This window comes from Sylvia atricapilla, chromosome 2, assembly GCF_009819655.1.
Source record: "Sylvia atricapilla isolate bSylAtr1 chromosome 2, bSylAtr1.pri, whole genome shotgun sequence".
Classification (NCBI taxonomy): domain Eukaryota; kingdom Metazoa; phylum Chordata; class Aves; order Passeriformes; family Sylviidae; genus Sylvia; species Sylvia atricapilla.
The window spans coordinates 52,354,492-52,418,069 of NC_089141.1; the positions used below are offsets into that span (position 1 = coordinate 52,354,492).

At 43.1% G+C, this 63,578-nt stretch overlaps 3 protein-coding genes across 5 annotated transcripts; 1 reads left to right on the forward strand and 2 right to left on the reverse strand.

The window, feature by feature from the left end:
• Positions 1 to 2,639: 2,639 nt before the first annotated feature.
• ARL11 (ADP ribosylation factor like GTPase 11) lies at positions 2,640 to 4,784 on the reverse strand. Its single transcript, XM_066339572.1, has one exon. It carries the CDS (start codon positions 4,271 to 4,273, stop codon positions 3,668 to 3,670), a length of 606 nt encoding a protein of 201 aa, XP_066195669.1. The 5' UTR covers positions 4,274 to 4,784; the 3' UTR covers positions 2,640 to 3,667.
• Positions 4,785 to 13,381: 8,597 nt separating this feature from the next.
• RCBTB1 (RCC1 and BTB domain containing protein 1) lies at positions 13,382 to 38,305 on the forward strand. The gene is made up of 12 exons (XM_066313270.1): positions 13,382 to 13,489; positions 19,641 to 19,811; positions 21,257 to 21,407; positions 21,843 to 22,009; positions 24,590 to 24,748; positions 25,845 to 25,952; positions 26,874 to 27,016; positions 29,772 to 29,962; positions 32,948 to 33,074; positions 33,538 to 33,689; positions 34,322 to 34,452; positions 37,390 to 38,305. The coding sequence occupies exons 2-12, from the start codon at positions 19,668 to 19,670 to the stop codon at positions 37,528 to 37,530; spliced, it is 1,614 nt and encodes a 537-aa protein (XP_066169367.1). The 5' UTR covers positions 13,382 to 13,489; positions 19,641 to 19,667; the 3' UTR covers positions 37,531 to 38,305.
• Positions 38,306 to 39,080: 775 nt separating this feature from the next.
• On the reverse strand, positions 39,081 to 60,275 carry PHF11 (PHD finger protein 11). Of its 3 annotated transcripts, XM_066313275.1 has the most exons (13): positions 59,951 to 60,275; positions 55,817 to 55,951; positions 55,130 to 55,248; positions 54,139 to 54,274; positions 52,535 to 52,642; positions 51,669 to 51,802; positions 49,347 to 49,393; positions 46,113 to 46,171; positions 45,650 to 45,716; positions 43,776 to 43,898; positions 42,528 to 42,599; positions 40,626 to 40,683; positions 39,081 to 39,953 (listed from the first exon to the last, which is right to left on the reverse strand). In XM_066313275.1, the coding sequence occupies exons 4-13, from the start codon at positions 54,244 to 54,246 to the stop codon at positions 39,893 to 39,895; spliced, it is 837 nt and encodes a 278-aa protein (XP_066169372.1). In that variant the 5' UTR covers positions 54,247 to 54,274; positions 55,130 to 55,248; positions 55,817 to 55,951; positions 59,951 to 60,275; the 3' UTR covers positions 39,081 to 39,892. The 3 variants fall into 3 exon arrangements, with proteins under 3 accessions (XP_066169372.1, XP_066169371.1, XP_066169374.1); XM_066313274.1 differs by lacking the exon at positions 40,626 to 40,683 and having other exon boundaries at positions 59,951 to 60,271; XM_066313277.1 differs by lacking the exons at positions 40,626 to 40,683; positions 42,528 to 42,599.
• Between the last annotated feature and the right edge of the window lie 3,303 nt (positions 60,276 to 63,578).

Consider the following 63,578-nt stretch of genomic DNA (forward strand, 5'->3'; position numbering starts at 1 on the left):
GGATCTCATGGTTCCCCTCTCATTTCAGGTCCTTCAGCAATACTGAAACCCATCAGGGAAGCTCCACCAGAAAGTGCAGGACAGGCACGTAGCTCCATCTGAAAATAAAGCAACAGTGCCAACAGCAGAAATCAGCTACTGTGCAAGTAGAAACTGTTTTGTGTCATGGCCTGGCTGAAAAATGGAAGTTGTGAAGAGAACAGGGAAAAGGTGAGTCACCCTTCCTGGGCTGGTGAAGAGGAAAAGATGAATTGTCGGTCCTGATTTTAATGTTGGTTGTTTGGGGTTTTTTTTCCCCTCCGTTTGCTGCTCTCCTGCTCTCTGGAGGTAGATGGGAAACTTCTTGACAAGAATAAAAAATAAATCTGTGCTGGGTTCATATTCGGGAAGCTGCTTTAAAAACCAGTCCCAAAGAAAATTACTAAATCCGTGAGGAATAAGCTCTGTCCTTTCGTAAACAGTGTGAAAGGGCAATGAAGTGTCTTGGTGTCCTTGAAAAACCTGCAAGACATGGTGGCAACTCCCACTGCAGTGATCCCTGCAGAGCAAAGATGGGAGGCCCAGGGGCTGGAATCGCTAATAGGCCTGGGCAGGGAGGCTGCTGTGACAGCTCCAAGCAAGGGTAGATAATGACCTGCATGGCTCATCTCTCATAGTGGAGGGGTGGCTGGGAAGATTAATGCACCATTATGGATTCTGGTTATGTCACCGTAAAGGTTAATACACACCAGAGTGAATCCAGAAGTTTCTTTAAAAGGATCATGAGCAACCAGAGTGGGCTCTGGGACAAATAACCTGAAGGGTGCTTCAAATTTGTGAGGAACCTGAAACAAAGTCCTAAGGATTTTTCTTTTACCTGCTATTCAGAAAGACGCTGTGTTATTTTAGAACATCAGAGCCGAGACTGTGACATCTATCACATGTCCAGGAAGATGGATTATAAGTTTGAGGGTGCTCTCCTGGCTGAAATCCATAAGGAGAGATGTTTTAGGGATTAATATCACTCCCTGTGACAGGGGATCTCCTGCAGAGTTGCCAGGAAAGAGGTAACAAACTTCCCTCCCTAGAGCTGGCTGCTTCCTGCAGACTGCCATGCTGCTGCCTTTGAACCAGGCAGGAGTTTTGACACCGAAACATTTAAGTGGGTGAGGGTCCTGCAAGCCTTTGATTAGGGCAGTGCAGTGCTCATTAGACTGACTTGTTTTAGCAGCTGTCCAACACAGGAGAAAAGAGAAACCATTAGAAGTAAATTCTGTGTTGCTATTTCAAATATTATGACCCATCATTGTTTTGACAGTCTCTGAACAATGGCAAAAATGGGCTGAGTAATGTGACCAAGCGTCCAGAAAAGCCTTATTCCAGAAAACAAGGATGGTAAATCACATGATGCCCCATGAGATGGGGTGTCTTGCCAAATTACTGCTTCAGGGGAAGTGAGAACAATTTCAGTAACTGGAATGTTGATTCATCAGTTTCAGACACTCGGGATTACCATCACCCTTTCTTCCCCACCTCCCACCTTGCTGTTTTCATTTTTATTTGGTGATGTCTACCAAATGCTGGTAGCTACCTCTATTTGCTGCCAGAGGAGCCTGTTTTTTATCTTTTTAAAAAGCTTAAAAAACACTCAGAGGAGAATGGGAAGGCTTCAAGTGCCTCTTGACTACCAGCAGCCAATCCTGTAAAGTCAAATGCAGGCATTAAGGGACACTTAGGAGTAAGACATCACCACAACAACCTTTCAGTCTCTCCTGATTTACCTTAATGAACAATTCTCTGTTTTGTGCCACGTGAAACACAAAACCAAAACACCAACCAATTCAACAAGGACAATGTTTTTTGGCATGGCAATGCAGCACAGAGCCTTTTATGTTGTGCCTCTAGAACTCGTGGCCACAGTGGCCAACAGGTGTGATGGAGCCTTGTGTGCTAGAGGCAAAAAATGACCACCTGCAACAAGCTGGAGGTAGATCAACCAGCTTATGTCAACCTACAAAGGTTTGAAGATGTGATTTTATCCTCCTCACCATGCACACAGGTCATGTAATTAATTATATGATTCAGTGCTGTTTAAATACACTCATAACTGTGATTGCTTAGGCCACATCGACACTGCAGCACTGTTTTATAGCACGTTCTACATTAATGCAGCTAAAACAGTTGGGAAGGATTCTTTTATTGAGACTTTCCTATAAATGACTGATCCTGTTTCTTCATGACTGTTTGAGCTCTGTATTGGAGCTGCTGCGTTCTGTGAAGGGTGACTAATAAGAGCATCAGTAACAGCTGGACAATTAATTCTTTAAAAACTGTAAAATGCTCTGGTATGAACAGAAGAGGATTTTACTGTGTATTTCTTCTTGGTGTTTCTAGGCTGAGTGTGCTGTTCCTTGAAAGTAGCTGATTTCTGAATAGAAACAGAAATGGAAAATAGAAATAAAAATGTTGTATTTTACCTCTCCCCTTCCCTCATTTATTTCATAATGAAGCAGGGACTACTATAAAATATTTTAATTTTAACTCTGGATAGCAGAATCTTGGATACAGGGACCCCCCGGCACAGATTTTATAGGTCTTTCCAACGGTAGGCAGAGCAGGATTGGACAAACCCATCACTGCCACATGGGACCTGGTCCTATTGTGAGCTGCCAGGGATGTTTTCATTTGCCCTGGACACAGCTGAGTGTGGAGAGACCTTTGGTCACCAACCTGCCTGTGCCCACAGATGCCCATGGTTACCAACCAATGCATGTGGAGTGGTCCCATGCAGTTTCAAAAGTCTGAGAGACAGGGTTTTGTCTTGGTTGTTCAGGCCACCATGAGGATATTTGGAGGTTGACTGGCCATGGAGATGTATTTCCAAGCATCTTAGTAGTCAGGTCTTGATTTCTTTTTATTTAAAGAAATATATTTTAATAATATATAATAAATTCTTATTATTTAAACATTATCCAAGGAAAATGTGAGACCATTTTCATTAAATAATTCTTTGATAAAAATGATGAATGGAGAAAGAATCATTAGAAGAAATGCATACATTAATATACACACATCCTCAAACTGCATTACGCCATCAAATCCCAGCTTGCTTCCATGGCTCGAAGATTATTAAACCTGTAGATGCTACACTAAAACCAAATAGCTGCTTGGCTATTTGAACTCCTGAGCTTACACTGCTCCCCTTCAGCCATTCCTTTCAGTGCCTTCCTGCATTCCCAGCCAAGGAACATATGATTCGTGCTGAGAGGGAAGCAGCATGGGCATATCCAAGCTCATCACCCCATCTGGATGGATGCATCTGGACTGGGAGCTGCAGAATGAAGAAAACTTCTGTCCCTTGCACACATCTCTGTTACAACTCATAAGCATTAACAAGCATCCTTGCTGAGCCTCTGGACACACAAGTGCAGGGGCTGAGTGGAACATGGTGACAGTGGGGACAAGCTGCAGCGAGAGATCAAAGTCCAAGAGATGTGGCCAAAACTGTTCCACAATGGGAGTTTTGCTCAGAGATCCTCCTGGTTTTGGTGGTGAGGAGCTGGGTATTTCACTGAGTGTTTCACTGTGTGTGCCAGCTGCAGCTCTGCTCCTTTAGGGAGTGCCTGGAGCTGGTATCCTCCGTGACAAACCTGCTGGCAGCCGTGAGTGGGAAGGGTCCATGTGAGGTTCAGGTTTGCTCTGGAGCTTGCCTCCTCTCTGCCAGCCCCGTGATGGGCTGCTCCTGGGACAGGGAGCTCTGCTCTGAGCCCCGCAGCAGTATTCCCAGGATGGCCAGGACTTCTTGCAGGCCCTGGCCAGTGTGGGCGCTGCACCCCCGCAGCACCCAGCGGTGCCTGGCCAGCGCCCCCAGGCGCAGCATCTCCCCCAGCTCGGCAGGGGCCAGCGCTCCCGGCACGTCCTGCTTGTTGGCCAGGAGGAGCACAGGGACGCCAGCCATGCCGGGGTGGCCCAGGGCCTCCTCCAGTTCTGCCATCGCCTCGCCCAGCCGGGCCATGTCTGTGCTGTCAAGCACGAAGATGAGGGTGTTGATGTCCTCCAGGTAGTTGGGCCAGCTGGCCCGCAGGCTGTCTTGTCCGCCAACATCCCAGAGGGTGAAGGAAACGCCACAGGGCGTTTTCAGAGACTCCACGTTGAATCCCACCGTGGGGCAGGTCTCCACAGCCTGGCCGCTCTTCAGCTTGTACAGGAGGGTGGATTTGCCAGCGAAGTCGAGTCCCAGAATGATAACTCGAGCATCTCTTTTCCGCCAGCCTTTGGAGATCAGCTTCCCCATCTACTGCCGCAGCTGTGGCGGGGAAATGCAGCCAAAAAAAGCAAGCAAGCTATTTCCTTGATGATGTCAGTCATTAACAGAGCGCTCAGTCCTGCCTCTCCGAAAGAGCACCTTAGGTTTGCTGAAGAAAAACGCGGGCTTTTGCTTCTCTCGGCAGCTCAAATGAGTTGAGAGCGATTATTTCCGAGGTGTGCAGCACGGCCAGGGAGTGATGTTCAAAACTGCAGCTCCACGCCCCAGCTCCGCTGCCGCTCACTTCTTTTCACTCAGGACCCGAAGTGATTGGTGCAGAAGAGAGCGAACATTTTGCAGGAAGAGGTGGGGAGACTGTGGAGCAAGTTTCCTCCTCACCACATACATAAATAAATGAGCTCCTGTTCATTGGCTTGCCTAGGAGAAATCCACCCCCGGCAGGACAGGACAAGGAGGAACCCGGCTTTCAGACCAGGGTTACTCTGGGAATTTGCTGAATCACAGCTCAAGGGTGGGGATTTAAAGCCTCTTGAGCAACAAGACAACAATTTTTCTGCCAGTCTTACGTTAAAAAGTACAAAACAAATCACTGTATCATCAGCTTTTACTACTTCTTGTGCAAATGGTAACAACGGCAATTTTTAAAAATGCACACAAGCATTTTTTTTAATGTCTCACTGAAATACATTGAGTCAACATGCCATTCCTGGGGCAAAAATCCATAAAATTCTTTACACCAAAGTATTTACTACATTTTAACTCTTTTTAGTGAAGCAAAGTCAGTCCTCTGTGGCCGAGGGGGTACAAAAATCCCCTAAAAGAACAGAAAACAGTTTAACAGGATAGCACCCCTTGCACTTAACATGCCAGAGGCAAAAATGTGCTGCAGCAACAACTCCCAGACTCGCTTGTGCAAGAGCAGCTGCTGACAGCCAGCAGAGTCCCAGCAGAGCCAGTATTGATTTCCCTCCTTTATTGGTTGGGTCTGGCTTCTAAGAGGCTGCTCAGAGGTGTGCAGATCTCACCTCACAGCAGTAAGGCAGAGCTGCTCTCTCACCACCTTCATTTGAGAAAGAGATGGGATTCACCCTTGCTTCCCTGGGACCACAGGGGAATTTTTAACACATCTGTGGGAGACGCAGTTTCCTCAGCAATAATCTCCACGTCACAAGCATTGCTGGGGATGAAGTTCAGCACAGCATGTGCTGTCAGTTGGTCACTGAGGGACATATTTCTTCCTCTGGGGGCAAGGTACTTCAATTTTCCACCTTTTACAGAAAGGAAGATGGAGGGGAAAAAAAAAAAAACAAAAAACAAAAAACAAAACAAAAAAAACACACCCACACAAGGAGTCCAGCCCACTTAGGCTGCATGGAATTGCAAGCGGTGCAAAACAGGTCACATTTTGCAAGATAACTCTGTTATAAATGTCTCTCTCATTGTTAACCCACAGAACTGGTTGGAACCAAGAGCCTCCACAAGGTTTATGCAACTTGTGGATGTGTAAGATGGGTTTTAATAATCATGGAATACCAGGCTGGAAGGACCTCGAGGGTCATCTGGTCCAACCAACCTTTCAAGGCAAAAGCATGGTCCAAGAGAAGCTCAGCACCCTCTCCAGCCAAATCTTAAGTGTCCCCAGGTGCTGGGGAACTTCCCTGGGGAGATTATTTTAGTGGTAGCTTGTTCTCATTGTGAAAAGTTATCCTCTTGTGCACGCTCAGAATCGGCCCAGGAGTAAACTGTATCTATTACTGCTCATTTTTCCCATAGACTCCTTGTAAAAAGGGATTCTCTATCTCCTTTGTAACCACCCTTTAAATATTGGAACACAGTGATAAGGACTTTCATAAGCCTTTTTTTCTCAAGATTCAACAATAAAATTGTGCAGCATATGTTCACTTGTGATCTGTTCTAAAACAAGTCTGTAAGTGCAAAATTGGCAGAAAGCTCTCTAGATGTGGATAAAAAAAGAGAACTGTAATGTGCAGTGGATTCTGACCCTTCAGGACACTGCTTGCACACCCTGAAGTGTGTGTTGCTGCCTGAAGGTTTTCCTTTTGTCCATGTTTTTCACTTTTTAAAATAAATCATTGATCTGCTTGTTCACCATTTTGAAATAACCTTCCTTCCCACATTTCATTGTCCTTTAAGATCAGTATAGTTGGTATTTTTAGACATAACAGTGGGTCAAGTGAATTGTGTCTTGATCTTTTCATGTTTCTGCTCATCTGCTCTGAGACTTGGCAGGCAGTGGTGACACACACTGTTTAATCTGACCAGACATTCATAGTACTGTAATTTCTTTCGAGTAAATTTAAATACAGGTGCAGGAAGCAGGGGTGGAGACTCTAAGACTCTACCATTCAGTGAATTATTGAGCATTTGAAATATGATGTGGTGGAGTCTTTGATTGCATCCCTCCCTTACATGCTACAGAAGAGAGATGCTTCTAAAAAAAAAAAAAAAAAAAAAAAAAAAGGAAAAAAGAAAGGAACAAACAAATCCTGAATAAAGGATGAAACTAAGCACAGTTTACTGTTGATTCCCTTCAAGTTTTCTATGGCACAGAATACAGTAATTCATGGGCAAGTAGAGGAAACACTATGTTCTTTTTCTTTTTTTACATGCTTGTACCCTATGTATTGAACCCCAGTCTATTTTCTTTCTTCCTGACAACTATTCCAAGTACAGATCCTGTGCCTACAGAGCCTGTTCCACCCACAGCTATGTTACAAAAGCATAGTATTTCCAATAAATAATACATAGGAGCAATTACAAGTCTCTTTAAGATAGAATGAGAGAAAAGAAAGTAAAAGCAGACAAGATGAGCTCTGAGTGCATTTATTGCTGGAACAGAAAGGCCAGGTACTAAATAATTCAGACATTGTGTTCAGAGGCAAGGACAGCCCCTATTCAAGCTGTGTCTTCACAACAGGATAAATGTTGTCTTGTGTTTCGTGTCCCCGAATTCTCAGGAACAATGCTAGTTCCATTTATGGTTTCACAGAATTTCAATTTGTTTGTTTCAATTTGTTCAATTTGTTTCAATTTATTTGTTTGCTGTTTTTTAGGCATGCATTTCTCTTCCTCCTAGATATTCATCCCCAAAAAGCAATAGTCAGTACTAGTAATATAGGAGAGAATCCCCCCTCCTTCCCATGCCCCAAATAGTCCAATTACAGCGATTTTGTCCTGATCACTATATTCATTCACATTTGTTCCAACCTCTGCCACCTCTTTGGAAGGCAGTGCCAGGGAGACAACTCTTCACAGAGCCAGGAATAACAGGTCTAGTTCTGGTCCTTGCTGCGAGCGTTCATCCAAATGGCATCTGCTTGGACCAACAAGTACATCTCAGTCCAGTGAAGGCGGAGTTCACCTCCCCATCCAGATGTGCTTTTGTCCCTGAGAAAGGCCACCAAAGCCACCGTGCACCCAGCCCTGCTTGAGTTTCCTGCAGGATCTCCTCGCTGTATCATACATGGAAGGACCACCCATGGAGGGCATGCTCAGAGCAGCAGCTGGTGGGAAAGCCTGCTGGGAGCTGAAGGAGGTCCTGGACACAGGCAGATGTCTTGACCTGGACAGCCCTCCTGCTGGCAGTCACCTTGATGAGGCAGTCACCTTCTCTCTGTTTGACCTGTGAGAGCTCCTTGTGCACCTGCCAGGATCACTGGATTTGACCTAGCCAGGGCCGCCAGGCTAAAGCCAAATGCGATGGTTCAGGCTCAGAGAAGTTTGGCCTTTTTTCTTTCCTGCAGCCTGCTCCATTCCTCTTGTTCTGCCCCAAATTTCTGGTGTGCCTGCAGGAAACTCACTCCTGCTAAGACTCATGCCAGTTCTGGGCACGTGCCCAGGAAGCTGCCTGTTCCATCAGGGTCAGTGGGTAGCTGTGAGAGCTGGCAGCTGAAGGCAAGCTGCTTCCTCCTGCAGAAGAATTCCCAGAGGCTTGAAACATGGCTTAGCATAGTCTGAAAATTACACAAGACAGCCACAGGCTACAACATGTCCTAGAAAAGCCTGCCTGCAGTGATGTTTCTTGACAAGATATGATCTTAAAGCTGTACCAACACCCTAAAGTTCAGAATTCCAAAACTCACACAGCAAATGACACAGCAGATATTAAGCACTTGTTCTTCAGGTGCCCATCAAGCACTCTGAGAGGTGTTGGTACCTCCAGGGCATTCCTGGTGCAGTTAGAACTGGGACATTGTTCTCAGGGTCCAGCTCACCCCGTGGTCCTTGTTTTCTCCTGCTTTCCTGGGACAAATATTTGGTGAAGGAAAATGTTTTTTGGTAGCATAACTGGCAGCAGATAGGCTTTCAGCTTTGAGCTTTCTGAAGTTAACTCTTTCCAGTAGGGAAAGACTCTAGCTGGTAAGCACAAAAACTCACCTGCTACACCCTCACTGATCCATGTCACAGTTCCCAAGGGAGGAAGCTTGAGAGTCCTTGACTCTTCTCAGTCCCCACCTGTCTGGCCTGCTGGGACCCACCCCTGTGTTGGAGAATGGCAGCCACTAGGACACAAACATGCCCACGGGTGTGAGGTCCTGCTCAACACAGAGACCTGATGGCCAGGGCTGGTGGTGCCCCTGCATGTGTCCCAAGCCTGCCTGCTCCCTGGCTGGGGACAGTGGGACAGCTCCTGAGCATCAGGTCCCACCATAACTCTCTGCATTGCGCCCTGACAACAAGGTGAATGTGGAGAAATATGGCACGGACCAAAGACTTTTTTCCTCATGTTCTCATCCCTTAGCAGGCAGGTGCTTCAAAAGTAGGATGACATGGAAAGGAGAATTATTTGCCCTGCTTTGATTTCTGTTTGAGTTACTATGTCTTTTGTATATGACTGTAGAACATTTTCACAAATATTATTACTCTAGTCTCTAAATTTATACTTTTCCAAAGCTGTCAAGAATTTTATTGGGATGTAAGTCCTCTCTCTAGACATACTTATTGAAGTGCTACCCAAACTGTTTTAGTTTTTCCCATATAAATTGGCAGTGCTCTGTATTCTTCTGTGTCACTGAAACTCTCATTCCAGGTCCTTCTTCATATGTCTTAAATTTGCAGATCTCTTCCTCCTTGACCCCTAACATCTCAGCTTTGTCTCCTCAGGACAACTTAAAATTAAGCATCTTTGGCATCCTTACCTATCCTGACAGCATCATTCCCTTTCCTGATAATATTCATTAACTCTTCTTACAGTTGGTCTCTATCCCAGCTTAGGTTATACACTCACCTATGCCACATACAGCACACAAGCCATTTTTGCCTTAGAAACTAATTAAAATACAGCTCTGACTATTCTGAGGAGCCTTAAGGTCAATTCTTCATTATTATTAATGTTTCTAGTTGAAATTTAAAAAAAAAAAAAAAAAGAAGCAAAAACTGTATCCTAGTGTTTGCTTCTCCATTTGTTGAATGTAAAAGCCATGAAGCAAGGACTGGCTTTTGGGGGTATTCCTTTGGTTTCTATCAAGAAGAAGCCCTAAAGAGACTATCTAATGATGCTTAACCCTACTCCCTACCTGCACTAAATATAATATAGGTAATATCTTATCTGTTACTTCTATGGGAAGTAAAAATTATACTTTGGAGGTATGCTGATGAAATTCATCTCTCCGTATTAGTCTGGAGGAAATCCTGCTTTGCCATACACAAATCCAGCTCCCTTTAAGGTGGCCTTCCCTTGTTACACTTCCAGAGGATGAAAATGGGATTAAAATGACAGTGCAAGCATAGACCTGAAAATGTACTTTGTACAGCTTGACAGGCTCAGAGCAACAGTGGAGTCTCATTCTTGGCGCTCCTCAGACTCAGGAGGTTTGAATGCAAAGTTTTATCATTTGTTTTTAATATTTGTCTTAGCTTGCTTGTTTAGGACATTTTATACCAATAAACAAAGTTTACTGCAAAGATACTGGAAATTATCAACAAGAATAAAAGCTACAAACTGTTCTTTACATTTCTGTTTGGTAAAATGGAAGAAAGTGATGAAAACCCGTGAAATTTCAGAAGTTGCATTTTATCTGTCTGGCCACAGAGTGTCAATGTTTTCCCACACATTTCTCAGCGGATAGACTACCTCCAGTGCAATCAGCTCCTGCCAAACAACAGATGTCAGAGTCCCTGCTTTGATTTATGGGGAGGCTCTCGACACCCTTTTGCAGCTGGATGACTTTGAAAAAGGTTTTGCTGAACAGCAGCTGTAGGTTGTTTTGTGTGCCACAGGAAGGTGATGGTGAACACTGCAGAACAGAACTAGAGTGACATGTAAGGTCCATACAGGTCACATTTGTCCCCAGGTTGTTTTCACATCAGATTTAGCGGGCATCATATCGTAGGACTCCATAGTTTGAGTGAAAACAGTTAACCTAGTGATGGAAAAAAATAGGGTCTAATGAGGAGAAAAACAAGAAACACTTTGAAGAACTTTAATATCTTTAACAGGTCACTGACAGTTATCATCACAACTCTTCACTGTTTGTGGTCACTTACAGAGCTGCAGATACAGAACAAGATTTTAAATCCACAATTAACAAGACCATAAAACCAGTAAACTTGGGTTTATTTATGATTATGCACACCTTTGTGATCTGTGGGTTTGATAGCATATCATTAGGAATGAAATTCAGAATCAGGTTGCATTAGGGTTTGGGGTGTAATTCCATGCCCAGCTATTCTCCATTTTGAATTTCTAGTGTCCCCACTTTGGTCACTTGAGGAAAGCCCTTCACAGCCCCCTGCTATCGCTATCAAGAGATGTAAACTGAGGCTGTTGGTGTAAGAGAGGGATCAGCACCAGAGCTGACCCACCAAGGCCAGCAACACACATTATCTGTGTGGTGTCTTGGGCAACAATTCCTTTTGTTCTACAAAACTTGTCTCTGAATAGCTTTGCTTTGCCTGGCTGACCTATTTAATGATTTCATAACATTTCCAGTCGGTCAGAACTTTTCCAAATCGGATATCAGGTTTCATAACCCTTTTCCTTGTAGAAAAAGAAACGTTAGAAGAAGGTTGCTTTTTTTGTTATTGCTGGCTTTTACAAAAAGCCACACCGAGAGAAAAAGAACTGAAACTAGTTATTAGCAAGATAATAAAATTATTTCTGCTCCACACAGAGCACTTTTGTAGCTGTTTCAGCTGCTCGTAAAGCTCAAACACAATATAAACTGCCTTCAACCACTGTTTAAGAACTTATTGCATGATAAAATTAATGTGAAAACTAACTAGTGATAACTAATAAGAAGAAAAGTAAACCCATGTGAATAAAAAGACCACCCCCTGACTTGGAGCTTGTGTTCTGCTGCTTGTTAAAACAACTGAGTTTCTGCATATGGTAACTAAGCAAGGCTGTCCTGCAGAACTCAAATCACGTTTTTGTTTATGCAGCTCCACCTTTATACCATTTTCTAGCAATGTCAGGAAAGGCAGCTGTTCTTGACAGTCAACTCCTTTGCAAAGCCACAAACACAAGCTGAAAACAAGTGTTGTGTATGTTCCCTTTCTGGCTCTTTTGGGCCTCCCATGGAGGCACTGATGACACTTTTCCATGTATTTTATTTATGCCTTTTCTTTCTGTTGCTCAAGAATTCCCACAATGTATTCAGCAGTACTTTCCTGATGCCAGCAGCACAGTAAGCAGCAACTTGGCAGGAAAACTCTCTTTTTACCCTGGACCAACCACTGTGCTTTCCTTGCCTCATATTCCAGAGCAGAATTTCTTCAGCATCACTGATTCCCTCTCAGAGCAACCCATCCACACTTGATGCCTGGGTTACTAAAATTTATTTTTCTTTTATTTTTTTTATTACTTTTTTTTTAATTTAGCTTTCTCTTAAATTGACCACCCTCAAAAAGAGATTGATACCTCCAGTGGGCTTGACCTTACAGCTCTATGTTTCAGGTCCATCTGTTTTCCACTCCCTGCAACTCCCAGCTGCCTTCTGACCCACTGTCAGGAAAAAAAAAAAAAAAAAAAAGTACATTTTGAGAAAGGAGGAAACCATTTCCTGGTAACAACTTGTGTGAACAAAAGACTTCTCTTGGGAAGGCCGGTTTCCAATCTTCCCTTTCCTGGATCCTCCCTACTCGATCTGCAGGTGTTGAAATGGAACAGTAAAGGGACAAGACTGTGCCAATGCTAAGGTCTAGCAGGGGTTTATAGGCTGCCTAAATATTTTTGAATGAAGAGAAGTCGCTGAGTGACTGTGTCAGAAGACCCTTAGCGCTGTCTCTGGGATCCATCCGGACTCAGGCCTTCCCGGCGCCAGCCTGCAGCAGAACCGGCAGGGATCCTGCCACATTCCGGCTCCGCTCCCCCGCCCCAGGGCAGGGAGCCGGGCTCAGCCACCTCGCTGTGCCCGGGGCTCCGTGCTCCTGAGGATGCGGGGGCAGACGGGCGCCATCGGCGCGGGAAGGGCACTGAGGAGCGGATCCAGAAAAGGGTAACGGAGCTGGTCAAGCTTTGGAGCCAAGTCTCACGAAGAGCGTCTGAGGGAGTTTAGGGTCGAGGGGATTGCTCAGCCTGGAGGCTCCGGAGGAACCTCATCGCTCTCTGCGGCTCCCCGAAAGGAGGGTGGTGCCAGGTGGGGGTCGGCCTCTTCTCCCAGGTAATTCAGTGGCATGACAGCAGGACAGAGCTTCAAGCTGTGCCGAGGAATTTCTTCACAGAAAGACTGACTGGGCATTGGAAAGGGCTGCCCAGGGAGGTGGCGGAGTCACCGTCCCCTGGAGGTGCGTAAGGAAAGGCTGGACGTGGCCCTCAGTTCCACAGCCCGGTTGACACGGGGGCGCTCGGCCGAGAGCTCGGACTCTGGATGACGCCGGGCTCACGGCCGCCCCCTGTCGCCGTCACCGCGCGCTCCGCCCCGCGCCGGGGCCGGCAGGGAATAGCGGACAATGTCACGCGCCCGGCGCGCCCGCGCCGCCCAATAGGGAGCGAGGAGCCACCCACGTGACGGAGCGCGCGCGAACGGTCAAGAGGGAGGGGGGCTCCCCCCCGCCGGCCCTCGCGGCGCTCTGGCGAGTCACGTGATGCAGCGCTACTCTGCCCCCCCCGCTCCCCTCCCTCCCTTGTCACGTGCGCGGGCGCCGGCGGCGCGCGCGGCCCCGACGGCCGTGAGGGGCAGCGCGAGCGGCGGCTCCGGGCGGGGAGCGCGGGGAGCGCGCGGGGCGGAGCGGCCGCGGGGAGCGCGCCGGGAGCGCGCCGGGACCTGCCGCGGGCACCGGGTGAGCAGCGCCCGGCCATCGCTGTCCCGCCAGCGCGCCGCGGGCTGCCGGGCTGCGAGGGCGGCGGTGCCCCTGCGGAGCGGGAGAAGAGGAGAGAAGGGAGGGAGGGAGGGAGGGAGAGCGTCCTTGTCGCCGCGGCAGGGCTGGGGTGGGGACCCTCGCCCGTGCTCTGTCTCGCCGCTAGCCAGTTTCCCCCACAGCCCTCTGGAAGGTTTCTTCTGCATGTCCTTAACACTGTGTGTTCTTGCTGGGTTATTTATTTATTTATTTATTTATTATTTTTCTGGTTCGTGGTGTTTCGGTTTATCCTTCCCTTTTGTCGCCAGCTTCCTGAAGCCTGACTGAGGTACCCGGCTGGTAGGGGGGAAAAAAAAAAAAAAAAACAAACAGAAAAAAGGCAGGAAAAACTCAACGCTTTTTGTTTTTCCGCGCCCGGCTTTCTATGAACGTTTACAGTGTTTGTTCGGCTTTTCAAGGCTCTTCTTCTAAGCTGAAGGGGTATTTGGGGTTTTTTGTTTTTTGGTTTTTTTTTGTTTTTTTTTTAAAGGAACTTGCAGAGTTCCAGTTTTGAAAGCTCTTGTAAAGTTACACTGAGGGAATATTTTCCTGTTTAATAAGGAATTTGCCGGGTTCTGATTTAGAAAGTTCAGATAATCGTTTGTGTTGTCCTCTACTGACGGAAGGTAAAAGGGGTGGGATTAAGAGAAAAGGGTACAAGGGTCATAAATGGACATGTATTTGGAACACCGAGTTTTGTAGGAAAAACTTTAGAAGCTGTTTGGAAGATGCATTCGTTCTTTAGTGCCTTAATATGATTGTTTCTCCTTGAATGCTTATCTCTATGCATCCGGTTGAACCACAGGCATTGCTTTGGAAGATGTCTTGTCCTCTGTGAATGGATTTGATAAGTTGCGCGAATGGCTCTGCGTGGGAATAAAAAAAGAAAATAAGGCAAAGCGTGGTTGTAGTTACAGTTTTGTAATTGCAGGTTTGTTACAGTGGGTAGATGACTGTCATCCTCATAAGGTTGGTTTCCTGTGGCTAAACCAGTCGTGTTCAGTAGCGTTCAGGTGCTCGTGGTCCATTTTCCTTCCTTATCTCTGTCAGCTGTTTGCTCCGAGCAAACAGGAGGTCTGGTTGTCAGCCCTCGGATCAGCCGTTCTTTCCTCCCCTGTATAGCTCATTAAAAGCGCCTGAAAATAAATTGTGTAGAGGTTTGGAACACGCGAGTTTTGCCATAGAAATTTTGTTTTCTGCGAGGTCCAAGGAAAGTAAGGCAGAATGTTTTCAAGGACTACAGTCTCTTCGTTGGCAGGGAGAATGTCTTAGTAACATCACTTGGTTCATACATCTGCTTAATATGAATAGTGTTGTTAATATAATAGTGATGATAGTATATTGTTTCCATATTCCTTCTCAGTGCTGAAATATGAAATCAAAAAAAGCAAATGTAGACTGGGGGAAGATCGGTGTGATGTGAAGGATTTGATTCTTCCTTGGGTAAAGTGTACTTCAGATTGAAAAGGGATTAAGTGTGCCAGTCACTCTGTGTTGTTTTAAAGCCAGATATCCCAGCTTCTGTGATCTCACTGCTGTTCATAATTCCCAAAGACAATTAGGAGAAATGGAGGCCTGAGCCTGCAGTTTTTCTGTGCTGGAGTGAGGCTGCTCAGCTGGAGTAAACTGCGACATTGGAGCCTGAGAAAAGAGTGAAACAAACAAACATACCATTGTATTCCAACAGTCTTTGCAAATAAGGGGATAATCTTTGAGGAGTTAACTGTAGTTTTTTTGTTGTGAAGACAATTGGTACTGTTTTCCCGGTAGGATGTTGTGTTAGGCTATTGTTCTATCCAGCGTGGATTTATTTAGCTGAACTATAAACTCTTTAGAGCGATATCTAAAATCATTTTAACAAAGCATTTTGTAAACGCTGCCTTTTTTTTTTTTTTTTTTTTTTTTTAAGGCAGGGATTCATGTTTGTCTTTCACGTGCCACTGTGAATTGACCCACAGGCTTTTTATTTAGTAAGTAAGTTACTGAGGAGATGAATGTGTAGGCAGCAGATTAGCACAGAATTTTTGAGGGGCCTATGGCTCCAAAAGTGTGTGGCTCTTTAAAATTGTGAGCAGACGTAGATGTTTTCCCCCTAATGTTGGTGCCTACCCCGAGGTCAGTTTCTTTTTCATCACAATATGTGGCCACTTCAGTTTCCTTTCTTCTATGAGTCGCCTTTCTTGCTTATTTTTAGCTTAAGCGAAATTCAAGGCGTGATCTCTGTTTCTGTTCCTGTTTGGATACTGAGGTGGTTGGATCATTTTGGACATGTCAGAACCGTGAGAAGAGGTGCTGTCCATGTCAAGTCCCTCTGGTGGTTGATTTTACAGCAGAATGAAGCTTTGTGTTGTATAATTGTTTATCTCTGTATCATGCAGCAGAAATTAACAGCTGAGAGGTGGCATATAGTGTTTCTAGTGTTTCTAAAAGCATTTAGAGCAACCAGTTAACTCAGGGGTTTTATACTCATGAGGTTTTTATTGCAATTAACTTAAGAGCCGTGTGTTGATATATGACAGATACTTCTCAGAGCTGCCTTGTCGCACACAGAATCTGAGCAATAGCTTGAGAGCTAATATATTGAGAGAGCTATTAGCATGCAGATTAAAATGCCTTGACTGCTTGGGGCTGCATCTTGTACATCTTACAAACTTCTCAGCTGAGGTGAAGCCCTTGCACAGTGTGTGTTGTAGCAAGGTCCTATCAGGAAAAGTAAATAACCTTAGGTGTGGGACTGGCACACTGCAGGAAGGATGAGTGAAGGATGTTGTGTTTCCCTGTACTACTGCTTGCAGTGCCGTATCTGGAGTCCTCTGGATCATCAGCCTTTCATGGCAAGGATTTGCCCAGAGGAAGCTCTGTAGATGCCTGTTCAGGGAAATGCTGTGCAGGGGTGAAGTGTGGGTGTGGTTGCTGTGAGGGTTCAGTCATGGTACCACAGAGCATCTGCTCTTTTGGAAGGTGTGCAGTTTGTCTTATGGGATGCTGGAATCAATTCGGTTTCAGTTGTGATAATGTTGAGTTACTTTACTGACACCTCCATTTACAGTCCCACATTTAAAAATAGATTCCTCAGATACTTTTTTCCTCACTGTAGACTTTTTTTCCCCTTCCTGTAACTGCCAGAACTTTTATTGGAAAATTAAGAAATTGGCTGGGATTGTTAAGAAATCTGTCTTTAGAGAGAAAAAAAGGTGATGCTTCTACCTAGGTGGAGCATTTGTTTTCTGTGGAAAATGAAGAATAAGTAGTTAGATCAGCTTTCTATGCACAATTACAGTTAAGAAACAGTGGTCAGTGCATAAGGCCCAGAACTTTCAGGTTTGCGTGTAATTTCTTTCCCTTAGACAAAAGGATAAAGGAAAATAGCTGCTGTTGCTGCCATAGAAATGTTGAAAGCCAATGATGATAGATGCTTCAGCAAGCAGCAGAATCTAAGGACCGTAGTTGATACTTCAGGAGGAGGGAAAAGTGTGTCTTTGAGAAGAAACAGTACATATTGCATAAAAGGCAAGAGAGGGATTTTGTTGTTTGTTTGGTTTTAGGATTTTTGTGAACCTTCATTGGTTGCTAAACCTGGATAGACTTTAGGATTGATATTTATTGAAGAAATAAACTTGCCAGTGACAGATAGGTTGTCCTTAACAACCTTTTGAGGAAACCCCCTGAAATAACTGTAGAATTGTAGTAACAGTTGAAATGGCTAAAAATAAACACAGTTTTGGATAAAGCAATGTTAACACCTGTTAACAATTATAAGGATCTTCACCTGTGGGTGGAGTTAATTGTTCATCTTTCCAATTTGGAAAGTCTCCTGTGCCTGAAAGCTTTTATCTATTGGTATTTGTCTGACAAGATGTCAGGTCGAGCTGTGAGGTGTGGGAAGTGCAGCTGTAACTTGCATAAGTTTTGGAAGTGCTTGAAAAGGTTTTGTCTGAGAGCAGTGATTAGCTGAGTCATACAGAACAGAAATCAAATGGATTAGAGATCTAGTACACAGATCAGGAAGGGAGAGAAAAGGCAACACATATTACACTTAATACTTATAGAGAATAATAGGTTCTCTGGGTGCTGTAAAATTTGTCGGTTTTCTAGGGTATTCTCTAGCAAAATAACACGTCGTCTTCCCATCTGAACTCCACAGGTTGTGTTGAAAATTACTTTGGTGAAGAAAATAGTTTTCTTAATATCCAGGTTGACACCTTTGTGCTTTGGCAGTTGTATATTCTATGAGGCAATTTAAATAGGTGAAGTCAGAAGGGACTCTTTCCCAGACACTTTCTGCTCTAAAGAACAAGTAATTGCTGCCTTGTTTTAATTGATTGATAGTGTCATACCTTAAAAGATTTGCCAAGGTGAAGTAATAGATCTTAGCAGCTAACTAGCCTGTGCTCGTAACTGGACTAGAAATTAAGAAGGCTTAAATGCATCCAAACCTGTTTAGCTGTATAGAATGTGCTATGCCTTGGCATCAGGTAGACTTAAAAAACCCCAAAAAGCTGTTCTGCAAATAAATCTATTACGAATTTGTCGTCTGGAGATTTCAGGTGTTTTCAAGACCTGCTTCAAATGTGAAATGCAGGGTTGAGCTAGGCTCTTAGTAAGAGAGGTGCCTGTGGAGCCGAGCTGGGTTTGTTGGATCAAGGTTATGAAATCTGATAAGGAAGCAACCCTGCCTGGGTTTTGTTTGTGTTGGGGCTTTTTTTTTTTTTTGTGGACATAATTCCACAGTGACCTCAGTGTTTCTTGAACTTAATTTTTTAATTGTTATTGCTACTTTTTTTAAACTCCTTTCTTCCAAGAAACATCTGCAGTGAATAACAGTTGACTGCTGTTGTTATGGCTTTCTGAAGTCAAGTCTTGGTTGTCAGCACAGTATTGAGAACCAAGCATCAGAAGAAGAGCAGAGAGAGGACTGTCTTGTGTTCTCACTGTTATCCATATCTGGTACCCAGGCATCATCAAGAGGTAGCCTGACTTGAAAGTAGCACAGCAAAGAATAAGGGGATTGGGTTGCACTGAAGCAAACAAATGAAAAGGAAAAAAATAAGAGAGGATGGCATCTGGGCAGAGACTGTGATTGTTACCCATGGTATGATTCCCTCCCTTTTTGGTTTTTACTGTTTTATGAAGATTTGTCTTGTCACTGACATTCTGTGCAATTCTTCACCTAATGCTCTCCACATTTCCCAAGACTTGCAGATAGCCCTGGGCGTGGATCACAGACTGTGAGTGGCAGAGTCCCTTCAGGGCGTGAGCGATGCTGTGGGCAGGGTTGGATGCCTCAGTGAGCTCTGGATGTTTGTGCTGTCAGCTTTGCTCTTAAGCTGCTGCAGTTGTTCTGAGGAAACTGGCAAGAGGGAGCACTGGAGAAGGATGGGTTGTGTACATTTGTGTTCATTGGCAAACATCTCTATACCCTGTCGTGTTTCGAGCTGTTAATGTGATCTACCTTGTTTCTAAGTAACAGATTATGGCAATTTTACTTAATTGCAGTTCTCTGCTATGTTTCACTGCCTAATTGCACAAGCTCATGCTTTCCTGATCTCAAAAAATTTTTTTTGACCATAACAGTTTTTGATTACACAAGAGATGTCATATTTGGGTCATGTTCACAGCAGCTCCATCCTTATTTTTATTTGCATGTTTCATATATGTATCAACTGCTTGCTTACATGGCATTTGTAACTTTTAAGACTGACAAAAAAAAATTCACAAGTGGAAATTTTATAAATTGGAATTGCAGCTGAAGTCCCCTTTGGAAATTCTCTCAGAATTTCACTCTGCCACCAGTGGATATTTGCTAGATCACAAATTTTTAATAAGTTTGCATGTTAAAGAGCAGATGTTCAGCTGTATTGGATATAGTTTACTTAAACGCCCTGCTAAGAAAAGGATCTGGTTTTCCAGTGACTAGCTTTTTGTTCACCTAAATGCATGGAAATACAATTACACATTTCATAAAGAACAGAATATTTACTTTCAGAACTCCACGTCTTTTTTTCTCCAACTAAAGGAAATTTTGTTGTCTGTTAATGAAAACACAAAATACTCTTTTTGATAAGCTTTTTGGTGTTTTTTTTCCTTGTTACAGCAATGTCCTGTTGCTTGTAGCAGCGTCATGATACACAGCAGCATCATGGTGGATGTAGGCAAGTGGCCAATATTTACCTTGCTGTCCCCCCAAGAAATCGCTTCCATTCGGAAAGCGTGCGTGTTCGGAACGTCGGCCAACGAAGCCATTTACATCACGCACAATGACGAGGTGAGCCTGCCGTCGAGCTCTTTAGCTGCTTTCAGAATGCCTGTAGGTCGATAGCTTCTCAAAGGCATTGTGTGAAATCCGTGTTTTCCAAAACTTAGTGTGTTGTAAGCTCCCTTTTAGGCTTTCAGAGCTCCGGCTAGCTGTGCGGTGGGAGCTCTACGACGAGTGTGGGGAACTACAGGGACACAGGCACTGTCTGCAGTGGAACCTCTGGGAGGTGCAACCCCAAGCCAGGCAAAGGCGGCGACAAGAAGGATTCGGGCGAAGGAGTAGAGGAAGGCTCTCAATGTGAGGTTCCAACAGGAGGTTTATTCCGGTTGGAAGGATCAGGGAGAGAGAGCACTGGGCACGGAGGTACATTGGTACAACAGGGAGTGGAACAAGGGGTGGTACAATACAGCAATGAATGGGAGCACAAGGAGTGGTACAAAAGACTACAGCCAATGGAGGGATACAAATGGGAGGGTACAAATTTGATGAGCCAGCTGGGTACCGAGGAACACAGAATTTTCCAGAGCAGGAGGAAAGAACTTACTTTAACTGGCAAGTGAGGGGTTGGGACAACTTGGGATTGACATAGAAGAACCTGGAAGAATGGGCAGGGTTAACTTGATGGACAGGAGGAATGGCAGGAACATTTTCAAAGGCTGAACCAATTTTATGGAATAAGAGGGGAAATCAGGGATGCACCACAACACTAGTGGCTATAACTTTATTTTATTTTTTTTTTTAAAGTTTTGTGTGGGGTCAATATCAATGGTCTATTTAGAATAATTTCACATGGCAAAGGCCAGAATGGATTACATGCACTTTTTAAGACAGGCAGAATTTAAAGGAAGGCGTGGTAGCTTGAAGTTAAGTGCAAACAGGTATGAAGCTAGAAAATGAGGTTATGGCTTGCTGAGAAAAAAATACTGTGGAAGATTATCTGTAGATTTTAATGATTCAGAAACACGTTGAGTTAGCATAGTGCTGCTGTAAGAAAACAAGCCAGGTGTTCTGGGATGTATTAAAGGGAAGGTTTCTCATAAGACTGGATAGAGAAGGTGGGTTTTTTCCCCTAAGTCCTATCAATAGTGTCTGTAGGATGAGCCTCCCACAGTATAGCTTTTTATATGCTTACGCTTTATTTGCTATTTGCAAACTACTTTTTAAAAGAAGGTGGCGTCTTCCACTTTTCACAGTTTCAGGCTTTTTATGGTGCAGTTCCTGAAAATAAAAAGCTTAACTTCCAGGTCTCTACGAATCTGAATGATTCAGACTCATCAGTTAACATCCAAAGTGCCCTTGTGCTGACTCTTGAGATTGTTACTTTCCATGTGGGAAGTCTCTGGCCCCTGGAGGTGGAAGGTGAAACTCTGCCCCCAGTTAATGAAGACCTGAGTATTACACAGCTGTGCATACCTGGGTGAAAAACATTTGAAGTGAGTGTTCTTGTTTTTCAGGTATTTGTTTTTGGACTGAATTGCAGTAATTGCTTGGGAACTGGAGATAATCAGAGCACAATAGTACCAAAGAAATTAGAAGCCTTATGTGGAAAGAAGATCTCCAGTCTCAGTTATGGAAGTGGACCCCATGTTGTTCTTTGTACTGAAGGTAGAAAATTAACATTTAGTATAGAAGCATAAGTTAGGGATTTTAAGTTCCACTTGCATTTAACAGGAATGGATTATGGTGTAATTGTATTAACTTGTTAACTCACTAATGTACACTAAGAGGTTCTCGTTTGTCTGAAGTGGAAGTAAATGGATTTTGTAATTGGTAAAGTTTCCATTTTCATTATGTTGAGGTTGTAGCATGTACGTTGTCTTACCTGTGCATGTCCATGTATTTCCACAATCTAGAGGATATGCTGTGATACATGAATATAAAACAAGGTGTATAATTCCCTAGCATATAATTACATTTTTGTAACAGTTTCACTTTTTGTTAACATCCTTTCAATTTCATGTTGGTATTTTCTAATTTCTTAAAATTCTGTCTTAACCTCCCTGGAATTTTTAGTGGTTTTCATCACAAATATTTTTGCAGATGGTGAAGTGTATGCTTGGGGACATAATGGTTACAGCCAACTTGGAAATGGCACAACCAATCAGGGCATTACTCCTGTTCAAGTTTGCACAAATCTGTTAATAAAGAAAGTGGTGGAAGTAGCTTGTGGCTCTCATCATTCCATGGCACTCTCATTGGATGGGGATGTAAGTTGAAACCTGTTCAAATCTCTTAATCTCCTTGTTGAAGTGAATAATGGAGGTGACCTTGCAGTTTGAACTTCTCTCTGTTTCTACAGTGTTATTACAAACATAACCTTTTCTCCTGCTGCTTCAAACTAGGATGTCCTTTTCTTTCTAGCAGACTTGAAAGCAACTTTAAAAAAAAACCCAAAAACCAAATTACTAACCCTTCCTGCCAAAAAAAAAAAAGGCAACCCCAAAAACAAGGGAAATACAACTTAGTAAACTTCTGTGTCTCTCTCAGGGGTGAGACTAGAAAGATGTGCCACTTGGAGGCGAAATGGTTTGGGAGGTGCAAAATGTAATTTATTTCTGTGCAGTTCTGTTAGTTAGGGGGTGTGTTGAATTTTTATTTACTGGCTTAGAATTTAGTGTTTTTCCTGTAGAAATGTCTTGCATTTCCGCACTGCTACTGCAAAGGAGTGTTGCTCTGTGCACCTCTGAATACCTTGGTGAATGAAAGAGCACTTGGTTTGTATCCAAGTCTGCTTCATGCTGTTTGTTTATGTGGCTTCAGGCTATGTGTCATGGGAAACACATACAATTAGTTTCCAGTTATGCAGATTTGACCAATGTATGCATAGTGGAAAATCTGGTTTCAGCTGTGCACTAACAAAAGAAAAGCTCCAATTTTAAAACCTTTTAACAGTGAAAAGAGAAACTGCAGGTCTTCTCCTCTAGGTAATCTGGGCATGTCTGTATTGTGGTCTAGTATGGAATAATAGTGCAACTGTAAGCCAAAGTATTATAAGGATAGGCAAGAGAGATTGGGTTAAGTGGTCTGTGTTTTATCTGAAGGAAGAGCCTACATTTAGGAAAGATTTTGTGCTGTGGTGTTTGACTTGGTTAAACTATAAAACTTGGTGAGCGTGCAGGAAGGAGAGGGCATTCACACATTACTGACAGTAGGGGTGCAGCTGCTGTGTGGTAGCTGCCTGTGAAGGCTGTGCTGTCTCTTGTCATAAGTGTGACATGCTTGAAATCTCAGTGGAAGCAGGGAAATTTCTTTGTGCTGGCCATGGAGTTGGTATCTGCAGCTGGCTCACCAGTGTGGCTTGTTAATGTACTTTAAATTCATCCCTGGTGCACCTTGCAGTAGCTTGGTCTATTTGTACTCAGAGCTTTTACCAGAACTGAGTGCACTGAAAGCAGCAAAATGTGTTAAACAGTTTTACAAAAAGATTTGGTTGCCAGCTCCCTTGTGTCCTGATATACCTGAAGCGTCAGGGAGATGTTGAAGCTGGAAGTATTTGTGGAAATACCTGGCTTAGTTGGTTGGTATGGTTCAGTGCAGTTTCAATATAGTGCAAATTTAAAAAAGTATTTTAATGATTGAATTAAAGGAATGCAGACATTCATGCTTCTCTGGCCTGTCCTTTGGCATCTTGATCTACCTTCTGAGATTCTCTACCTGAATATTTGCTGTTATTGAAATAAAAGTGTTTTATAAAGCATCTTCAAATATTCAGTAGGAATCAAAGATCCAGCAGTTAGAAGTAACAAAAAGCAAAGGACCTATTATTTCTTAAATTCATATTATTCATTGTGAATGAGTTGTGTTGATGGGGGGTCTTCTGTTCTTGTCTTTAGTGGGTTGGGGATTTTTTGGTGCTGATGGAGGTGTTAGTTTTTAATGACTTCTAATGACTCTTGGCTTGGTGCTGCAGTAAACAGGCAGCTTCTCGCACCGAAGTATGTGTAGGCTTCTCACAAGGGTACCTTGTAAGTGTGTTTGTACTGCCAAGCATGTCTGTGGTAGGTGTTTCCAAGAGGGCAAACTTTTGAACTGGATGAGGCACCAGCGAATGAGCCATCAGAAACAGTTTTTTGCCAAGCTGTGGGCGTGTATACATGTAATAAAAATTGGAAGCCCTGAAAACAGTGTTATAATTTTTTTTAATAGCAAACTACTTTCCTGTCTTTTCTGACTTTCAGATAAAAGGAACTCATGTTTCTGCTTGTATTAGTACTAGTTTGCCACCAGAAACTTTACGCTGACAGAAACTGTGGGGATTTTTTGTTAGTGCCACTGTGAGAGAATTTAGGCCCTGTGAAACATGGGCTGACAAAACCCTGCTCCTTCACAGCTCTTGAAAGATGTAGCAGAGGTATGATGAGTGTCCAGCAATAACCCAGTTTGGAGTTCTATGAAGAAAAGTACATAGCTCTAAACTGAGGAGTTAAAGCTTGTCTGGGAAACAAATGACATTCTGGCTTGCATTCCTTTTTCCAACATCATGAAATTATAAAGACAATCACTATTCTTTGTCTTAGATTCTGTCTTGTATTTGATATGGAAATATGTTCCTTTTGTTTTCTGTTTTAGTCTGTTGCAATAAGCTGGAAAAAGTGCTGTATTTCTTTTTGCAAACGAGTCCTAATACTGTTTATAATTTTCATCTGTTGAAAAGGAACTTTAAACATTTTTGCTTGTTAAGTAGGATAGTTTACCCAATCTGGTGCTGACTGCAGGAAGATTATCTATTGCTATCATTACTATTATTAAGCTTTAAACTGTGTGGTTTTGTTTGTTTTTATGGACAGCTGTATGCTTGGGGCTACAATAACTGTGGTCAAGTTGGATCTGGATCTACAGCCAACCAGCCAACTCCTCGCAGAGTTTCCAACTGCTTGCAGGGTAAAATTGTAGTTGGCATTGCTTGTGGCCAGACCTCCTCCATGGCTGTAGTAAACAATGGTGAGGTAAGTGCTGCTGCTGCATTCCCTCATTCTCTGTTACCTGAATCTACCAAGTTGGTGTCTGAATATGGAGAAATGCTGACAGAGAGTGCTCAGGTTAGGGCTGTATTGACAGAGTCATCCTGACAACTTCTGTGACACCAGCTGTAGGAAAATACTGCAAGGAACTGGAGATGCTGTCTTTCAGTATTCTTCTTATGGCAAAGACTGTACTGGAACACAATTCTTACTGAATCTGCAACTGCAAGAGTTTGAACAGTTGTATTAACCATGTATGTCTTCATGTTGTAATAGATTATTTAACATAAATTGTTAAATTCTTTTAATTCATTAAATTAGTCTCAGTTTATTTCTTTAAAGCATGCACAATTAGACAGTTAATTTTTCTGCAAGGATACATTGGCTGGTCCTCTTTTTAAAACACATTGCTTAATTACCAGCCACAAACCCAAAACATTCTTTTGAACATTGCCTTCCCATTGTGCAACTGTTCCATTTGACTTAAGTTTATGGTGCTGTCTTGCTTTTAGGCATGAACTGTAACTTCAATTTTACTTCATCTCACCGAACAGAGGGTGGTATCTCCTTCTGAATGGAAGGACTGTCAAGTCCCTGAGGCTGAGATGGGCTCTCATTGTACTTACATATGTCATGGTGTGTCCACCGTAGCAAAACTAAAGGAAGAATTAGAGATAAACTGGGGGCTTCCATTTAAACCGATCAGTTCATCAGAATCACTAATTTAATGTTCTCCTTAAAAAAAAAAGAAAAGTAATAAGGAGAATGGATGGCATAAAAGTCAAAGTGTTGATGCTATAGGAGAGATTTTGGTGTAGTGTAAGTTTATTGCAAAATTCCTAGAACTTCAAAGACATGCCTTTTAGCTTCTTTGAAAGGCAAATGCAGGGTGGCGGAATTGAGTGCAGTAAGTCGTTGCAGTTTATTTAGTATCTTTCAGCTTTGTCTGTATTGCTCTTCAAATAGCACACAGGTTTTTAGTAACAAGTACTTTTCTTGGCTTGTGCTTGGTACTAAGCCTTAACTGTACTCAGTACTCCTAGCGAGGAGTGACTTGATTTTGTTTTCCTGGTGCCCTCAGGTTTATGGCTGGGGTTACAATGGCAATGGTCAGCTCGGCCTGGGGAACAACGGGAACCAGCTGACGCCATGCAGGGTGGCAGCGCTGCACAGCGTCTGTGTGCTCCAGGTATGCCCAGCGTGGGAGTGAACGTGCATTCCTGCTGCTGGCTTCTGATGGACCCTCTTTGGAGTATTATACCTGCTGCTAGATTTCACTGGTTCCAATGCTGAATTGTTTTTAGCTACAATGATTATATTTTGCTGATACAACGTGCAAATAAGCTGTGAATTACTTGCTTTGGTAAATGCTTGGAAAGATTTAAAGTTAGCTACTGTAACTACTGGTAAATTATGCTGTGGATACAAATTGCATTTTTGTTATAAAGCTGAAGGAACTGTGCTGGTCAAAGACTAGAAATGGAGTGAATCAGATGTTCAAATTTGTCCTAAGTATTCTAATTCTAGTGTTCTAATTAGTCTTTTAGAATCAAGGGGAGAAGAAAGATGAGACATGGGGGTGGGTTTGATTGTTTGGTGATTTGGTTTAGTTTGGATTCTGGTTGGGATTTTTTTCCTAGCTGGAGAATCAAACTAAAATTTGGGATTTCTTGGGTTTTTGGGACCATTCTGTAGTGTTGAATGTGATAAATTGGGTTGAAGGGTTATTGGTTGCTCTACTGTTCATTATGGAGTACTCATAATGTGCAGTATTCAGAATAATCCAGCTCTGAAATACTTTGAGTACTGCAGGATGCAATGAAGTTCAGTGTTCTTCATCTGAAAAGAAAGCAGGTAGCATCTAGGGAGACTTGTCTAGTGTGCAGTAAATTACTTGGGAGCAGCCAATTAAATTAACGAAGCTGGCACTTGCAGTACCTACAGCTAACCTACCTTGTGTTAGCTGCAGGTACTGGGAAGTACCACATTGTGGTGCTGAGTGAGGAACGCTTGAGATACTTTCCATGAGCTAGGGGAAGGTAATGTGCGCGATATTTTGTTTCTCATCTGTGTTTGGTTCAGGAGTAACGCTTTATACATTTACTTACAGATTGCCTGTGGCTATGCACACACTCTAGCACTAACAGATGAGGGCTTGCTCTATGCCTGGGGAGCTAACACTTACGGGCAGCTGGGAACTGGCAATAAAAGTAACCAGCTCAGCCCTGTGCAGATCATGATGGAAAAAGAAAGGTAATATTGCTGAAGCTGTTTCTGGATTGATAAAATCAGAGCACGTATTATGCAATCTCTAGCACTGGAAGCATGCATGTGTAGGCCTTGGTGGATTGTTTTTCTGTTGCTAATGTTAAAAACATGGGAAAAGAAGATAGCTTACTGTTTACAATAAGCACTGAGTGCTTTTTGCTGTCTGTAATGTTTATCAAACACACTTTGCATTTACCTGATACTGAAAGCTAAAGAATTAATAAGAGTTATGCTATTCTGTATATGGTTCCTTTGCTTAAAACTGGAGCTATGAAATCAATAAGGCAAGCCATGAATTGAGGGATATACTAGAAAAAAAAGAAAACGTGGGGAGAAAAGGAGACACCACCTTTGCAAGAAATGACATGTGAGGATAAACAATTTTTGAAAGGTTGAAAATGGTACACCGTTAAAACAGAACTCAATTTGCAAGGTTGTTTGAGCTAAGGACAGTTAGTACCTGTTTTTATTACTCATACCAGTTAGTAGTGTTTTTGTTTCCTGGACTTGTGAAAGAGTGAAATTAACCCTTGTGAATCCTCTTTCATCACCCTTTCATCATCCTTATGTTTGGGGATAGCTTTTTTGCTGGTCACCTACAAATATGGATGTCAGTCCCATTCTCTGGGCCCTTGTGTACACCAACAGGTTAATGTGCCTTGTCTTGATTTGTACATCTCTTAATTTGCAATCTCCTCTTAACTAGGAAACATTTCTGCTTGGTTTTTCTCATCTGAGAAGTCATTCCTATTTTTTTGTTGTTTCTCCCACTTAACATTAAATTAAATGCTTCATAGTACTGAGAATATTTAAGAGCTTAGAAAATGGGGGACAGGGAAAGAAGAAAGTAACTATCAGAATAAAGACCACTGAAGTGAGGCTATTTTGTCTGTGAAGGGATTGACACTAGCGAAGGAAAATGAAATATTCTTTAAAAAGCAGTGGAAGAGAAATGTGTACATTTGCAGATAGATCAGCTTTTTTTGTTAGTGGTTTATTTCATCAGTTAACTAAGGAGAGCTATTGCATTTAGAACTGTATGTGAACTCAAGCATGGGGTTATAATAAAACTGGCAGTTGTTCAATGGATGAAGGAGGGGGAAAATACCATAGAACTTCTGCTTGGGATCTAAAAGAGAGATAAGTCACTTGAACTTACTCATCTTGCTTGACTTGGCTCCCTTGGAAACAGTGCTAAAAGTGGGTGAGCTGTCATTTCCCATGAAGCACATTACTGCTGCTCCTGATCTTTTAGTTTATGTAATTCTTTTGTCATTTATATTTAATACTGACAGCAGTTACTTAGGAGGTTTCATTTGGTGCTGTCTTCAAAAATATTGCAACTACAGCTTGTAAGGAATGTTTAGACTTAAATTTTGTGTTAGCTTGGATGAACAGCTGTGAAGGTCAGCTCCCTGAATTTTAGTGTTAAATGCATACTTAACATGTGACCCTGTACACGTATTGTAAATATGTGTACATGTACCATATGTGTGTTATAGTACATATTCTGCTGTACTGCTGAAGTGTAGTACAGTCTGTAAAAAGAAGAATCTGTTCTGCTAAGAAATGAAGGTTTGGAGAAGGAAGTAGTTCAGCTTGATAGCTGTGATAAAAAGTAAGTTATCCCTAAAATAAATACTCTATGATGTATCTTGTAGAGATGTTGCATAGAGGTTCATAAGTTGATAGTAGTGTAAAACAACTGATCAGTTTTCTATCTGCCAGAAATTATTGATACATACACTGGAAGTGATGTAGATTCTTCGAGTTTTGTCTTGAAATAATTTTTGCACTTAAAATATGAACATTATGCTAAAACTTTTTTTTTCTCTAAAAATCTATCTTCATGGCTATTGTTCTGTAAAGGAACACACATTTTTGTGTGTATATTCTTAGATTGCTTGGAAAGATATTTGTCCTGGTTGATATGTTTCTGGCACAAAAGCATGAAATCCTCTGTGTTTCTACCACAGAGAGAAAACAGGAAAGCATAGCTTTTATTTTGAACATGGGAACCTCCCTGTTTTGCTTATCACATGCACAGAAACCCTGGCTATGTCTTTGTGGTGTTTTAATTGGAATTGTGTTTCTACTCAGTTCTTGCAGTGTTTCAGATAAGAATCTAGGGATTGCCTGAGCAAGGGGAGAACAGGATAGATAAGTGAGCATCAGCAGCTTTAGTATTTTAAAAACTGTGTGAGGTGGGTGAAAGGATTGTGTAGACTTTATTTAAAAACAACCATAGCTCTTAAAGGATTCGTTCCCCTCAAATAAAGCACTGTGTTTCATGTTGAATTTCAGTATTGAGGAAAGGAAGCTTAACAGCAAAATAAGAAGTCTGAAGTACAGGCAGTGGGGTCAGATCTCTGTCAACCTACAAAAATCAAATTAAAAGGAGGTAGAAGAAAATTCTACTTGAGAATAAGTTTGATGTGTGTTGGTCTTAAGGGGGAAAACCAAAACTTTTTTCTTTATCCCTTTTTCCATGGTTATGAAAAAATAGAAGGAAAGTCAATTGATAAGAATGAGATTAGTTAAAGCAATATCTGATTTCAAAAAATCTACAATCTGAAAATGTCATTGTGGGATTTTTTTTAATACCTCTTAGAGCAGCATCACATTTCTGCAGGACAAAAACCCCAGTACAAGAACGTTGCTGCATAGTTTGGTTGGCTGTTATTTTGGCGAGGCCTTTGGGAATCCCTGGGTCCCCTCACCGCGTTCCTTGTGCCCGCAGGGTGGTGGAGATCGCGGCGTGCCACTCTGCGCACACGTCGGCGGCCAAGACGCAGAGCGGGCAGGTGTTCATGTGGGGCCAGTGCCGGGGCCAGTCCGTCACCTTCCCACACCTCACACACTTCGCCTGCACGGACGACGTGTTCGCCTGCTTCGCCACCCCCGCCGTCATGTGGCGCCTGCTCTCCGTAGGTGAGCTCCAGCTCCCGCAGTCCCCGTGTCCGCTAGTGGTCAGAGCTTCCCTGGCAGGCTCCTGTTTCCAGGAGGGACACTTGGCTACTCGGCAGCTAGTTGTTTTTTCCCTCTGAAGAAAACAGTCTATTTCAGCAGCTGGGGACCCAGGGTAGGGTTAACAGGATTGTTTGCCAGTGTACATCCAAAGCAAACCCTGTTTTACCTTTGCACAATGAATATTGTGTATTTCTTAAGTTTGCGTTGTTTGAACTCCAGCTCAGGTTCCGGGAAGGAATACTGAGTCATTTAACAAAACTTCTTTCTTCTTAAAACTATTACTGCTTGGAAGACTACTCCTGAGGCTTGTTTTATTGGTATCTACCAACTTTGGATTTTAAGTCTGTAGCTTTCCTCTTGTTAGTATTTGCCCTTCTAGGAGTGGATGTCTCCCCTATGTGTTCTTGTTTTGAAAAGTAACAGAATTCCAAGTTTTCATTTCATGAGATGATTTGTCTCAAGTCTATTCAGTTTGACTTTTCTCAAAGATAGGCAGGCATGTAAATGATAGTCCCTGTGAAACAAGACTCTTGTATAATTGCCTTTTCTGTTGAACTCTCTTCTTATGCTGCCTTGGATTACTATGTGGTATAAAGTCTTTGTGTCCAACAAATAAGCTCTAACTTTTTTTCTTGATTTTCTTTGATCCGCATGCTGCTAATTCTTATTTGATCCAAAATAGGATGTAAAAGGCTTACCTTGCACTTCCTGGAAAGCATGAAGGTGTTTTTATGTTCAAGAAAAATAAGGATGTTTCATCTTACATCTGCTGCCTCAGTTCTCAAGATCTCTTAGGACATCTAATTTTATATTGACAACAGACCCTAATTTTGTTAGTCCCTGTATGGCATTGTTTTTAGGGAGCGATGGATCACACCCTAAATAGCCTCTCTCCAGTGAAGTCTCTCAGACTTTACTGTTGTATTTGGCTTGTCCTAACCCAGCTTCTCTGTGTTGACTTCTCATTTAGCATGTTACCACATTTGTAGAGGTCCAGGTAACAGCATCTCACCTGTAGGGGAGAACTGAGTAGAGTTACTAAAGAAAGAGAAGATTAACTTTGAGCAGTCTACTCCTGAGTAAATCTATGTCCGCTTTTATCCCATTTGTCACTTTCTCCATTCTTTAATCCTCTGCAGCATGTGCTGGTCTTGCTCTCTCTTGCCTCCACCACTTGTGAAGGTCTCATGGTTATCCAGTCTGCCTTTTGCTAATAGTGAAAGCTGTTTAAATGACATCTCTCCCTGGTGTCAAGTTCTTGGTTTTTATGAGGTATTCCCAGACTGAGTATAGCCAGGTGTCTGACCTCTGTTACCTGCAGTTTAATTCCTCTTAGCCTTTAGGGATTCTTCCCCACATATTCTGGCAATCTTACTGAATATTTAAATCGAAAGAATTAATTCTGTGGGCACTTTTAAATCTCCACTTTCCATATGCATATTTATCTTTCCTATATGTTTTAATCACATAGGAGTCAACCCCTTCTTTTTTTCTTACTGCTTGTTTGTTTGTTTGGATTTTTGGTGTTGTTTTTGTTTTCATAGGAAGAGCTAACTCTGTGTAAAGGTTATTGTTCTACTTGCAGTTATGATGTCTCTGCCAAAAAATGAATCAGCCAGTCAGGGTTGGCTGTGGTGAAGTACAAATCTACAGTCTTTTTGCAGGACTGAAAGTATTTGGAGTGAAAGTTGATCTGCATAGCTTCAGCTAAGCTCATGACCTAGCAAAAAAAAAGATCACATGAGCAAATGGAGAGGGATTGGAGCATGATTTAGTTAGGCCAGAGGAGATGCAGTTTCTGTGGGTAATTTGTGTAAGTCAGAGGAGTGTAAGGTCTTCTGTGGCACTGGCATGTCTTGCCAGTTCTGAGTAGCTTGTTCCAGCAGTATTTCTTTTTAAATACAAAATAATTTAGTGTCTTGAATGGTGAAGAGTGGTGTGCACATTGTATATGGATGGGCACTGTACAGCCCTGTGGGACACAGGAGACAGATTGCATCCCATTTAGTAGAAATCCATTTGTTTTTTCTTTTCCATGCTTCACTTTAGAAGCCACATGCTTTGAAACACACTTTTAAGATGCATCAAAATAATGAGTTAAAATAGGTTTTCTAAAACTTCAGAGGCTTTGCTTTACCAAAAGCCTTTGACAACTTGTGCTGCAACTCCTGTATGATTTCTAGAGACACAGAGTGGGACCTCTGTGAGACCAGTGCCATAGGCCTCAATAGAGGGATCTGTGGTATCTCTGCTTTAATCCACTTCCAAAGTTGCTGAGGTTCTGTGTCCTGGCTTGTACCTTCAGCAGCACTGCTGCTGGATTTTGTGTTATCACTGACTCATAAACTGAGTAATGGGTGTCAGTGATAGTTCATGTTAATGAGCCTTGGCAAAGACCTCATCAGCCTGCAGGCTGTACCCAATCTGCCAGCACAGAAAGGTGACTGTGCAGTGACCTGTTTTCTTTTCAGGCCCAGCCCACACCGTGTCAGTGTGGCTGGAGTGCTGCAGGCCACATCCCCAGTGAGTTCAGGCGTGTTGCAGACTCCCATGGGCAGCACTGTGCGGGTCAGGGGGCAGAGCTGAGCTGAGCCAGCACAAGCACTGGGTGCCTGGGGGCTGGGAATCTCATGGGTAGTGCCCACATGGAGATGGAGTTCTCCAGGAACTTCCCTTATTGCTGTGCTTCCTCTGTGCAGCGGGATGGAATGGGAACTGCTGACCACTGCTGCCTGTAGCTGTTGTGGAGCAGCCCTTCCCAACAGGAAATGCTATTGGATTAATGAATCCTTGCCATTTTGCTGCTTAAGCCAATGGATCCCTGACATGGATTCGTTTTCCTTGATACACTCTTGGTTGAGCTGCTAGCTTTAGTTAGTGATGTGTATGTTCCATTTAAAATGCTTTTAAAGTCTTGTTTTATTTGTTTTGAAATTGTTTCTGTAGAGCATGAAGACTTTTTAACAGTAGCAGAGTCTCTGAAGAAAGAGTTTGACAGCCCAGAAACCTCAGACCTGAAGTTCCGTGTGGATGGAAAGTACATCCATGTCCACAAAGCTGTTCTGAAAATCAGGTAGTGGTTGTGTTTCACAGCTCTCATTTGTACAGAACAAACTCTTAGGATATCATCAAAGGGGCATAAAAAAAGTAAGAGGGAAGGAGAGACCTCTAAACCTGTATTAGGTGGCATCCATATATCGATAATAGCGTTAAATGAAGTAATTGTAAAAGCAATGGTCCACATTAATTTTTCACTGAGCCCGTTTTTCCTGGGATAATAAATTCTGTTAAGTTGGTCTGATTGCAATGTATACACACATGTTCCTGTAGCATGGGCAAAATAAGAGTTTTATTTAAATGCATAACGAACTCTACAGTGTTAGGAACCAAAATGTGGACTGCTGGCCCTGATGGGGCACAGTGAAATATTTGTGGGTATTGCAGAGTGCCTCAAATATGTGTTTTGGGGGAGTGTAATATAACATTCTTGTCTCTGTGTGTATAATAGTGCTCTGGGTGATGTCTCTGTCTCCTAGGTGCGAACACTTCAGAACCATGTTCCAGTCCTACTGGAATGAGGATATGAAGGAGGTGATAGAAATAGACCAGTTTTCCTACCCTGTGTATCGTGCCTTTCTCGAGTACCTGTACACGGACAGCGTGGACCTCCCACCTGAAGATGCAATAGGTACCGCTGAGGGGCCAACTGTGGCAGAAAGCAGCAGCCAGAAAAACTGGGGCAGGGCATGCAGGATAAATCACTAAATACAGGCTTCTAGTCTAGCCTTTCATGTGTTTTACTGGTGATTAATTAAGCTGTTTTTGACATACTGTTGTAGTGGACTTAGCTGCAGCAAAAATAGTGCATATTTAGAAATAAACTATGAACAGTTTGATCAAGGTTGGGAGAGAAGCTATTTATATGGGTGAAAATAGCTGCATATTTTACTAAACTGAGTCAATTACTGTTTGGCATACTATCAAAGGATCTCAGTAGATATGGGGAGGAAACTTGGGCAGCAGAGCAATTACAGCAAGCTGTAATTCAAGCCTATATCTTGATAATAGTTTTCTACTCATGTTGTGGTGCCTGCCACTAGGTATGCAAGTCAGTAGGACAGCTTTCATATTTACAGAGATTAACAGAAGTGTAGAATGAGGTAGCAAAAAGCCTTTCTTTGCCTGTAATCTGCATTTTCTGAGTAGTAACCTACTTGGAAAAAGCACATTATAGAGATGCAGAGCTTTGCAGGAGCAGAAACTGATGTAAGAGCAGAGATCGTCTTACAACTGACTGATACAATGGCGTTTTCATTGCAGGGCTTTTGGATTTGGCTACTTCATACTGTGAAAATAGACTGAAAAAACTGTGTCAGCACATTATCAAGAGAGGAATTACTGTGGAAAATGCATTTTCATTGCTCTCTGCTGCTGTCAGATATGATGCAGAGGTAAACTTCTAAAGTTCAATCTCTTAAATGGGTGGCTGCTTCCTGTCTTAAACTACAGGGAAAAGCAGCTGGTTACATTTTCATGTAAGCTCTCTCACTTTCATTTAATACTATTTGCCATGTCCAGAATTTGAGAATATTGGACTTACATCTCATGGCAAATACAGTTTTTGTATCTCATTTTTATATTTTTGTTTTTCTCCATAAACCAGTACTGGGAAGGTTACCCAGTATGCAGCTATTTCTGAGGATGGAAACACTAACTCTGAAATGAAGGAAGGGTTTAAATAGAAAGAAAAAGTAGTAATATAATGAAAAGCAGGTTTTTAAGGCTTAAGTTACTTATTTGTAAGGCTGTGTGTTGTGTGTGATGACATGGTGGTAGGTTGGGGATTGAGTGCATCTGGGTTTTTTTTTTGGTTGGTGCAGTGGGGTGGTTTCTTTGGCTTTTTTTTGTTAGGTACAAGTACACTTCCAGTTTTCAGATTATGCTAATGAATTGTCAGGATAAGAATTGCTTCATGGGCCTTATAAACACTAAAGACAGAGCACCAGTGTGTGACAAGGGGAGTGAAACCTCCTCACTGTGGAATGTCTGACTTCACTACGAGATCCCTAACATGCTGCTTTAGGAACTAACCGGGAAGTATTCCTGGGCTTGCTTTGGCTGTTTGTGTTCAGTAGCATCTGTGCATTGTGTTGGCAACTTTGAAATTGGTTGGTTTTGAACTTGCTACTTATGCTTACAAAGCAGTTTTTTGGTACTCAGTAAATCAACTTATTGCTTTTTCTTGTGCTTAACTTCCAGCAGCTGCCATGCAGGTTGCCCTAACTTATTGCAGAGCCTTGAAGTGTGTTGCTTGTTTGATAGATCTTACCCAAAGGCTGTACTAGTGTCTGTAGTGGCTTCTGATCTACTGTGACTAGTGATGTCTTTGATAGAAGTTAATCAAAAAATAGGAAGATTCCCATATTTTAGATTCCAAAGATGGTTTGCAGGATGGATCTTTGGTGTGTGATTGATTCTGCCTGTAAGGGCTGTAAGAAATCCAGTTACTCTGCCTCACTGTACCTCTCTAGCTAAGTGAAGTTAGAACCATAGGCTTCAATGCTGCTTCCAGGAGAGAATGGGTGATGCTGAGGGGTTGGGTTTTAACGAGAAGTTTACATGCTGCAATGCTGGCAGGGGTCTTGGAATTGCTTGGCTGATGTAGTTCATTCAGGGGGGTGTGTGCCTGAAAGACAACACTTAAAAGAAGCTGCTTCACTAATTTAAAATACCTCCATGACATGAAACTCCTGCAGTATCTTTTGGTGAAGTGGCTAAAATTAGGTCAGGGTTAGTTTCTCATTGTAGCTTTTAAAATAATCCTTAGCTGTACCTTGTGCCTTTATTCTCCTAAGTCTATATTAAGTACACTTTGCTGGGAGCTCATCTATCTGCAAATGGAACTCAGCCTTTCTTTTTATACAGAACTTTAGTTTTTCTAGAATTACTAATACCACAATAATTCTGTTTATTGTATGCTTCTGTTGCATTGACTTGGAATATGAATTTTTAAATAAAGCAGTGCAAAATACTGTAATGTGTATGATGTAATTTTCTTTAAAATGCTAGTTAATTCTGTTATTTAAAAAAACCCCAACCATCAGTATTCAGTTCTAATAAGCTTGTCTTTTTTTGTTGCACAGATGCCACACAAGTCAAGATCTGCAGCTTCAGAATGTCTGGTTTTAGGCCAGGATATATTTTCATATTATTGTTGTGTCAAGAATTGTCACTAGCACACACAGTTGCTCTAGTTTCAGTATTGACCTTAAGAGAAAACATTGTTTTTCAGTCTTTCATACCTCATGGGTCTTAGAGAGCTCTGCAAGTTTGTTATGCCTTCCTGCAGTGCCCAGTCTGCTGAGCAGCCAAGGAAGGGTGTGTTCTCACAGAGTCCTGCAAACATCCAATAAAGAAATGAGAACAGTGTGGGGAGTTGCCCTTTTGTCAGGGCTGGGGCATCCTCCTTAGAGCAGCTTAGATCTGTGCCGCAGAGTCTATTTCCTCCTCAAAGGAGGAGCTGGAAATAATCTGAGTGGGAAGTGTTCTGTGGGGAACCTTACACTGACAAGGACTGTGCCTTGTGTTCCTTAAGGCATCCTCTCTGATACCTCCCAGGTGCAATGATTGTTGTGAGGCTTTTCTAATTATTACAAGGAAGGCGCTTCCAACTAAACTCAAATATCAGGAGCCCAGTTTCTGCAAGAATGGCTGTGCTGCACGGAGCTCCAGGGAATTTGAATCACATTTGGGAGACCTGTGAAGTACTTTGTAGCACCAGTCTATTTCTAATGCACAGAAGGACCTTCTGCCTAATCTTTGCTGTGCAAACTATCAGTCAGGATACACGTGCACTGAACCTGGGGACATGGAACTTTAAGAGTCTAGCTAAGCCCTTCAATAAGCAGGAGGGAAGTCGTGCAACCTTAGAAATAGATTTATTTATATTGTGAACTTAAAGAGCTGAATTTTCTTCATCCACAGTCTTGGTTATACATCATTACCCCATGATCTCCTATTTATATTGGAGTTTCAAAGTTGTCAGAGAATGCAGATGAAACTCTTCAAGTGTGTGATCTTAAAATATATATTGCTTAGAATAGCTGTATTTTGTCACTGCTGCTATATAGTGACAAACAAATTTTGGTTGCCTCCCCTTGTAACTGCATTTACACAGTGACATATGTGGGTAGAATAATTATTTTCTGTTGCATTTACATAGTGACTGTTGGGGGGGGAAACACTGAGAGCCACTGTGTGTGTTTGTCTAATTCACTGCAAAAATAAAACATAATTTCATTAAGGCAAAAATGCTTGTTTTTCTGTGATTGAAAGCAAAGATGGTAACATTTTCTCTTTTTTTTTTTTTTTTTTTTCTTCCTCTTTAGGACTTAGAGGAATTCTGCTTTAAGTTTTGTGTCAATCATTTGACGGAAGTGACACAAACTACAGCATTTTGGCAAATGGATGGTTCCCTGCTAAAGGAATTCATTGCTAAAGCCAGTAAATGTGGAGCCTTCAAGAACTGAAAAAATGAGGCCGTAAGTCAAGGTGTTTGTAGGGTTCTTTTTCCAGCCACAATGTAACTGTGTGGGTCCAGGCAAGTTGTCATGTGGTCTCTTCCATCGCAGGACCTGAAAGGCCACAGTGAAAACAGATGTTTTCAGTGCTCAAAAGTGAACTGTTGTAAAAATGTCAAGCAAAACACTCATGTGCATTTAGCAAACCTGGATGGTGGAACCAGCCCAAGATTTCAGGTGGAGGGGAAATGCTGCAGTGTGCAAAGGATTCTGGCCGGTGTTCTGGACTTGCCTTTCCAGCCTAGGAAATCTCCATTCTAGCACTGCCTGCTCGTATTTCCAATTTACTGTTTGGGGTTGGAAAACAGCCTGGCCTGAGCCACTGAATGATGTCACTTAAATCTTTAACTCCCTGGGATTATAGACAAGCAATGAATTGGCCATTTGCTGTGTGTCATTAACCAAGTGTATCCAGTGCTTCAAGTGTGCAAAAATAATGTATCCTCAAAGCCTACGCAAGTGACTTTGAAGAAAAGAGCTACTAGGAAAACTAATTTGAAGTAAATCTCTATATTTGGGTATATTTTAATATAAGTTGTAATGTGTACTTTGTGTAATCTGTTCAAGCAATATTTATAATGCTTAATGGAAATCCACTCTTCAGTGACTTCAGATTATGTTGGTTCTCTCGGAGGGGGAAGAGAAAGCTGGGTGGGGTTTTGCTTTTAATTATTGTCTAAATTTAAACTACATGTAATAAAATTCACTTTTTTGTACCTCTTCATTAGCAAACTTTGGATTTTGAAGAGCATTGCAAGCTTTTTGTGTTGCGTACAGCATCTGAGTTGCTTAATTTAAAAAAACTTCATCAAAACAACAAAGGAAAATCCAAACAAGCACCAAAAAAACCAAAACCCAACTCATCCCATACAATGAATCTTGCTGATTTCACTGTAACCTACAAAATACTTGTGATCTTGATTTCAGAAATGAGCAAACTTGTTTGTAGGCACTGATTTTAGACCTCAGTGATTCACTCTATGGATCTGATTTTTTTATACTAAGTCATCCTTAAGTGGCTGTAATCCTTCAGAAGGTAAGTATGGACATCCTTATCATTCTTACTGCGGTGTTTAATAATGGAGCTCCTTGTAAATGCACTTTTGGTTTAGGTGGGGTTTTTTTAGGCTGAGTGGCACTCAAGTCCTGGGCTTGGGCAGCAAACTGGTGATGTTTCTAGGCCCAGAAGGGCAGCAGACTTGAATTGGGTAAGCTTTTAAAATTACTGTTTGCTGAGTCAGGCACACCTTATAGTTCAAGAGCTTGTTACTCTGTGCTTATCAATCCCCACCTTCCTATAGAACAAGCTCAAGTGAGGAATTCCAAGTGGTCATGGAGAGAGTACAGTTGTTGTAACAGGATGTCACACGTGTCATGCCAAGTGCTGCCAGTGGTCTGCTTGTCCCTCAGCCAAGGGCTGGGTAAAGCATGGCCTGATAGCATTGCCCCTTCTTGGCCATGTCCTGTGCAGGGACAGGGAGCACAACTCCACATGCAGCTCCTTTAAAAAATGCTTTATTTTATTTACTTAGCCTGTTGTGGCTGAACAATGCTTTGCTATATTTGTATTCAAATAATATTTTGAAGACAAAACATGAAAGCTGAACCCTTCCTTTCTTAATGGAGAAAGGCAGATCAGTCACTGTTTTGCTCTGACCCTAACCCTAACCCAACCCTTTCTGGTCTGCCTGCAAACACTGCTTTACCACTGCCATTACAGCAGAAACAGCTACATCTGGACCAGTCAGTAAAGAATGATTTGGCTTTTTAAATTAAACTCCTGTTTATAATCCAGAAGGCTTCTTTGTGTGCAAGATCTGCTCATTTATATTTTCTGGGAAAGCCAAAGCAGCACTATGATCCTTCAGTCACTGACAGCGAGGCAGCTGCTGTCCAGCCAGGAGAGCTCCCACTGTTCTGTGGCTGCTGAACACTCCCTTGGCTTTGAGAAAAGTTCTTCACTCGAGGGTTCTGTTGAGTTTTTGCAAAAGCTAAATTTAGTTTATAACATTCATTTCTATTCCATTGTGGAATATAGATGGAAATTTATAGTGGAACAAGGGGAAAATTTGAAAACTTGAAGAACTTTTAATTATTTCAACAGTGAGGTATAAAAATGAGTGTGACACTCCATTCAGTCCTCTTCTTGGGGCTGGGGAATTGGGCATTGACCGGACTGCTGTGTGGTTTTTATCATTAGAAAATCCTAACTATTGCACCATCACAAATGGGTTATTCAGATGCTGTACTGGATGTACTGGCCGTGTTCTCTGGAGTAGGAAGGATGATTTCTTTTAAGTCCTGCAGTAGCTCAATCTTGTGATCCAGTCTTTTTCTGTTTTCTAGAAGTTTCTGGATTTTTTCTTCTGTTCCTAATAGGAAAAAGAGGTAAAAAGCTTTTGTTATTAAGGGATGAAAGAATTTTATTATTATACAGAAGTATAACTAATATAAAATTGATAATATAAATATAAAATACATTACATTTTCATTCACTCTGCAGATACTTGGTTTAAGCTACAATAAAACCTTTGCCTTTCTGCAGCAATGTCTGTAACCCACCACCCTGCACACCTGGTGTCTTCACAAAGAGCTGAACTCTGGCTGCTGAGAGCCTGGCTGGTGTGTCAGGGAAAGCACAGAGCAGGAGTTTGCCATCCATATGCTGAAGTCTCTAACAGAGCTAGTTTTGAGATTAAATTTAAAACATCTCATCATATGTAAAAATTACTAATTTAGCTACTAACCCCCTCTGTTAACTGGCATAGGAGCTTTAATGGTTCTGTTTTCAGGGCCTGTTTGAGAACTCCAGCAATGACATATTTTATATCTTTAAAGATACCATCTCTAAATCACATTCCTAAAGCAAATTTACAAGCCTAATGGCTTTTAACCAACAACAAAATGAAACCTAAAAATGGACAGTTTGGACAGCACCATTCAACAACTTCATTCTCAAAACCACAATTCAGCAGCGTTTATTCTCCTGCTTCTGGCAAAATCATTATTGACAGGATCCTCATGGGATTAACCAAGTTGTTTACCGTATTTGCATAGCCCTGCTTGACTGCATTTCTGCTTCCCTCTGCTGCTTCCATTTCCCTAATGTTAAAGATTATTGAAGTCAGTGAGAGCTCAGTAAGGAACCTTGCCTGTATTCAGAAGCATTACTACAACCTTACAGTGTTAATTGTAAGTTTTAAATGGAGCACCTGCTTTGTTCAGTTAACAGGACACACAGAGGTGCTGGTGCCCTCTGAGCAGCAAGGCTGCTCTGTGAACGACAAACAACTTTCTCAGTGTGTGAGAAGGTTGAGAGTTCAGCTTCTAGTAAGAAGATATTTTTTACAAACTGAATGTATTTTTTTCGTCTTTTGGGGGAGAAGATGTTGAAGGATGTCTCCAAAGTTGCAATGAGTAGAGTGGAGAAGTTCTCTCCATCAGTTTATCCTATGCCCTTCAGCATAAGAGAGCCTTAACTCATTTGAACCAAAAAAAAAATTAAAATAAATAAATAAAAGAAAGTAAAGCACTTTGGCCTTTTTGGCCCTGCTGCCTCTTCCTCTGTGGTGAGAAAGCACAGAAAGCAGAGCACCTGCTGCCTGTTGGTGGATGTGGAAGATGATGGACATGGACACATTTTCAAATACATTACCCAGAGTTGGGTGTGGGTGCTGAAAATGGGCAGCCAGGGTAATGGTGGTGCCTGCTGCCCATGGGAAATTCTGTTAGCATTCATGGAAGAGGGACCTGGTGCCCCAGCCTAGCTCTGATTGAAGAGAAGGAGATGCCCCTTCCCTCTGCACTCAAGTGACACATTCTTGAAGAAGCTGGACATGTACAAGTGGAACCAGGGGGAAAAGCCCACTTAGAGAGTATCTGGGTATGAATTAATTATCAAAAATTAACAAAGCAGCTCAGGTGCTTAGAGCACAGTGCTAATAATGCCATGGTTATGAGTTCAATCCCTATACAGGCCACTTACTTACGAGTAATTAACATGGTTTTCATTCCTTTTGCACCGCTTCATTTTAAGTGTTCCTCTTGGAGCAGTTTAGGATCCAACCTCATTACTGACCTTGAAATTAAAAGGTCTCAGAAAAGAAGTTTGTGTAGTACAGGAAGAATAGAGCTGATTGAGTTGTAGGGATTTGGAGAGGGGACAACTACTGCCCATGAAAATCACATGGTTGTGTGCAGGGAGGTGCCAGTATCAAGAGATTTTCCTGTAAGCTGAGAAGAGGATGAAATAATTGATGCTGCAGTGAAAGAAACAAGTGTGATCCAAGGTTGTGTCACATGAGGAATTCGAGCAGAGATGTTTTAATGCCCTCAGATGAGGCACTGGTGGAATCTTGTGTCAGACAACTGCAACACCAGACACTCCAATTGCTGAAAAAGGAATTTAAATGCAAGAACAGAAGATGGTAGGGAGGAGCCTGGCTTTTTCAGTCAGGAAACAGCAAACATCATCTTCACATACCAAACCTCAACATTAGCTAATTAAAACATTTTTCACCAGAATAAATTAAAGCAAAAGTTAGAACAGCTGTTGGAGAAGGAAATGGGAAGCATGAGACTTGCCTGTATGAAAAACAGCTTCATTCAGCCTTGTTGCTTCAAACAGCTTAGAGTCCAAGCCCCAGAGTTTCCTTCCACACCAGTGCTCCCAAGCAACTGTTCCTGCCTTTGTTTGTATTTCACTTCTGAGCATTAACATCTTGTTTTTCAAAGCACAACTGCATCCCAGCCCAGGTGTACTGATATACTGTATTTCTAAAGATTCAGCTAGCCATGGCTTTTATTTAACTGTTTATATAACACTGAGAAAAAAAAGTTCCTTGGAGTTTTCATTTTAAATTATTGTTCTATCAAAATTTTCATTAGAATAACTTCAGTGCCAAACCCCAGACCAACTGCTCCTCTGACAGCTTTTCTGCACCTACCTGAATAAATATTTGTCAGTATATTTTCAAACAGTCCACAGTCAAACAGCGCCATCACCGTCTCTTCATACTCTGGGGAAAGAGACAATTTGATGTAATATTATTGAGTAAAGGTTTACAGAGCCCTACATTAGAAGTACCACAAAACAGTAATTACTTATTTTCCATCATACTGACTGCTTGAGGTTTTAAGATGTCTTTCTTCTCCTATAATCTGTATTGAGAAAAAAGGATCAAGTTGTCAACTCTTTCCTTTTAGTTTCATGCAGAAAGTTATTCCCTTTTTGGGTCTGCATCACACGAACAGTACATTTAAAGAAAAGTAATATACTTAAGTCATATTTCACTTCAGTGTGCCAGGACTGTGTGATGGCAGAGCTGCTGTTAAGAAACATCCAAGAATTTCACCTCAATTTCCTACCTGAGGCTTCCGCTGAAGCAAAATACAAAACACTCGCAGAGTTCAACTGACCACTGACACACAAGCTGTTCATGAAGGAAGACTTCCCAGGTAGGACATCTCACTTTCCATGCATGTGCTTCAGTTACTTTGCATAAAATAGCATTCTTTATGCAGAGGTATTACTCCTAACTTTGCAAAACTGGGAGGACAACTGGAGAGGAAGGGTTGAACTTTTTCTTAAACTATATTGTGGACAAAGCAACACCAGATTGGAATGCTTAAAAAACAAAGTACTTCATACAAGGTGATAAACCCATAAAAACCTCAGACACTAACAGCTGAGAGTTGTAACAAATCATCCAAAGCCTTAAAATGTACATACTTAGGGATTTTCACTCAGAATAGAGTGCTGATATTAACAGACAGCTGGTCCCTCTGTGAAGCTGCAAGAGCAACACAGACTTACGACCTAAATAAAACTGGGTTCTCTTCAGGACGTCTCTGTTCTCCAGTTCTTGGGAGAAGAGGCTGGACTGAACCTTCCTATGCTTATGCCAACATGGAAAAAGGTGGCTTCAAAAATTCAAGTCAGAAGGTCTCACTAGGGATGCTGAGTTGGCAGCTCTTACGTAATTTTGAGAAAGAAGTTCCTTGCAACTTTCATTGTAAGTGGTCGTTCAAAAATGAAGGTCATTCTTAATCTCCTGCACAGCTGCAGAAATAAGGACTGAGTTATTTAGCACTATGGTATCCTCAGGAAGCTGGCCAGGGCTAAGTGCCTGGGATTCAGATCTGCACCTCTGCTGTGACAGCAGAGTCCCTGCCATGGGTCCCCTGAAACATACCTGTTTCTGAAGTGTTGTCATCCATCAGTTTTTCCTGAGCCAGGTGAAGTGTGTCCAGCATTTCTTCAAATATGTCATCCAGAAGCCCAGCTTGTTTGCACTTCTTAACAAAGTCTATTCGAACTGTTAAAACACAAAAGCATTCTCATACAGAAGTGATCTGCGAAATGGGCTTTGCTCCCTCCAGAAACTAAAACTTTGGCCAAAGCCCTTCCACCAGTAACAAATAATTGTGCAGATCTCTGGCTCCTCCAGCCACCCACAGAGCCCTTTTCAGTGGGAACAAAAATGTAGCCAGGCAAACGTAAGCACAGTGCAGGGTGTAAAATTCTCTAAGCTCTAGATTTGGCTTCATTCATCACAAACAGCTCCACAACTCTAAATGTGCCATTCCTAAAGCTCGTGATACCCCCTAGTGATTGGTCTTGCTTGCATTTTCAGCAATCTTTAGGACCAAGCAGGCTAAAGCACAGAAAACAGTGCAATAAATGAATCAGATTTGGTAAAAATTGAGGCTACAGTTAATCCAAGTGATCCAGGCAACTAAACTTTTTTTATTAAAGCCCATTTTATATACCTACTTTATCAGATTAGGATTGATGAAGAAATAACCTGTTTTCTTTATCTCAGAGCAGCAGGTCAGTGACAAGTTTTAGTACGATCAATGCAATGGGCTGTTCAAAAGCAAAGAGCCATTGGATGGTTCACAAAAGTCTGCCAGTTTCCATTAAAAAACAATGTTACATTTTACTGGAGACATTTGTGAGAAAGAAATGCCATTATTTCTGGATTCTTTATGTTTCCTGTTCTTTACAGTGGTAGTGAAATTCAGAAAAAACCCACTAGGCAGCCACTTGCAATACCATGCCCATACATTAAGCATATCCATAGTGAGGTGAATAATCACCACTAACACATTGTAAACTTCCAAGTGCCAACAGAATCCCAACAAGCATTTGCAGCAGGAGCTTCAGGATCACAGGAAAACTGCAGCACTGAAGGATAGGTCCTGTGATCCATCTCACTGTTGTGACACCATATGTATGCAGTGAAACACTGTATTGTGTTAAGCACCCTGTGTACACCTAGGCTTCCAAAGGTAAGCTGTGCTGCCCCCTCCTCAGAGCACGTCCTCTGTTAACGCCTTCCAGGGCTCCCAGTTTGGATTTAACAGTACTGATAGGGAGGAGGGAGGCAGAGGCACCCCTGTCTGCAGGAGACAGAGCTGAATGCAGCAGCCAGCCAGGCTGGGGCCGTTCCCATCTGAATCACCAGCTCACAGCACACAGCAAGTCTCACTCGGCCAAACCACAGGCATTTGTTTGCTGCACAGTTATTAAGACATTCTGCAAATCAGACTTCTACTGCCACGCCAGAGCACAGAGAGCCACTCATCTCAGGAGAATCATAAAGATACATTTGCAGCACAGCATTTGCTACCAGCCATCTCGAAGCTCTGCACTTCAACATAACAGATCACAGTACCTCCAAGCTGCTCCATGAAGTTGTTACCAAATGTTCAAAACCTCCTTAACACTGAAGTTGTGCTAAAGAGGGGATCCTTTCTTCAGTCCTGAGGTCCTGCAGGGGATACTCCTAACCTTATGTGGACACCTTGATTCTATGTTGTGTGTTGCTTAGATACACTCCCTACATACATAATACAATTTATCCATTATCATAGATCCCACCCCAGGCTCCCAGAGACTCAGTCCTTTGTTCCATCTATCACTGCATTCTTGAGCCATATAACTTCTTGTCTTTCCACTGTCCTTGCTGGAGGAGCAGTATTTGCATGCCTTGTCTCTCTGCTAAAAGTTTCACAGGCACAGTAAAAACTGAATTAACCCTTCTGGTATCAAAGTGAGTCTCACCTTTATGCCTATTTTTTTTTCTTTTTAGTATTCCTAAATGGTTTTCTTCAGCTGTCTCTTCTGTACTCTGTAAGAAAATCAATACACTTTATTTTTACATCATACTGACACTTACTGCCCTTCTCATTATCATATTCGCTCTCAGCAGAAAGATAAAAAGCAGTCCACATTTCTGAGAATACAGTCAGCTTCTCTGCATGGCCAACAATATTCCTCTCCAGACATTCTATTTTGAAAATGGAAGCAAAAACCGCTTCAAAGCAAAAACGCTTTAAGAAAAGCCAAACACCTGGGACACCATGTTCTTCAACCACTGCATTTGCAAATAGCAGAGAAGTTAACAAATGCCTGCTGGGAACTCCCAAGGCTCTTTCTGACCTTTGTCAGAGTACTTTGATAAGTAAGTCCTTTGCTGTAGCAGGTGTGGGTCCCCTGTTCTAGTACTACTGAAATTCTGAATTACCATTTCTTCTGTGATGGTGGGAGATGTCAATGTGCGTCTTCTTTTCTTATTAGCTGCACCTAGGAATCAATAAACAACAAAGTAACAAAGGTGACAACCTCAGACTGACCATCACACATCATTTAAATTCCCTTTTTTCCCAAAAAGCTACAGAAGTGAGGCACTTTGAGTGGCAAGTTAAAAGAATGTTTCAGCTTCCCCAAACACCTGACATTTCAGCAGAATTCACACTGTTTAGATTTAAGAAAACTGCAAGCATGAACCAACCATTAGGAAAAGTCATTATGCAAATCATTATAGCATTAGGATATCACTTAACCTTTTCAACTCAGTAGATTTTTAATTGTGGCAGAGTGAACGTATTCCTCCTGGCAGCAGCATTACCTCTAGACAGGTAAAAAAAGACCTGTTTGGTTTATTTTCCAAACACTTCTTACATATGTTAATTCACCCTCAAAACTAAGACTACGTAGGGAATTATTTAGGTGTCTCAAAGACATACAAATGGCATTAGATTTTTCATCAACATAAGGATCCTCCCAGAAAACCTCCAGAAGCCATTTGACTTGTAAGATTAGCATTATTTATGCTACAAAGTGTTTGTAGCAATGTGGTATGAGATCTCTGAAAAATTATCTCTGCTTTCCACAGCATGCAGCAGACTCTTGCCAACATCATAACTGGCAGCTTTTGGAAACAGCTACAGTATCACAGGCAGAGAAGGACAGCTCTGGTAAGGAAGTCAGCGAGCAGAGAAAGGCAGAGAAGAGTGCAACCAACCACCAAAACTTGAATGTTTGAAGTACAGTGGGGTTGTACTTCCCCTTCCCTGTTTATTTCCAGAACCTCTGGGCAGCACTTAGTAAGGCCTTTCCTGTTAGAAATCATCCTATCAAGCGGAATGAGGAGCCACTGTTGTAATGCAGGCTGTGGAAACAAGTTTGGGCTTTGGGCACTGGTGCTGCACATTTGCATTTTTCATGGCTTGAAAGGAAGTTGGTCTCTCACTTCATCCAAAACAAACCTGTAAGGCCTAATTTGGGGCAGTGTGGGAGATACTGCTGTAGGTACACCAAGCGTTCCTTGCTGTCCAGCATGGTATTTTTGACACATGATGGGATCTTCTGAGTTCTCCCTGATATCTACTATAAGGATGCCTTATACAAGAGGAACATAGTCTGAAGAGCAGCCCAAATCCTCTTGCTCTGCACAGTGCTGGCTGCTCTCCTGCATTTAACAGCCTTTACTCTGTCCACATCCAGCTCTTCCAGTTAAAGAGAGGTTGGAGCCTGTTTCCAAGTCCAAGCTTCTCTCCCATCCTTACTGCACAGAGCTGCAAGGAGAGTTCTTGGCCCATAAAGCACCTTATCCCCTTCCAATCGCACAGCAGAGTGCTGACATTGCAACACAAGAATGTTGTATGAAACAAGAATAAGGAGATCTTCCTTGACCCCATTTTCTGCAAACTATGAAGCAAGAGACACTGGGCTTGGGGAACCAAGTGTCTTCTACTCAACTCTCCCACTTGCTCCCCACTTCCCAGGGTACAGCAAAAAGAAAAAAAAGGGAAAGCTACTCTCAGGAGGTGAGAGAAGCTCATTCAGGAGGCAGGGTAGACACTGCCGGCAGAATCCATTTACCCCTCATAAAAAAGAAGGTCTCTGAATTAAGTGCCTCTGGAAGAACTCCTCTAGGAGAAAACTCTCTTCTCAGGGAACACTGTAGATGCAGCATTTGAAGACACAAAAACCATCCAGTATCTAAAGGGGGCTCCAAGAAAGCCAGAAAACTACTTTGTACCAAAACATGTGACAGGACAAAGGGAGATGGCTTCAGACTGAAAGAGAGCAGGCTTATGTTAGATATAAAGAAATTCTTTACTGTGAGCCTGGTGACACTCTAGAACAGTTTGTCCAGAGAAGTTGTGCATGCCTTGTCTCTGGGAATGTTCAAGGCCAGGTTGGATGGGGCTTTGAGAACCCAGACTAGTGGAAGGTGTGCCTGCCCAAGGCAAGGAGGCTGGAACTAGATAATCTTCAAAGTTCCTTCCAGCCCAAATCATTCTGTGATTCAACCTTGTAAGACTTAAGCTCTCCTTATGAACAAGCTGGTCTAGAGGGCTGGACCCAATGCCTGAATAGAATCTGGTACTGGAAACAAAGCAATCCTGGGCCTATCCAGTACTTGTACCTGGGACCCTGGGCAGCCCCAACAGACACTAACAACCACTAGACCACAGAAATCAAAATAATTTTGAAAAGGGAAGAAAGGTTCAGAACTATGGATAAGTAAAAAGCAAAGCTACTAAGCAAACTAAGAAGATGCATTTGGTTAGTGAACCACAGCAATATCAAATACTAAACAGAGTGTAGGTCTGGCTAAAAAGCCCTAGCCCTCATGATTAAAAGCTTAAATAATAATCACCTAACCCATCCCTTAAGTGTCATCAAGCTAGAGCAAGACCGGGTCAAGATTAGCCAAAATTTGCTAGATTTCAGTGAGAGCACACTACTGTCAGCACAAGTGCTCACAGTTCAATGGAGTTCAAATTCAAAGCAAAGGCCAGTCTAGGACCCACTTCACTGTGAGCAGAGTTGTATGCACTAGGCTAACAAGGTCCAGCTTTGGTTGGGATTCCCAAATACCTCTGAATCAGGAAGGGCCAGGACTGCCAAATGAAGCTGCATTTCTGTAGCACAGGAAGCAATCCTTAAACAGGGCTTGTACACCCCTTTTGTTACACTTAAAAAGCTCTTTGGGATCCTTCAGAATGAAAGGGCCTATTTTAAAAACTACTGCAGTGAATACAGAAGATGCAAATATGAATGCCTGCATAACCACAGATAAAATCCCAAGGTGACCTCTCTTGTAACAGCCCTCTCCTTGATAAAACAGTGAAAACTTGTTCTCCTGTCTCACATGGACCTTTCAAGCTGCTTGGGCCTACTTGCCCAAAGAAGAGCAAGAATGATTCCATGAAGGATTTGGTCCATTGTGGTTTAAGTCAGTTTTCAAGGAGATTCAGGGAGGATTAAATTTTAACTTTTCCCACTTCAAAAAACCTTCTTGATTTTTGTGCATACATGTGGATCTCAACCAAACCACTCCTGCAAGATTAGAAATCCACCTCTCAGTATGAAGGTGGTAATATTTATCTGGTTCATATGAATTACTGACTGTAGGATCCAAACTATTAAAACAAATTAAATCAATGAAGTCATTAAAGAAACTCACCACAGTGATTGGTCCTATTCCCTGGGTCATGTTTTGGGCAGAACACTCTAAAATTTAAGTTCAATTTCAAGAAAAAGAGAAGAAGTATTAATAAATATGCAAACAGAGTTATGTTGACCAATTTTAACAGGTATTTTCCCCTCTTTTCACTGAACACAAACTGAAAGACAGTTAAAAAAAAATCAGGATTTTTGTTCAACACTACCCACCTCAGAAGCCCCCTGCTTTAAAGTCCTGTGCATGCACAACCTGGGATCTGTACTTCTCCAGCTCCAGTGGACCCTCAGCACTGATGCTCTGAATGATCAGTTCCATCAGCCCACCCTGCCTGGGCCTGCCCCCTGACACATCTCATGTGCGTGGCAATCACTGTGCCAGAGACACTGAAATGAGATTAACTCTCCTGAGGTGAAACATCACAGTCCTGACACTGTTCCATCATAGCCACTGTGGCTCTGTCTCCTGGCCCTGCCCCACATGGGCCAGGAGCCTCCTCGGACACATCTGCTCAGTGTCACCTTCCATTGCTCAGCCCTGCAGGACACTGAGCAACGTGAACTCCTTGGAAGAGGCAAAATGCAACGAATTTGTCTAAAAACATTCCTTATCTCTTGGATACAATAATGTGCAGAGAACATGAACCAGCTTTTACAATGTGCCTTTCTTACAGAAGGATCCCAAGTAACTTTTTAAGCAAAAATGCCTTTGTCGGGAGCATGGCTTAGTTTATCTCTTCCTTACAAATCTATTTGCCAAGACTGCTGTAATTTTTAAAGGGAACTGCATTTACTAGGACATTTTCTAATTAATATCATTCTTTAAACAAAAGCAGAAGCACTGCCCTTAGAAATGCAGACTGTTGCCTTGATGAGGGATTTCTTTTGCATGAAATGCATCTTGGAGCACAAAAAATCAGATTTAGGTATGCCTAACAATGCAATCAGAAAGCTATATACTTGAGACACCTTATTTCTACTGAATTTCTAATACTGCCCTTTGGAGAATGTTTTTAATTCTTCCCCTCCCTTTAGTTCTAGCCTTTCAGTTAAAAACAACCCATCCTAAGCACAAGAACATGTTATAAAGTACAGACAATAATTTTAGTACTCAGGCCACTTTATTTGGAAGCACTTCCCTACTATCATTTTTGCAAGACAGCAGCACAAATTGCACTTACTTCTCCACCTCTACTCTTATTGGCCACTTCCACAGCACCATATGATTTCTCTTTTTATTCTGCTTAATTTGTTTTGATGATCACTATTCATCATCACAACGCTGGCAACTCAGAATTTAAAACCACCAGCTCTGCCCCTCTGTCAAAGGAATTCTCTCTTTTCAGTATATTTCACCATGAAAATGTGCAAGGGCTGCCAATCCATGCCCACTGTTTTTCTGATCTACTCTCCAGTAATTTCAGCTAGTCACAATTTTTGTGCTTTATTTATGCCATTGTTACTGTGCAAAAGTCTTTAGGTTCAAATCCCTGAAAGCTGTCTTAGTATCTTTCTCTAATCCAGTGCTTCCCCAGCTCTTCAATACAGGTTCCTATAGCCTAGTTTCCTAAGCTATCAGTGTCAAACAGTGACTTAAAACAAGGCATTTTTAAGGGTCCCTCTTCCAAACTCCAAGGTCACTAGCTCCAAAATGCCACCAAACCAAACTGTATATGCAAGCACTTCTTTATCAGTTTGTATCTAGACTGCTCTCAGCCCCACTTGTTTTTCAACATCTTGAGTTCAGTCCTCTTGAGCCTGAGTTATCCTTTTTTAAAGCTCTAAGATGGGAACCATTTATTCTGCAATCATAGAAAGTTTCCATTTTCCCATTTACAGTCTTTTATGAGCTTTGCATTCACAAATATTTTAAAAGCATCAGTTAAACATCCCATCCTCCCTTCACTGCTGGGCTTACAGCCTTGCACAGATGCATTAATTTTAGACAGAGATCACTGCGAACCAACCAGAAGGGCAAGTGTCTGGACTCTTGCATTGTCCTTGACAAAAGGACTCATCTTCCACTGCTACCAGGGACTGCACTAGTCCACCCCTTTCTGAAACAAGTAGTGATCAGATGATCCCCAAATTAATCTAAGTCTAACATGATTGTGATCTCTTTGGCCTTGCACAGAAATGAGCACCACGGCTTTTATGCACTTCAGACTTTACTAAACATTTCTCCCACAGTTTGTAAAGACAGGATCAAGCACCACTGTTTAGGAGAGGAGAACTAATTTCCTTCCCTACAAACCCCTCTAAACCCCACGCACTGAAGCCCCTTCCCCCGGGGCTGGCCGTGACAGCCAGGGAATGCAGCGGGTACCGGTAGACACCGTTGGCCTGGTCGGTCTCCACGGCAGCATCGTCGCAGAGCGCGCAGAAGAAGTGGTAGCTGCGGCGGCACGCGCTCTCCTCGCAGCCCACCGTGGCCCCCTTCTTGCGGCAGAAGTTGCACACCTGCAACGGGACGGGGTTCACCAGGTAAATGCCACAGGCAGCTACTCCAGATTCTGCCAGAAAGGGCAAATGCCATTCTCTCTGGGAAATCCAGTGTTCCATTGCAAGTCATCTCTGTGGCAAATTCACTCCTGCAAACTCCTACCCATGTCATTATTTGAGCTGCCTTCCTGCTATCTCACCTCTATTTCATACTGATAAATTTGTCAAATGAGGCAGAGTCACGTGAGGGCACTGAGCAACCTTCCCAAGTTATTTCAACATTAATACGTGTTAATGTTTGTGTTTATATTTTCTAGGCTAACTTCATAATGAAAAGAGCTCCACCCAGGCATAGGGAGGAGGGCTGCTGAAGACAAAGGCAACTAAAAAAAAATCTTCATTTAAATAATCTTATTTCTGCAAAACTCAGGTGCTCCCTTTTACAATTGTGGATTGCATTCTTTTGTTTCAGGCATTGGCTTAGTTCTTTACCAATGTATCGGGAAGCTTCGACTAAGGACACAAAGGCCAGAAAAAGCCCCACCTGCATTTTAATACAGAATGAACTAAATTTCACCAAACCAAATGTTAAATCAGTGACTCCAACACTAAACCTGTAATTTCCCTAATCTTACTAGATCAGAAGGACCAGCTACTTTAATGCATGTATTTTTTAAAGCACAGAACAGCCCAGACAATCTTCAATACTACAAGATAGAACTAACTGCAGATTCAGAAATATTTCCTTACCAGTCGCTTTCCTCTCCTGAGCTCTTTTAACACTGAGGACACATCAAACCTTATTCCCAGATTATCTGGGTTATGATCTTCAGATTCCACGAATCCTGAGGAAAATAACTAAAGACAAAAGAGACAATTTAAAAAAATAAGAATGATTCAGTCACCAGTGCAGGAAAGAGACAAGGAATACATTTTTTCTTCTTGCACTGCCCTGCCTAAGGAGGCTGATTTTTCTCTGTGTTTCCAAGAGGTTTCACCTACACTGAACAAGAAGCTGTGCTTAAACATTTCTGCAGTCTAAAGAAGTTTCTCCTTCCACATAGGAGATTTCACATAACCTGAAGGTAAACTAAGAAAAGATAATAAGGTGAGAAAGTTAACTTATTAAAAACATGAACAAGAAATCTGAAATTCCAGGGTGCCCAGACTAAGGATAAAATCTTCAGGCAACAGACCTCCAAACCTTGGACATCTTATTACATGCTCAGTTGTTCAGACCTCCAGCTGGATGCAGCATTTCCCTGTAATAAGATTTCCATACAGCCCTGTGCTGACAACAGCTGACTGCAGGAAAAAACCAGAAACACTGCAGGCATCCTGGGAGAAACCCACTAAAAATGCACACATTTTAATGGCCACTTCAACTGCCACAGAACTGCTGAGCCATGACAATGAGTGAGGAAGGGGAAGTTCTTGGCATTTTTTCCTAAGCATTATATGTAGCTAATTCAAACAAAAGGGACCTACCCTTTCATGAACTAACAGGCACAGTCTGTCTGCTCAGAAGGTGATAGCTGACTGCTATAAAACCCAAACAGTGCAAACAAGCCTAAGGCAGAGAAATGAGTAAAGATGTTGGGAGGAGAAAGAAAGGAGAAAGAAGAAAAGAAAAATCACAGAAAAAGAGAGAGAGAAAAGTTTCAACATTGGAGAAACGTTAAAGCCATAATAAAACCCATTTCAAACAAAACTAACAACGCCATTGTGAAACATTCTGACAAAAAAAAAAAACAAAAAAACAAACCAACCAAAAAAGATAACAGAAAAATACCAAGAACCAGTTTCACCAACATTCTAGAGTAAAGGGGAGACAATAAGAGTAGAATTGCAACATACTTGGAGTTTTACAGATATTTTTATATAATCAACTTCTGATATTTTTATTCCTTATTTTAAATAAGCCACACAATGGACAGTTTTTTAACTATCAAGTGATATGGGTATTTTCCTGCAAAAGTTTAAATACACACCCTTCTGTGGTCTGACAATCCTCATCCAAGAGGATGAGTCTCAACAGCGTCTCAAGAAGATCTATTACTGTTGCTAGACCAGATGTGGTCTTTGTGGTGTTTTCATGTGTCTGGGACCACTGACCCTCAACAGACACACATGGAAACACCACAAATCAACAGCTCAATCTGTGCAGACACATCTTCTCCCACTCCAAAACCCTGGCCAAGCCCAATTGCTTTTCACAGCTTTCTAATCTAATATAAACTTGCCGGTTTGAGTAAGCAGCCTAACAATCCAGACATCATTGCAAAACCAAAACCAGGTAAGCAGTGGAAGCTTCCCCCTTATCTCTTCAGTACAGAGCAGCTGAAGGCACTCACCAGACAATCCTGATGAGCTGCAATATCTCTCTCTGTGGCAATATACATCACAGAGCCGGCCTCCCCTTCTGAACAAAATGCACATGTTCTTCTCACCATCTTCGCCATTATCTAGGAAGCACCTAGAGCAGGAAAACTGGGACAAAACACAAAGCAATTAACGACTTCCATAGGCCAAGCAGGACAGAGGAAAGCAGAGCCTGCCAACACCTGCCCTCTAACTGCTCCTTCACCTACATGCCCTGACCCTTGGTGCTTTGCTCCTCCAGTAACAACCACCAGTAGAACAGGATAAGCCTATTCTTGGCACAGCAGGGATGGAAACCAGATCCCAGGTGCTCCAGCAATTAGAGCAGGAGTGGTTCAGTCATAAGGGGTAATACAAGAGTTTTCAAGCTTGCTTGGCAATATCTGCTCCAAAATCAGATCCAAAGGTAGCCTGGCAAGTCATGCCCTAAGGTGAGAAACTCCTTTTATTTGGAGGAGAGCAATCACTCATGGTGTTTTCTTAACCTACTGCTGCCACATGTGGGTCAGCAAGTCAACAAAGGACAAAAAAACAGCTGCCCTCAAGCTTTGCCAGTGCCTTCCAGGAGTTCACAGAAGACAAGGAAGAAACACTAATTTCTTACTGTAAGAAGGATGTAGCAAAGTAGTGTGGAGAGGTCTGCAAGTAAATTGGGGCACAAGAAAAAATAATCATAAATGAGATACCCGAACATTCTCTCTCAACAAGGTGAAATGCTAACAGGAGTGACAGAATTTTCCCTGAGCCCTGGGAATTGCCCCAGGGGCACCTGTTACCTTTTCCTGGCCATATCCACTCAAGTCTTAATTGTTCTTCTTCACACAGTCTTTCTCCAGCAGCTGTAAAATTCTGAGGCTAGCTACTTACTTCAGAAAAGCAGTCTAAGTGTTTCTAAGCCTTTACACACATCCCCCACCAGCAGGTTAGACTATCACCCCCCAACATTTGTAGCAGAAATTTTACTTTGTCTGTGTTTTTCGTGTGAGTCCACCACAGAAATCTTCAACAACTTCCCACTCCTGCAAGGCGTGATACTCCAAACTATCCTCTGCTGGAGACGTCACCTCTGACAGCACCAACTCCTGTATGACAATGGGGAAGAAAAATCTGCATTTACATTCAAGAAACAGGAAGATCTGAAGTTAAATTATTCTAGTGAGAGGTAGCAAGGCCCAAGTACAAAACAGGCAGGAAATCTCATAGTTCAACGAATCCTGCAACCTTTTTCTGGGTTTCAACAGACAAATTGTTGAAACCCAGAAACCTAGTTCCCATCTCCCTTGCATAAAACAGGCTGGGTAGCCCCAAGTGAAAACACCACCAAAGCAGAGGATTTTTATATGTTTTCTCCCCTCTGGCTCACACTACTGACAATTTATTCATAATCAACAAGTCACTTTGCCTTTGCACACAGCTGGAGTTTTTTTCCCCCTCTGTCATTCTATGTCTTGTAAGCAAAGCAATACCCATCTAAACACTGACCATCATATCAGTTTCAGAACCTGAGCAATAAAAAAATACAACAGAAACAAACAGAAACACAAAGACATATTAGTACTAGAATAGAAATGAAAGAAATCTAAAAATAAGAATGAGCTAGAGTTTGAATGGCCTAGAACACAGGAAAAGCTCTCTGCAGCAAACCAATACCTGGAATCAATGCAGACACATAGGCCCTGCTCAAGCCCAGCAAGAGGATCCAGCTCTAGGAATTTTTTAAGGAAGAGGCTAAAGGTGGAGTCTACAGTCCCTGGTGTTCTTACACGCTCCGGAGAAATCCTAGTGCTGATGGAGAACAGAAGAGACTTGATCATGGTCAGCCTTAGGATTCCTCCAGCACATTTGTAGGAATCCTGAAGCAGTGGAAATACAGCTCCTGGCCATCCCTCTGTGCAGAAGCAGCCAGCCTGCACCTACCGCCTTGTTTAGCCCATATCCTGTCCCTCCATGGTGAGTTTGTCCTGGCTGGATGCCAGGCACTCCTCCAAGCCACACTATCACTCCCCTCCACAACTGATCTGATCAGGATGGGAGAAAATATAAGAAAGGGTTCATGGGTTAAGGACAGGGAGAGATCCCTCACCAAATACCATCATAGGCAAAGCAGACTCAGCTTGGGGATAATTAACTGAATTTATTACTAACAAAATCAGAGCAGGATAATGAGAAGTAAAACAAATTTTAAAACTATCTTGCTCTCACCCGTCCCTTCTTTCCAAGTTCTACCTCCTTCCCCCAAGAGGTGCAAGGAGATCGGGAATGGGGGTTACTGATGATGGTTATCCATTACCCATTGTTCCTGGCACACTCAAGGAGAGTCCCTCCCACTGGAGACAGTCCTCCACAAACTCCTCCATGAGTCCATCCCATGAACAGCTCTCCATGAGCTGCTGCAACACAGGTCACTCTCCCATGGGGTGAAGTCCTTCAAGCACAGTCTGCTCCCATGTGGGTCCCCCTAAGGGTCACAACTCCTACCAGGAAACCTGCTCCAGTGTGGGTTCTCTCTCCATGGATCTGCAAGCCCCAGACAGGACCCTGCTCCATGGGCCTCCCATGGGGTCAGAGCCCCCTCTCAGGCATCCACCTCCCCCACAGGCTGCAGATGGATCTCTGCATCCCCACAGACCCCCATGGGCTGCAGGGGCACAGCTGCCTCACCATGGGCTGCACCAGGGGCTGCGGGGAATCTCAGCTCTAGTGCCTGAAGCACTTCCTGCCCCTCCTCCAGTGACCACGGCGTCTGAAGAGTTGCTCCTCTCATGTATTCGCACTCCACTCCCCTCTCCCCACAATTACATTTGCCCAATAAGTTTTTTTCTTTCCTTCTTAAATGTGTTACCACAGAGTCTTTACTATCATTCCTGCTGGGCTCAGCCTCGGCCAGCAGAGGGTCAGTCCTGGAGCTGGCTGGCATTGGCTCTGGAAGCTGCTGGAAGCTTCTCACTTGAAGCCACCCCTGTAGCCTCCCTGCTACCCAAACCTGGCCATGCAAACCCAACATACCCCACAGGAGCCTGTGCTCCTCCCGAGCTCTCTGCTGCACAGTACACCAGGAAGAGGATACAGAGCCAAACTAGACAGTGGAGCTGGCTGGCTGCTCCTGTACAAGAAGGGAGAGGCTAAGGGCAGGTTTCCAGTTTCACAGTTTAATTACATTTCATCTGAACAATGCCTTGCTTTTGCAGGGCTTAAGCACGTCACTCAGGGATTCCAGTGTCACTCAGGGATTCCAGTCGACACTCCTGGATCTGTCTGAAAAGGCAAGAAATCCTTGCTCCTTGCTCCACTCTTCTAGTAGCACTCATGACAGCATTACTCTCTTACTATTTCTCCTGCTGTCTCTTTCTAAAGTCGAGGAATCTGAAACTATTTAGCTCTTCCTTTTTATTCACCTCTATTCCTTCTCTACTCCTCCAGCTACACTCCAAGAGGAGCAAATCACTTTCAAAAGGATGGGCTACCATTTACACTACAAAGTCACAACATCACTCTGTATTTTTCTGCTCTCCTTAATAATTCTCACTATTCCAATCACATTTAAGCCTTCTCCTGAGTGCAGAGCTGACACTTCCAGGGAACTGCTGCTGGAAGCACAAAGCAGCGAAATAACCACAAAGCTCAACCAGCAATGGGGCCCACGGTGGTCAGAGCAGATACAACTGGGTGGAAGGCTGGTGGTTTGTGCTGCCACGGGTCTGGGGAGGAACACAAGGCAGCACGAGAGCCCTGTGACCTTTTTCCTTCTCTTGCTTACCAGGAAATGCTTTGTGGCAATTGCACCTCCGGTGTATCCCGTGCAAAGACCACAAACAATGGGAAGTGCAGAAGTACCCTGATTTGTACCTAACTGGAGGGTGAGAATTCAACACAGAAATCAAAGGGCCAGATCCATGGATTTGTCCTCCTGCCCCCCCTAGAAGGGACGCCCCTGTGAGAATCACATACTTGTCACAGAATCAGTTAGGTTAGGAAATACCTGAGATCAACAAGTCCAAACAACGACCCAGCACTGCCCTGTCAACTAGACCAATCTTACACAGTATTACAGTTCCCCAAATCTCCTTCTTAAGTGGGATCAGATTAAGTAGGGAGGACATCAGTGTTATGGTTGTTTCTCTGCCACATCCATCATCTTCCACTTATCAATGCTGGATTTTCACCTGCTCTTTTACAGTCAATCCCTTGCTGTCCCAAAGTCCTTCTGCAACCCTTCACTTACACTGTCAGCACCCCAGGGAACCCAGGGGCCCTAATTCAGCTGTAAGATTTAGGGGCCCTTCTGTTGCCCTCTGCTCATGACAGAGCAAGTGACGCTGCAAAACAGAAGGCAGAGCAGCAGCTGAGAGAACAGTCACACCTGGCTGCTTCTCCAGTAGCTGTGCCATTTCCTAGAAGCAGCACTGCTGGTTTCGCTTTTTTATCTTTTCACAATAGCAACTAAAGGGAAGAAAACGGGAAAGGAAACAGAAAGTGAAAAGTGAGAACAGTGCTGGCAAGAGCGCAGGGCTTGCGCCACTTTCAGCAATCCTGCTGCACCATTACCAGTTTGTCCAAGCACTTGATCTCCAGACCCAGTTCTGAGAGCATCCTTGTATGCATATATACATCTTTTACACATCTTTACACAAGAGCAGACTAAGCAGACAGAATCTCTTTGCATATCCATAAGGGAGTGTTATAAATAACTAGGTAGTTGTTGGCTTTTGCTATTATGTACTGGCTTTTGCAAATTATTATCAACCACAATCATTTTGATAGAGTATAGTTTGTAATCACTTTTAACTCCTTTTGATACAGTATCATTTGTCAGCTTTTTTGTGGCCAATGCCCTGGCCCCTGTGTCGCTTGTACCCTCAGGACATCATTTATGGATGAAATTTTAGTTTGTGGACAGTGATAGTTTCAACTTTCATAAATATTAAAGTGAACGCTGTGTTGTGCATTGTAATGTTAGCTTTCACAGAAGTAGCTGTAGTTGTGAATGAGTAACCAATGCTTTTATGTTTGTAACTAACTGACAACAATGAAAACAACTCAGATATATTTGTGAAACAGCTGATGTTGATGTAAAGTACTTGTGGAAGCAGGTAAAACTGTCTGCATGGTCAGATATTTAAGGAACGGGGCCCTTGTGAGGAAGAGACACACACGACCCCCAAAGCGGCACCCACAGTTACTGCACATACTCTAGAAAGGCAGGTCAGGGGTCAAACCAAGCTAAAGAATTCCCAGAATGTCTGTAAGCTCAAAGAAATGCCTGAATGTGTGTAATTTTTATGAATATGTATTTAACCAATGCAACAGAAAAAGCATATAAGAAGAGTTATGATTATGAAGGCTATAGTTAGCCGATGTGTCGCTGGCTACGGCTACACACCCAGTGCTGTTATTGCCCCTTTTTATCCCTTATTAAGCTTTTAAAAATTTTAAAAGAGTGAGGCTCGTTTCTCACAGGGAGTAAGGAAAAGAACGCAAGTCCCCTGACTTTCATCACGCTATTGAAACCCACTGCCCCAGCTCCTGCTCTGCTCTCCTCTTCCTTCAGCGCAGTGCACGATTGGATCTATGGAAGTAGGAAGAAAGAAAGAAAGAAATCACGCAGCTGTTACTCCCCACTCACTGTGTCCCTCGTTTGCGCTTTGTGTGGAAAGAAGCACGGCTGGACATGCCATGAAACACGACCGACATCCGCTTCCCATTCTCCCCATACCAATACAGAACAAACACATCCAGACTTGGCAAGGAACAAGAACGAACGAACAAAGCTGTCCTTCTGATCACGTTTCACTAGCGAGCATCTCGTTCCAACCCCCCAGCCGCGGGTAGGGCACCTTTCGCTAGACCGGGCTGCTCAGAGCTCCATCCAAGCCGCCTTGAACACCGCCAGAGATCAGATACCCACAGCTTTTCCGGGGGCCTCGCTGGCCGGTGCCGCAGCACTCTCACAAGTAAAGAATTTCTCCCTACCACCTCCTCGGCCCCCGGTGCCGCCTCACGGCCCCCCGCCCCCTCCGCTCAGCCGAGCCCCGGCACGGTCCACTCACTGACACTGCGGGGGGAGCGGGGGTGCACGACCGGCGCTGAGGGGGCTCCGCGCGCCCCCCGCCCCGCGGTGGCACTTACCGGCCCGCGAGAGCCGCCGTCCCGCCGCCCCCTCCCCCGCCCTCAACTCTCCCGCGCGGAAGTGAGTGTGCCCGGCCGGGGCATGGAGCATGCGCAGTATGGCCCGCCCATGCTCCGCCCCGAGCACCCTCGCGGCGCTGATTGGCTGCGGCCCCGGCGTGGCTGGCGGGAAGGCGGGCCTGACATAAGGGAGGCGTGGCCGGGCCACCCGCACATTCCGGCATGCCGCGGGCACGGACCCGGTTTCGATACCCGTGCAGGCGCTGCCGCGGCCGCCGTCGGGCAGCCATTTCCCGAGGGCTTTCGCCATGAGAAAAGCCCAAACCCGCAGTCCTCCCCATGGCCGTGTTCACTTTTCGCTGATTTCAGAATCACAGAACTACTGTTGCACCTAAACCTCCCCGGGCGGAGCTTCCTGTCACTCGTTGCCAGAAAGAAGATGCCGACCCCGCCCTGCCTCCGCCTTCTTATCCAGCAGCTCCAGAGAGCGGTAGGGTCACCCGTGAACTCCCTTTTCTCCAGACTAAACGTCCCCATTTCCAGTAGCAGGTCTGCACAGGAGTTCCGCTCCTGACCTTTCCCCAGTCCTGCTGCCCTTCTCTGGACACGCTCCAGCACCTCCACGTCCTTCCTGATTTTAGGGGCCAAAAAAATTGAACACAGGACTTGAGGTGCCAGTGCCTCACCAGTGCCAAGTACAGGGGCACAATCCCTGCCCTGTCCTGCTGGCCACACTATTGCTGATCCAGGCCAGGATGCCATTGGCCTTCTTGGCCACCTGGGCACAGCTGGCTCGTATTCAGCTGCTGTCGATGAGCACCCCCAGGTCCTTTTCTGCCAGGCATCTTTTCAGACACTCTTCTGCCAGCCTGTAGGACTGCCTAGGGTTGTCGTGGCTGAAGAGGAGGACCTGGCACTTCGTCTTGTTGAACCTCCCCCAGAGAGCTCACCAATCACATTAACAAGTATATTCTGGCCCATCAGGAGGACACATCAAACAAAACATGGAGCTTTTAAGATCAGTTCCCTTGACCAGCCAGATCAGCTTTGGCTTTTCAGTACTGCTGGTATCATTCCAGCTGGTTTCCTAAATCCCTTTGCACCTGCCCAGCTGTAGCATATCAGAGCTAAGGTCAACCCCTGTGTCCAGGCCTGAAATTAGATTATATCTATTTAGCCAAATGCTGCTACACAATTCCAATTCCTACATCTATTACCTAGGTGATAGTCAAATAAGTCAACATGATTCAAGCACCCACAGGTGAATAAATCTTAAACTAGTAAATTCTTCCTCCTAAGAGAAGTCCATTCTTCAACACAGGAAAAAATTCTCTGTGGAGCAAAATCAAGTTGAAAACCCTGGTGCACTCTTCCTCCAAACCGTTGCGCTATCAAGCCATATAGCTCTGTGAAATACAAAGAGCAGGAAGTAAATGCTCAGTGATTTATTGTTTTAAAAAAAAATCAGTTAATATGCTCCAGTCTCATTTATTTTATACTTATGCCATGATTTTCATCTGTCTTTGCATTTGTATGCTTAATTTGGGCGTTAATATTTATTTCCATCGAGCCCTTATACATCCTCACATTTCTACTGTCCCTCCATAGGGACCGTCCTGCTCACTGAAAGATCTGGGATTCACATCTCAATGCAACAAATTCCCATCAGGCACTCTTCATTTATGATGCCCCCAACAGGCTGATGAGAAGTCCCAAATGTGCCATTCCACATTCCATTTGAGTACTTCACTAGGAATATCTTCACCTGTTTTTCCACCAGTGCTTGTGCTCGGTGCTTCTACACACTGGTCTGCTAAAGCACAGGTGACAGGAGGGGTTGTGCTCAGGAATGTTCCTATCTGTGAGCTGTGACAAGCAGAGGAACAGTCAGTAGAGCAGAGAGAGAGCTCAGGTGAGCACTCCTGTGGTCATTACCTGCAGAGGACACTTGCAGGGCACCCTCAGCAGAACTTGTTCTAGTAATACTACAGAAGCAGGCAGAAATCACACCTTCTAAGGTGATTTTTCTCATGGATAGGTTATGATCTCTGGTCTGGAGGAGGAGAACGAAAAAGCACCAGCCTGGAGACAGACATGATAAACCCAGCTAGTCAAAAAGCCCCATCTCAGACACACACCTGTGACATTACACTCAGAGCAGGCTCTTCTGTAACTGCAGACCACATGGAGCAAAAAAGTGCTGCCTTTTTTGAAACATCAGGTCTGTTTTCCTGTGTTAAGAAACAGGGCTTTTCCTCACCAGCCCAGTATCATTAATTCCTACTACTGATGTGGAATATATAATCAACAGCAGTAAAATGTACCTTCTTTGCCCCCCTCCTGATGCTTTAGCAACATTCCCATCTTCTTTTCCACATCCAAGTCAAGCATAGACACAGATGTTTTCTGCATTTCCATTTGTTTAAAAGGTTAATACCACTCCTGGGTTACCACGGGTTTATCATACACTTTGGCATGTCTCTGGTTAATACTGGAAGATGTTCCCCCAAGGCATATTCCCTCTGAGTAGAGAAGTCTTCAGTGAAGCAAAAAGCAAAGGGATTGAGTGCTGTCTTCAGCTAACACAGGGGCTGATCAGGGTGAGAGTGAGTGGCTCTGACCTTCTGAAGAGGTACTGCACCAACACCAGGGTAACCCAGCTCTTCTGCATTTATCCCTGAAGATGGGTGGTAAAAGCCCACACAAACCCGGAGTGCGATGACTGGCACCAAAGCTGAGGATGTTTGCTCGATGGATGTGTCAAACTCTCAAACAGACTTGTGGGAGAGAAGATCTGAAGTTTCACTATAAGCAGAATGGTTCACGGGTCTGTTATCTCTGTTAAGGATCCACTTTTAACATGCTGAAAGTCCTCATGCATGCTGAAACTTGAAAAATTCAAGAGCATCATGTGTTACAATACAACCCCATGATTTTTAAGCTTGAAGCATCCAAAACAAACTAAAACCCCCAGCACTTAGGGTCACAGATCCCATGTTTGTCCACAGTTACACAGCACTGATACAACCCAATTAAAACAGAACCCTAAGCCATTGCCTCTTGGTCTCAGAGCTGAGAACTGGTTCCTGCTTCTCCTCCATTTTGCAGTATAGGCTTAGACATAACCAGGCCAAGACCTATATTTGTTCCAACCATTTCTTTGAAAACCCCCACAGGAACAGGGTGACATGGGGAGCACTGAGGCGTATGGACTTGGAATCTGGGATACCAGCCATGTCATTAACACATGAATAGTGGGTGGTTCTTCCAGGGCTCATTTATCAAG

What these genes read in the sequence shown, in the direction of transcription:
- ARL11 (XM_066339572.1), bottom strand. Translation starts at nt 4,273, where the DNA reads ATGGGGAAGCTGATCTCCAAAGGCTGGCGGAAAAGAGATGCTCGAGTT.
- RCBTB1 (XM_066313270.1), top strand. Translation starts at nt 19,668, where the DNA reads ATGATACACAGCAGCATCATGGTGGATGTAGGCAAGTGGCCAATATTT. An exon ending in ACATCACGCACAATGACGAG is followed by an intron (nt 19,812 to 21,256) that starts GTGAGCCTGCCG and finishes CTTGTTTTTCAG; the next exon opens with GTATTTGTTTTTGGACTGAA. An exon ending in CTGTCAGATATGATGCAGAG is followed by an intron (nt 34,453 to 37,389) that starts GTAAACTTCTAA and finishes CTTCCTCTTTAG; the next exon opens with GACTTAGAGGAATTCTGCTT.
- PHF11 (XM_066313274.1), bottom strand. Translation starts at nt 54,246, where the DNA reads ATGGCGAAGATGGTGAGAAGAACATGTGCATTTTGTTCAGAAGGGGAG. An exon ending in TCAGGAGAGGAAAGCGACTG is followed by an intron (nt 51,803 to 52,534) that starts GTAAGGAAATAT and finishes GTCCCGTTGCAG; the next exon opens with GTGTGCAACTTCTGCCGCAA. An exon ending in CCACCATCACAGAAGAAATG is followed by an intron (nt 45,717 to 46,112) that starts GTAATTCAGAAT and finishes ATTTTCTTACAG; the next exon opens with AGTACAGAAGAGACAGCTGA.